The sequence below is a fragment of the Chiloscyllium punctatum genome, chromosome 10, assembly GCF_047496795.1.
Source record: "Chiloscyllium punctatum isolate Juve2018m chromosome 10, sChiPun1.3, whole genome shotgun sequence".
In the NCBI taxonomy this organism is placed as follows: domain Eukaryota; kingdom Metazoa; phylum Chordata; class Chondrichthyes; order Orectolobiformes; family Hemiscylliidae; genus Chiloscyllium; species Chiloscyllium punctatum.
Window position 1 is genome coordinate 118,243,376 of NC_092748.1, and position 59,652 is coordinate 118,303,027.

The window sequence follows — 59,652 nt, forward strand, 5'->3', positions numbered from 1 at the left end:
AAAAGGCATCTGGATGGGTGTATGAATAGGAGGGTTGAGAGGGATATGGGCCAACTGCTGACAAATGGGACTAGATTAGGTTGGGTTATCTGGTCAGCATGGAAAAGTTGGACCGAAGGGTCTGTTTCTGTGCTGTATATCTCTCTGATTTTATGACTCTAATTAGATCAAGTTAAAGGGCATCTGGATGGGTCTATGAATGGGAAAGGTTGAGAGGGATATGGACGAAACATTGGCGGCACGGTGGCACAGTGGCACAGTGGTTAGCACTGCTGCCTCACAGTGCCAGAGACCCGGGTTCAATTCCTGTCTCAGGCGACTGATGGTGTGGAGTTTACACATTCTCCCCGTGTCTGCGTGGGTTTCCTCCGGGTGCTCCGGTTTCCTCCCACAGTCCAAAGATGTGCAGGTTAGGTGAATTGGCCATGCTAAATTGCCCGTAGTGTTAGGTAAGGGGTAAATGTAGGGGTATGGGTGGGTTGTGCTTCAGCGGGACGGTATGGACTTGTTGGGCTGAAGGCCCTGTTTCCACACTGTAAGTAATCTAATCTAAATGAGACTAGGTCAAAGTTAAAAATCACACAACACCAGGTTATAGAACATAGAACGTAGAATAATACAGCGCAGAACAGGCCCTTCGGCCCTTCGAAGTTGCGCCGACCCGTGAACTATTCTCAGCTCGGTCCCCCTACACTATCCCATCATCCAATAAGGAGCTTATCCAAGGATTGTTTAAATCTCCCTAATGTGGCTGACTTAACTACATTGGCAGGCAGGGCATTCCACGCCCTTCCACTCTCTGAGTAAAGAACCTGCCTCTGACATCTGCCATAAATCTATCACCCCTCAATTTGTAGTTATAGAGTCATAGAGATGTACAGCACAGAAACAGACCCTTCAGTCCAACCCATCCATGCCGACCAGATATCCCAACCCAATCTAGTCCCACCTGCCAGCACCTGGCCCATATCCCTCCAAACCCTTCCTATTCATATATCCATCCAAATGCCTCTTAAATGTTGCAATTTTACCAGCCTCCACCACTTCCTCTGGCAGCTCATTCCATACACATACTCCCCTCTGCATGAAAAAGTTGCCCCTTAGGTCTCTTTTATATCTTTCCCCTCTCACCCTAAACCTATGCCCTCTAGTTCTGGACTCCCTGACCCCAAGGAAAAGACTTTGCCTATTTATCCTCTCTTTGCCCCTCATAATTTTGTAAACCTCTATAAGGTCACTCCTCAGCCTCCAACGCTCCAGGGAAAACAGCTCCAGCCTGTTCAGCCTCTCCCTGTATTTCAGATCCTCCAACCCTGGCAACATCCTTGTAAATCTTTTCTGAACCCTTTCAAGTTTCACAACATCTTTCTGATAGGAAGGAGAACAGAATTGCACACAATATTCCAATAGTGGCCTAAGCAATGTCCTGTACAGCTGCAACATGACCTCCTAACTCCTGTACTCAATACTCTTACCAATAAAGGAAAGCATACCAAACGCCTTCTTCACTATCCTATCTACCTGTGACTCCACTTTCAAGGAGCTATGAACCTGCACTCCAAGGTCTCTTTGTTCAGCAACACTCCCTAGGACCTTACCATTAAGTGTATCAGTCCTGCTAAGATTTGCTTTCCCAAAATGTAGCACCTCGCATTTATCTGAATTAAACTCCATCTGCCACCTCTCAGCCCATTGGCCCATCTGGTCCAGATCCTGTTGTAATCTGAGGTAACCCTCTTCACTGTCCACTACACCTTCAATTTTGGTATCATCTGCAAACTTACTAACTGTACCTCTTATGCTTACATCCAAATCATTTATGTAAATGACAAAAAGTAGAGGGCCCAGCACCGATGCTTGTGGCACTCCACTGGTCACAGGCCTCCAGTCTGAAAAACAACCCTCCATCACCACCATCTTCTACCTTTGAGCCAGTTCTGTATCCAAATGGCTAGTTCTCCCTGTATTCCATGAGACCTGACCTTGCTAATCAGTCTCCAATGGGGAACCTTGTCGAACGCCTTACTGAAGTCCATATAGATCACATCTACTGCCCTGCCCTCATCAATCTTCTTTGTTACTTCTATCTCCCCTCGTCCAAGCTTACATCATCATCCTAGGAAAAAGACTTTCACTGTCTACCCAATCTAATCCTCTGATCATCTTGTATGTCTCTATCAAATCTCCTCTTAGTCTTCTTCTTTCCAATGAGAACAGATCCAAGTCTCTCAGCCTTTTCTCATAAGACCTTCCCTCCACACCAGGCAACATCCTGGTAAATCTCCTCTGCACCTTTTCCAATGCTTCCACATCCTTCCTGTAATGGGTGACCAGAACTATACATAATATTCCAAGTGCGGCCGCACTAATGTTTTATATAGTTACAGCATGACATTATGGCTCTGAAACTCAATCCCTCTACCAATAAAACCTATCACACCGTACGCCGTCTTAACAGCACTATCAACCTGGGTGGCAACTTTCAGGAATCTATGTACATGGACTCCAAGATCCCTCTGCACATTCATACTACCAACAATCTTTCCATTGACCCAGTACTCTGCCTTCCTGTTATTCTTCCCAAAGTGAATCACCTCTCATTTATATGTATTGAACACCAAAGTCCAACAGATTTATTTGGAAGCACTAGCTTTCAGAGCACTATTCCTTTATCAGGTGGTTATGGAGTATAAGATTGTAAGACATAGAATTTATAGCAAAAGTTTACAGTGTGTTGTAACTGAAATTATATATTGATAAAGACCTGGATTGTTTGTTAAGTCTCTCATCTTTTAGAATGACCATGTTGGTTTAAGTTTTTTCATATGTAAATCACAAAACATTTTTAAAAGTTACATTCTCAAGTGAACTTTAACAATTGGTGTTATGTTGGCCCAGATAATGTATTGAAGGTATGAGCTTCCCAGTGTGAGGCTGCCTGTGCCACAATGGTCAGACTGATTCTAATCTAAAAAAATGGATTTACAGATTCTTACACGGATTCATGCAGTTTTTGAGCAAAGTAAAATTTCTGCAAGTACAGATTCACCCCACAAATTTATATGTGTATGTGTGCATGTGTGCGTGTGGTGGTGGGGGGGAGGGGGGTAGCGGTGGAGGGAGTTACGGGTGTCTGTGAGAGAGTGTGTGTATGTGTGTGAGTGTAAGTGTGTGTGGGGGGGGTAGCGGTGGAGGGGGTTATGGGTGTCTGTGACAGAGTTTGTATATGTGTGTGAGTGTAAGTCTGTGGGGGGGGTAGCGGTGGAGGGGGTTATGGGTGTCTGTGACAGAGTGTGTATATGTGTGTGAGTGTGAAGGGGTATATTCTGTAAATCCGTTCTCAGATTAGAATCAGTCTGAACATTGTGGCACAGACAGCCTCACACAGGGAAGCTCACACCTTCGACACATTATCTGGGCCAACATGACACCAATTGTTAAAGTTCCCTTGAGAATGTAACTTTTAAAAAAGTTTTGTGATTTACATATGAAAGAACTGAAACCAACATGGTCATTCTAACAGATGAGAGACTTAACAAACAATCCAGGTCTTTTTCAATATAATCACACTGTAAATTTTGTTAGAAATTCAATGTCTTACAATCTTATTCTCCACAATTATCTGATGAAGGAGCAGAGTTCCAAAATCTAGTGCTTCCAATTAAACCTGTTGGATTATAACCTGGTGCTGTGTTATTTTTAACTTTCTAGACCCCAGCCCAACACCGGCACCTCCAAATCACGAGACTAGGTTGGTTGGCATGGATGAGTTGGACCAAAGGGTCTGTCTGTTTCCATGCTGTATTTTTGACTCTGTGACCAAAAATAACTTGGTTCAGATTAAGTGTAAAATAATTGCACATGGTCTCCCTCTGCTGGCAAGGTCGACAGTCACAGTAAAGAATCTGAAATCTGGGTCAAGTCACCATGCTGGACCGGGTGTTGCTATCTCATTAGAGAGAGAGACAACTGATGGTGGTTTAATCTGAAGGTCGCAAGTGAGGGGAGAGGTTGAGAAGGAGACTGCTTCATGATAATCTCAGCTGGAGCAGGGATTGAACTCATGCTGTTGGTGTCATTCTGCATCACAAACCAGTCAGCAAGCAACAGACCTCCACTCAGAATCTAATGGTGACCATGAAACTGTAGACCATGAGAAATAGGAACAGGAGCAGGCTGTTCAGCCCCTTGAGCCTGTTCCATCATTCAATTGGATCATAGCTGATCTGACAATCCCCACATCCATTTTCCTGCCTTTTCTCTTGTTCCCCAACTGATCAAGAATTTATCGATCTCAGCTTTAATTTTACACAAGGACTCTGAAACCAATGTCAATTGTTATTAAAAACCTATCTGGTTGAGTAATATTTTTAGGGGAGGACACTGTCATCCTTACCTGGTCTGGTCTACATGTGACTCCAGACCCACTGCAATAGGGTTGAGTCTTAACTGTCCTCAAGGCAATTAGGGACGTACTATAAATACTGGTCTAGCCAGTGACATCCTCATCCCATAAATAAATATTTTTTTAAAAGGTCCCTGACTACATTTGACCCCTCCGTAACCTCCAGTAACCAGTGGGAACTTTAGTTTTAACAGCTTCACTGAAGGCAGCATTGGAGGAGGACCTCATTTCTCTTGGAGGGTGAGAGAAAGAGGCAGCTGGAGATAACCGAGGGGACCCTCAGAAGCCTAGTCCCAGTGGCCAATGAGATGCTACTACAAGGGTGCAGGAAACCACCTGGTTCCCACAGACCGGCCCACTGACCCCCTAATGGATGTCAACCATGACATATGAGATGAGGATCACATTGTCTATAAACTCCAATGCAGCCCCAGCAGTCTGATTGTGGGTGAAGGTTGGGTCAATCATATGGGGATGGGTAGGGGGAGCAGAATTTGGGATGTGGGGGTGAGAGTGTCACAGGTCAGTCATGAGGCTGAAGGGGCCACAGCTGGGGAAGGTTCTACTGCATTGTGACTGGTTCAGATCTGTTAAAGGGTGAACTGGACACTCACCAACTGAGAGAGACATGACATTGGTGAGGTCTTCAGCAGATTACTCAGATATCGCCAGTGGAAAGCACCAATATGAATGAAAGCCACTTCCTATCAGGGTGCGCTGCCTTTACAATCTGAATATGAACTCTGAATCTTGAATGTGTGTCAGACAAAGGTAAAGCTTTGTTTGAATTGTTTATTCCATGATACCCCCCAGCAATAATAAATACTTTCCCCTCATCACCACAAGAAAACGTCACCACAAACCTCTTTTAACAAATATTCAAAGCAACGTGATAAGTACAGGACACAAGAAAGCACAGAAACAATTGCCATAAAGTGGTAACTACCTCATGCACTTTTCAAAAATGAACATTGAACCCAGCTCTTATAGAGATAGGAGACAGGGATGGGGAGGGGGTCCCTCAGTTTGAGGAGCATGGGGGAGAGAGTGCGTGAGACAGAGGACATGGGGAGAGAGTGAATGGGACTGGGGGGGTCTAGGGGAATGGGACGGTGGGGATGGGGTAGTAAGGCAGGGGGAGAGACTGTGAGACAGAGAGTCGGGGTGGGGAAGGTGGGACAGAGAGCAAGGGGAGAGCATGGGATGGTGGGATGGGGGGAGCAGGGGAGAGTGTGGGATGGGGAGAGGTAGAAGAGTGTGAGACAGGGAGAGTTTGGGACGAGGGGGTACAGAGGATGGGGGAGAATTTGTGATGGGGGGCATGGGGACAGTGTGGGATTGGGAGCGGGGGAGAGAGGTGGGTCGGTGGGGGTGGGTCAGTAGGAGTGAGGGAGAGTGGTCCAGGGGCAAGGGTGTAAATGTCTGTGATGCTGTATTTGGGGCTTAGGATGGATAGGGACAGAGTACAGAGAACTAAACAAAGTCAGACAAAAGAAACAGGTAAGAAGTGTTTTAATGGTGAGTGGTTAGCAATGCATTACCCTAAATAGAGTTTATTCAATATACAATCTTTACTGCAAAGATAATTAAAACTCAGATCTGAACAAGAGAAAGATTCAATTTGTTGTCTTGCTGTTTCTCTGCTGGCAATGACGTGGAGGGTGGGTCTTCACATGTGAACTGTCAGTGATAGGCTCTTCGATCAGAGAGAAATTGATTCTCATTTCCATCCCTTCCAAACCATCCACAGAAACCGAATGATCTTAAGTCACTGAAAAAGATACAACAGTATTTTTCTGATTGAGAGGAGCTTAATTTGACACAGTGTCCAGTCACATCACCAGATACAAGATCCATGATCCATGATCCATGACTGCTCACTGTTCAGTCCATCTCTTGTCTGACAGAAACACTAACCTGAGTCGGTCTAGCGCTAACACAATACCAACTCTGTCCCAACACATTTCCCATTGAGAATCCTCACAGGAAGGGGGTGACTGGACTCGGAGGTTTATCTTTTATTCATTTGTGGGACATGGGTGTCACTGGTTGGGCCCAGCATTTATTGCCCATCCCTAGTTGCCCCTTGAGAAGGTGGGGGTGAGCTGCCTTCTTGAACCGCTGCAGTCCACATGCTGGGAATACAGAGTTTTACGACCCACAGCAGTGGCTTCCCTCTGAGTGTGTGGTAAACTAATTAGTAAAGATTCATTGTAAAGATTTATCCCACAATGGGACCTCAGCTGATGGATGGAGTGACAGTGTTCTATGTATACGAACATGTGAATTCAGGGTTGTTTCATGGGACATTGCGTCACATTAAGATTAGTTCTTTATTTTTTAATTATCTTCTTTCAAGGGATGTGGTCATCATGGGCCAGACCAGCATCTGTTGCCTGGCCAACTTGAGGCTTGGCTGTATTTGATGACCCATCCTCCACTGCTCTCTGGAGGACGGAATTCCAAGGAGAATGACCCCCTGAGAAAAAGAAATCTCTCTCCTGATCACCATCTTAAAATGGGAGAACCCTTTTTACTTAAACTGTGCCCCTTATTTCTTGAATCCTCCATGAGGGGAAACATCCTCTCAGCATCCATCCTGTCAAGCCCCCTCAGTACCTTATCCAAGATCACCTTTCATTTCTTTAAACTCCATTGTTACATTAATAAGAAATCTTCCCTGATCCTTTAGCTCTCCAGCCTAACCCTAATCATTGTGGAGATACAAATCACTGAACGGACTCAAACTCATGGAATCTGCTCAGGATTGGAATAACCGAGGGGCTGCATTGCTCTCCTCCCACCGCTCTGGGGTCCTTAGGCCCAGCACTTTCTCATCAGGGTCTTTAGATTACTTACAGTGTGGAAACAGGCCCTTCGGCCCAACAAGTCCACACTGACCCGCCGAAGCGTAACCCATGCATTCCCATACATTTACCCCTTTACCTAACACTATGGGCAATTTAGCACGGCCAATTCACCTGACGTGCACATCTTTTTTTGGACTGTGGGAGGAAACCGGAGCACCCGGAGGAAACCCACGCAGACACGGGGAGAATGTGCAAACTCCACACAGTCAGTTGCCTGAGTCAGGAATTGAACCCGGGTCTCTGGCGCTGCCTCCCACTGCGAGATTAAAAACACACAAATGTCTTTAGAATGTTGTGGAATGTCACAGGAATAGGCCATTTGGGCTATCTGCACGGTGGCACAGTGGTTAACACTGCTGCCTCACAGCGTCAGAGACCCAGGTTCAATTCCCGACTCAGGCGACTGACTGTGTGGAGTTTGCACATTCTCCCCGTGTCTGCGTGGGTTTCCTCCGGGTGCTCCGGTTTCCTCCCACAGTCCAGAGATGTGCAGGTCAGGTGAATTGGCCATGCTAAATTGCCCGTAGTGTTAGGTAAGGGGTAAGGGGAATGGGTGGGTTGCGGGTCGGTGTGGACTTGTTGGGCCGAAGGGCCTGTTTCCACACTGTAAGTAATCTAATCTAATCATCATCTTCCCTGTCACCCTATCCTTTTACGGTATTCCTTTCTCTAGCTTCCCTCTTAAATATAATCAACACTATTCACCTCGATCACTCCCTGTGGAAGCAAGTCCCCCATTTTTGGATAAAGGTGTTTGTCCTGAATTCCCATGAGATTTATTAATGTCGGTCTGGTCTCTCACGAAGGGAAACATCTTCCCTATGTCTACCTGACCAAGACTGTTTCAGGTCACCCTCAGCTTTCACTTTTCCAGAGGGGAAAACAGCCCCAGACGGTTTATTTTTTTTCATTGGAGATAAAAGGAGATTGGCACTAGGTAATGATATTCACTTAACCAAATGGTGCAGGTACAATGGGCCAAATGGCCTTCTTCTGCACTTCCGTGATCTTTTGTGATCATCCTAACCTCAATTCTGATATTCTGCTCGTTAATCTTATTACACGTTCACCTCTACGTCCCTTTTACAGCAAGCGTTGCAAAAAACACAGAAATATCTTAAGAATAATATGGAATATTATATAATTAGGTAATTTGGCCCATCTATGCTGTGCTGGTAGTTCTGAACCACACGAACCTCCTGTCACTTTCTCCTCATCTCCCTTCCATTACACTTCCCTTTTAAAATATTCCTTTCGCCCTGGTGACTTTATGTGGCTTTCCCCTTAAATGTGTTGATACCAATCACCTTGCCATCGCTTTCTTTTAAAGAAAGGACTGGGATCTCTGGTCTCAGGGTCACACAATACAGAAAAAGGCCCTTCAGCCCATTTCCTCCATGACTGGAAACATTTTCTTTCCATTAAGCCTTTATGAAGTATTTTGTAATTTTGAAGACCCTGGGCGGTCACATTCTTTAATTTGATGAATTTGAAAGCTTGAGTAAAATATTCTCCTCTTACTGAATTTTGAACTTTTCCTGACAAACGATCCTTTTGGGTTGACCGATGAGCTGACCACTCGGGTTATGGTGCCACTGGCTGGAACTCCGTCTCTGGAATAGAATCAATGAAGACAATGACACAACAGATAGATATTTGGGAATTTCTGACCTGCTATTGGACTGTAGCATCGTACTAAGATCATCTGATCAGACTGGTGGGAACTGATCAAAATGATTGGACTGTGTGAAATTGATACCACCCTAACATTACCTAAGAACCATGAGTCAAAGCATTACACCACAGAATGAGGCCATTCAGCCTTTTGAGGCCATGCTGACCCTCTGTAGAACAATCCAGCGAGTTCCATGTACCCCCTCCAGCCCCCAACAAGTTTAGCTCCTTCAAATGCACAGCCAGTTTCCTTTCAAAACCATACATTGTCTTCACTTGCAGCTCCCATGTAGGCAGTGAGTTCTACTCTTAGCTCCTCACTGTGCCAGAAGCTTCTCTGCCCCCGGCATCTCTTGCCCAAAATGTGCCTTGTGTACCGTGGTCCTTGTACCATCACCAAAAGGAAACAGCTTTTCCTGCTGAATTTATAAGAGGAAGTGGTGGATGCTGGTACAATTGCAACATTTAAGAGGCATGGGCATATGAATAGGAAGGGTTTGGAGGGATATGGGCCGGGTGCTGGCACGTGGGACTAGATTGGGTTGGGATATCTGGTCAGCATGTATGGGTTGGACCGAAGGGTCTGCTTCCATGCTGTACATCTCTATGACTCTATGATGGCACAATGGCTCAGTGATTAGCACTGCTGCCTCACAGCACCAGGGACCTAGGTTTGACTCCACACTCGGATGACTGTTTGTGTGGAGCTTGCACATTCTCCCCTGTGCCTAGTGACACTATCTACGTGATCCAAGATATGGACTGAAAGAAATGTGCTCAAAGGAAGCTGATTGCAACTGTACCAGCCTGAGAGAGAAGTGTGGAGCTAGTGGTGAATCTTCACTGAGGTATAGGTGTTCAGAATGATATCGCTGGGACAGACAGAATAATCAAAATTTTCCAACATTTTTGTAAAAAGTAATATAATTCATGTTTCTCTTGTGTTGGATTCTGTGTGCTAAAAGTACACTGGCAGAACCTTGTGAATGTGATCAGTAAAGACCTGTAGCTGGACCCAGTGTCTCTTCTTTTGGGGTCTCCAAATTTCCCCTTTCGAGATGAATACGGGAGGAAATTATTCACTATCCTTTCCTTTTGTGCGAGGACAAACATCTTAGTAAATTGGGTACCTGAAAGTCCCCCAGGACTTTTGAATTGGCATAGGATAGTTATGGAATATATCCCCCTTGACTTCCTTACGAATACGGTGCACGATAAAATGGAATTATTTTATAGAACATGGATGCCCTTTTTGAACTACATCGACACAGATATATTGGCCGTATTGTATGGGCCTTTGCTTAACTGTGGGAATGGTTTTGGCGGGTTCCGGGGCTCCTGGGAGGAGGAATACCGTATAAATACGGGTTTTGTTATGACTTGATATAAATTTATTCTGAATGTGTATCTAGTTATTTATTTACTTATTTATTTTCTTTTCTCCTTTTTTTGGTTATTGTTAGTAATGTATGATATCCTATTTTGTGTTTTGGTAGTTTGTAGAACAGATTGGTAGCTAGTTTTCTTAATTTTATATTGGTGTTGCTTTATTTTTTATATAGTGAAAGACACAAGGTGCATGAATCTTTATTCAGTTTTCACCACCAGGAAGATAGGAAAAACACCCGAGTGGCCAGTGACAGGCAGTGCCCTTCACATCAGTGGGCAATGCTGTGTGATCAAAACGGTGAAGGGGAGGGTAGGGATTAAATCAAAATAGAGTTGGAGGGGGAAATAATACACTCCACTCCCTGCGGCGTCCACCTCTCCCTGAACAACTCCAGGGTGTTAGTGGATACTTGGTGTTGCTTTATATTGTAAAGTGGAATACACTATTTTGAGCTAATTTTGCAAACAAAATCTCAAATTTTTTTTCAATAAAAATATTTATTAACAAAAATGACCTCTGGCTTGTAAAATAAAAAGCAAAGTCCATCAAGAGAGGCTTCACTCTGGAGTTGAACTTGCCCAGTATGAACCTAAGCTGTGTTCATGACAACGTGCAAGCCCTGTGCTCTGTATTTTTCAACCAAACCAAAGGAGTGGGCAATTCACCCTCTAAACTCTCCGGAATTTGTTTCAGAAGATCAGGTCCCCTTTGCCTTAAAGGAAGACAAATATTTTGGGTAAATTCTTGGTATTATTGCTGGACTATTAATCCAGAGACCCAGAAATGTTCTGGGGACCTGGGATCGAATCCTTCCACGGCAGAAGGTGGAGTTTTAATTCAATGCAAATGTGGAATTAAAAGTCTAATGTGACCGTGAATCCATTATCAGAAAACCCCATCTGGGTCACTAATGTTCTTTAGGGAAAGAAATGACCATCCTTACCTGGTCTGGCCTACATGTGACTCCAGGCCCAATGTGGTAGACTCAAGGGCCGAATGGCCCACTCCTGCACCTATTGACTCTTGACTGCCCTCTGGGAAAATAGGGGTGGGCAATAAATGCTGCCTAGCCAGCGACACCCTCATCCCGTGAATGAGTATAAAAACACAAGGTTACCTGGGCGCTATTTTTGGAATCTCACCATGGATCTGTAAGTTACAGCTTTTCCTACATTGCAACTGTTAGTAAGATCATTCAGAGTTTGCCATTAGCTGGAAAGTGCTCTGAATTGTCCTGGATCTGGTGAAGGATGTGAGAGAAATGGGAGTTCTTTGTGGGGATAGTTGTCTTGTACTCACCTTTCCTCCTCTCCATCCAGGAGCTTTTTGTAGGTGGCAATCTCCATGTCCAGTGCCAGGTTGGCGTTAAGTAATTCTTGGTGCTCACGCATCTGTTCGGCCATATCCGTCTTAACCTTACGCAGAGCATCCTGCAGCTGCTGGATGTGCTGCTTGGCCTCATTGATGGCAATCTGCCCACGTTCGTCTGTATCCCTGATGTTAGACTCCAGGGAGGCACGCTGTGTGACAGCAACATATTAGTCAGAATGCTAATAACCCACCACAGGACTGGAGTCCCCAGGCAGCAGAGATGAATCTCCTGCAGTGAGGAAATTAAAAGCCATTGACTCTTGCAGTACAGCAAGAGGCCATTCTCTCCAGTCTGCTGGTTTGTTTGCAAGAGGCACCTGATGAGTTCCACCCTCACGTCTCCACCCAACTCACTCTTCAACTCCATGCCTGGCAATATTTTTCTATGTTATTAACATATCAAAAATCCCCTCCCACCCCCTCACCAATCATTCCTCTGAATCATTTCACATATTCTTCAAAATATTGAGAATATTCTCAAAGTCTGGATGTTTTGGCCAATAGTTAAATCATCCTCCAATCATGTGAGGAAGGGCTTGTGCACTGTCCAATCAGTGAGCAGAAGTTGGGTACCAGGAGGATTGAGGGACCCAATAGCAGAGTGAGTGGGGTGGAACATCATGGAAGGACACCATTCGGATTCTCTTGGATCAGAGAAGCTAAACCCCAGTATCCGGCAATATCCCAGAACAACTGCTGATCTGCTGGAGCTAGTTTCACAGATCCTGACTCAAACAAAATCATAAGTTAAGTAACTTCAAGAATCAGATTCAAGCTTCTAGATTTAAACTAAAACAATAGAACTAAAACAATGTTTTCCCTAGAGCATTGGAGGCTGAGGGGTGACCTTATAGAGGTTTACAAAATTATGAGGGGAAATGATAGGTTAAATAGGCAAAGTCTTTTCCCTGGGGTGGGGGAGTCCAGAACTAGAGATCAGGGGTTTAGGTTGAGAAGAGAGAGATATAAAAGAGACCTACGGGGCAGCTTTTTCACACAGAAGGTGGTACGTGTATGGAATAGCGTGGTGGTGGAGGGTTTTTTTTACAGACTGGAGGCCTGTGACCAGTGGAGTGCCACAGTTAGTAAGTTTGCAGATGACACCAAAATTGGAAGTGTATTTGACAGCGAAGAGGGTTACCTCAGATTACTTACAGTGTGGAAACAGGCCTTTCGGCCCAACAAGTCCACACCGACGCACAACCCACCCAGACCCATTCCCCTCGATTTACCCTTTCACCTAACACTATGGGAAATTTAACTTGGCCAATTCACCTAACCTGCACATTTTTGGACTGTGGGAGGAAACCGGAGCACCCGGAGAAAACCCACACAGACACGGGGAGAACATACAAACTCCACACAGAGAGTCGCCTGAGGTGGGAATTGAACCCAGCTCTCTGGCGCTGTGAGGCAGCAGTGCTAACCACTGTGCCACCATGCCACCATGCCACCCACAGGATTACAACAGGATCTTGACCAGATGGGCCAATGGGCTGAGAAGTGGCAGATGGAGTTTAATTCAGATAAATGTGAGGTACTGCATTTTGGGAAAGCAAATCTTAGTAGGACTTATACACTTAATGGTAAGGTCCTGGGGAGTGTTGCTGAACAAAGAGACCTTGGAGTGCAGGTTTATAGCTCCTTGAAAGTGGAGTCACAGGTAGATGGGATAGTGAAGAAGGCGTTTGGTATGCTTTCCTTTATTGGTCAGAGTATTAAGTACAGGAGTTGGGAGGTCATGTTGTGGCTGAAGAGGACATTGGTTAGGCCACTGTTGGAAAATTGCATGCAATTCTGGTCTCCTTCATATCGGAAAAATGTTGTGAAACTTGAAAGGGTTCAGAAAAGATTTACAAGGATGTTGCCAGGGTTGGAGGATTTGAGCTACAGGGAGAGGCTGAACAGGCTGGGGCTGTTTTCCCTGGTGCGTCAGAGGCTGAGAGGTGACCTTATAGAAGTTTACAAAATTATGAGGAGCATGGATAGGGTAAATAGGCAACCTCTTGAGAGGTTGAGAGGGGAAAGATATAAAAGAGACCTAAGAGGCAACTTTTTCACACATGCATGGACTGAGCTGCCAGAGGAAGTGGTGGAGGCTAGTACAATTGCTAGTACATTTAAAAGGCTAGTACATTTAATAGGAAGGGTTTGTTGGGATATGGGCTGGGTGCTAGCAGGTGGGGCTAGATTGGGTTGGGATATCTGGTTGGCATGGACGGGTTGGACAGAAGGGTCTGTTTCCATGCTGTACATCGCTATCACCCTATGACTCTAATTCTAATACATGAGAATACTTAGGGAACACATCCACACATAAAATATTATGAAAATGAAGTTCAGGATTAGCTACAGAGTAAAGCTCCCCCAATGCTGAAATAAACTGAAAATAAACCTTTTTCAATTTGAAAGTGAAGCCATCTTGAAATTGTCCCCATCAAATACTCCCAGGACAGGGTCAGCGTGGCATTCGATATAGAGTAAAGCTCCCTCTGCACTGTTCCCATTGCATACTCCCAGGAGAGGGTCAGCATGGACTTAGATACAGAGTAAAGCTCCTTCTGCATTGTCCTCATCAAACACTCCCAGGACAGTGACAGCACAGGGTTAGATACAGAGTAAAGCTCCCTCTGCACTGTCTCCCATCAAACACTCCCAGGACAGGGACAGCACAGGGTTAGATACAGAGTAAAGCTCTCTCTGCACTGTCTCCCATCAAACACTCCCAGGACAGGGACAGCACAGGGTTAGATACAGAGTAAAGCTCCCTCTGCACTGTCTCCCATCAAACACTCCCAGGACAGGGACAGTACGGATATTTTTGCCAGTCTCTGATTATCCAGGCTACACTGTACCCAGTTTCAGTTCGACATTTCTGGTTGCAATGTTGCGTTAATACTATAGTTCTGACCCACCTTTGGCTATTGAATGGATTGGATTCTGGTCGGTGAATTTAATTCATACCTGGTTCTGAAGCCCATCAATGTCTGACTTCAGCTTTTGCAGATAACGAGAGCAATTGGCAAACTCGCTCTTTGTATCTCTGAGGTCGTTGTTCTGTCTCGCCTTATCATTCTCCAGATCTGATAGCTGTGAACAAACAGATTTACCATCAGAACACTTGGTTTGCCAGCCTGATAAGATTAGAATTTCTCACTGGGAGCAGGCTTAGTGACAGACTCTAAATGTATTATTAGAAAAACAGAGTGAACACACTGAGAATGATATGTTCTCAGAGTCTGAGAGATCACATTTTATTGATGGTAGTGTGTTTGAGGATGTTCATAATTTTAAGTTCTCTTGCAGGATGTAGGAAACATTGGCTAGGTCAGCAGGTATTGTCCATTCCTAATTTTTTAAAAAATGTCTCCGTGGGATGTGAGTGTCTCTGGTTCAGGCAGCATTTATTGCCCATCCCTAATTACCCAGAGGGCAGTTAAGAGTCAACCCCATTGCTGTGGGTCTGGAGTCACGTGTAGGCCAGACCAGGTAAGGATGGCAGCTTCCTTCTCTAAAAGGGCATTAGTGACCCAGATGGGGTTTTCTGACAATCAGCAGTGATTTCATGGTCATCATTAGACTCCTAATTCCTGATATTTATGGAATTTAGATTAGATTCCCTACAGTGTGGAAACAGGCCCTTCAGCCCAACAAGTCCACACTGACCCTCCAAAGAGAAACCCACCCAGACCCTCCTCCCTCTGACTAATGCACCTAACACTATGGGCAATTTAGCACAGCCAATTCACTTGATCTGCACATCTTTGGACTGTGGGAGGAAACTGGAGCACACCCACACAACACGGGGAGAATGTGCACACTCCACAAAGACAGTCGCCTAAGGCTGGGTCACTGGTGCTGTGAGGCAGCAGTGCTAACCACTGAGCCACCATGCCACCCAATTTAAATTCCACCATCTATTTTGATGAGACTCAAACCCAGTCTCCAAAACATTATCTGGGTCCCTGGATTAATAGTCTTGTAATATTGCCACTAGGCCATCATCTCCACTTAGATGATGAGAAGGTGGTGCTGGGCTCCATGGTGGTCTGGGGACAATGTTACTGAATTAGCAATCCTGAGGCCCAGGCAAATGCTCTGGGGACGTGGGTTCAAATCCCACTACCACAGCAGGATTTTAAATACAATTAAATTAAATCTAATCTCAGGAATGGTGAGCATGACAACCATTATTTATTGTTGGAAAAAACCCATCTGGGTTACTAATATCCTTTAGGGAAGGAAACTGCCATCCTTACCTGGTCTGGCCTACACGTGACTCCAGACCCACAGCAATGTGTCCAACTCTAAACCCCCTCTGAAATAGTCCAGCCAGTCACTCAGATCATTAAGAAGTGGGACTTAATCATTGAGCCCCCTCAGGCTTGCTCTCCCATTTAAGAAGATCATGGCTAATCTGATTGTAATTTCAAATCCATACTCCTGATACCTCCTGATAACCTTTCAGCCCCCAAACTGAACAAGAATCTCTCCACTTCTGCCTTCAAAATATTCAAAGACTCAACTTCCACCCTGCAGTCAGGAGCAGAGTTCCGAAGATGCTTGACCCTTTGGGAGAAAATTTCACCCCATTTCTGCCGTAAATGGGTGAGTCGAGAGCATGGTGCTGGAAAAGCACAGCAGGTCAGGCAGCATCCGAGGAGCAGGAGAATCGATGTTTCAGGCATAAGCGCTTCATCAGGAATGAGGAGTAAATGGGTGACTCCTGATTTTAAAACAGCGGTCCCTAGTTGTAGATTGTCCCACAGGAGAAAACCATCCTCTCTATATCCACCTGATCAACTTCCCTCAGAATCTTAAATGATTCAGTCAAGTGAGCTCTAACTCTTCTAAGCTCCAGCAGATACAAGACGCATGAGGGTGCCTCCCCATTCCAAGGATTAGTCTGGTAAATCTTCTCTGAACTCCCCACCAATGCATTTACACCATTTGTTCACTATGGTGACCAGTGCCGTGGTCTCCCCAGCGAACTTCATAACTGAAACACAACCTCCCTACTCCTGTACTCAATTCTCCTCACAATAAACGTTCCTATTCTTTTAGCTTTCCTAACTACTTGCTGTACCTGCACACTAACATTTTGTGATTCCTGCACAACAAACCCAGATCCCTTTGCATCTCAGAGCTCTGCAATCTCTTTCCATTTAGTTAATGCACTTCTTTTTTATTTCTCCTGCCAAAATGGACAGTTTCGAATTTCCCACTTTTTATTCCATATGTCAGTTTATTGTTCACTAACTTAACCTGGTTATATCATTATGTCTTCTTCACAATTTAGTTTCCTGTCTCGTTTGGAGCCAAGCGGGGCTGGGCAACAAAGACACTCACATTCCACAAAAGAATGAAACAAATGAGGGGACACTGACAATGCCTTCAGAGAGGAAGTTCTAGGCAATATATTTCCAAGTCAGGATGGTGAGTGGCTTGGAGGGGAACTTGCAGGGACTGGTGTTCCCATGTATCTGCTGCCCTTGTCCTTCTAGATGGAAGTGGTCATGGGTTTGGAAGGTGCTGTCTGAGGATCTTTGGTGAATTTCTGCAGTGCATCTTGTAAATGGTACACGCTGCTGCTACTGAGTGTTGGTGGTGGAGGGAGTGGGTGTTTGTGGATGTGGTGTCAATCAAGTGGCTGCTTTGTCCTGGATGGTGTTGAGCTTCTTGAGTGTTGTTGGAGCTTCCCTCATCCAGGGCAAGTGGGGAGCATTCCATCACACTCCTGACTTGTGCCTTGGAGATGGTGGACAGGCTTTGGGGAGTCAGGAGATTGGTTATTCCCTGCAGTATTCCTAGCCTCTGACATACTCTTGTAGCCAATGTGTTTATGTGGTGAGTCCAGTTGGGTTTCTGGTGAATGGTAACCCCCAGAATGTTGATAGTTGGGGGGAGGGGGTTTTGGTGGTGTTCAGTGATAGTTACACCATTGAATGTCAAGGGGTGATTGTCCCTTATTGGAGATGGCCATTCCCTGGCATTAGTCTGATATAATTATTACTTGCCCCTTGTCAGCCCAAATTCAATACTGTGGTTTTGTAATGCATAATGTACATGTGACCATTCTTCTTCCTGCTCTTCTACTGTCAGCTGACCCTAACCAAGGTAGATATGAGTGAGTGAATGGGACTGACCTTGTTCTGATACCAGGTATTAGCCTCCTGCTTGTTCCTGGCTGCGACTTCAGCATGCTGCAGCTTGATGTCATCAATAATCTGTTTCATGTCGAGTTGGCGTTTGTTGTTGACCTTGAGTGTGACAGCAGTGCTTTGGACTTGTGATTGCAGCTCTTGGATTTCCTGTAATTAGACAGTTTACAACCAGTTACCCTCAACAGATAATTCACACTTTGCTCATCCATCCTCTATACTAACCCCATCTAACACTCCCAGGACAGGGACAGCACGGGGTTAGACACAGAGTAAAGCTTCCTCTACACTGTCCCCATCAAACACTCCCAGGACAGGGACAGCATGGGGTTAGATACAGAGTAAAACTCCCTCTACTCTTAAATTGAAGTGAAGCTTCTTCTACTCTGTCCCCATCAAACATTCCTAGGACAGGTACAGCATGGGTATAGGATGAGGTTAGAAACACAATAAAGAAATAGATATTTGCTATTACAAAACTTAAGTATTGTTGAAAAAAGACGCTTCAGGATATTTCACAAGAATATAAATTGAAGGGGTGGGATTTTGTGGCATGATGGTAATTTTTTTTAGATTAGATTACTTACAGTGTGGAAACAGGCCCTTCGGCCCAACAAGTCCACACCGCCCCGCCGAAGCGTAACCCACCCATACCCCTACATCTACCCCTTACCTAACACTATGGGCAATTTAGTATGGCCAATTCACCTGACCTGCACATCTTTGGACTGTGGGAGGAAACCGGAGCACCCGGAGGAAACCCACGCAGACACGGGGAGAACATGCAAACTCCACACAGTCAGTCGCCTGAGGCAGGAATTGAACTCAGGTCTCTGGCGCTGTGAGGCAGCAGTGCTAACCACTGTGCCACCATGCCGCCCTCAGGTAATTTCTACCTGAGACTTAGCAGACCCAAGTAAAGTCATGTCTGAATATGTTGCTGAAAATTATCTTTAAATTCAAGGGAAAGCCAACATTTTTATTGCAAGAGATGAACATTCTGATTTATTGGCAAGTTGATACTGTTGGTAGAGGCTTTGCTGTGGAGAATGCACCTATTAATGAGGATTGACAGTTCACAGACAAACTTTAAACAGGCATCATGTTGAGAAATGAAGAAGCAAATGGCTTTTTATTATCCTTACATCGAATACCTGGAGTGTCATTTGGCCCAACAATTCTACACTGACTCTCTAACGAGCCTCACACCTGGACCATCCCCTTACCCTATCTCTGAAACCCTGCATTTCCCAAGGGTGATCCACCTAATTTATACGTCCCATGGCCAATCCACCTAATCTGCACAGCTTTGGACTGTGGGAGGAAATCAGAGCACTGAGAGGCTACCTACACAGACAAGGGGAGAATATGCAAACTCCACCCAGACGGTCAGGTAAAATTGGAATTGAACCTGCGTCCCTGGCGGTGTGAAGCATTGGTGCTAACCATTGAGCCACAATGCCACCCTGTTCTTTCTGTCTGCCAAGAACGGGGTATTAATATGTGTAGCTTCCAATGTACACATATATGCCACATTGTGACCCAACAATGTAAATTGGTCATCAGCATAATTATTCACATATTCAGGTTTATCCAGTAAGTGCTAGAATTGCATCTAATGTCCACCACTGTGTGACAAATTTTGCAAATGTGGGCATTTTGGTACCTCACACTCTGCTGGTTATGTTGTTAATGGCTTGAATCCTATGTAAACTATGGATTTAGTAAGCAGAGGTAACAAGTAGGTTAGACCAGGGAAACCCAGTTGATGTTACCGACCTAGACTTTGATAAGGTGCCTCATGGGAGGCTGCTGAGTAAGGTGAGGGCCCATGGTGTTCAAGGTGAACTACTGGGATGGATTGAGGATTGGCTGTCTGACAGAAGGCAGAGAGTTGGGTTAAAAGATTCTCTTTCGGAATGGCAGCCGGTGACAAGTGGTGTCCCGCAGGGTTCAGTGTTGGGGCTGCAGCTGTTCACTTTATATATTAATGATCTGGATGAAGGGACTGGGGGCATTCTGGCAAAGTTTGCTGATGATATGAAGTTAGATGAACAGGCAGGTAGTACTGAGGAAGTGGGGAGGCTGCAGAAAGATTTAGACAGGTTAGGAGAGTGGTCCAGGAAATGGCTGATGAAATTCAATGTGAGCAAATGTGACGTCTTGCACTCTGGAAAAAAAATACAGGCACGGATTATTTTTTAAAACAGTGAGAAAATTCATAAAGCCAAAGTACAGAGGGATCTGGGATCTGGGAGTGCTAGTCCAGGATTATCTAAAGGTTGATTTGCAGGTTGAGTCTGTGGTTAAGAAAACAAATGTAATGTTGTCTTTTATCTCAAGAGGGTTGGAATATAAAAGCAGTGATGTGCTTCTGAGACTTTATAAAGCTCTAGTTAGGCCCCATGTAGAATACTGTGTCCAGTTTTGGGCCCCACACCTCAGGAAGGACATGCTGGCACTGGAGCGAAGATTCACATGGATGATCCTGGGAATGGTGGGCCTAACACATGATGATCTGCTGAGGATCCTGGGATTGTATTAATTAGAGTTTAGAAGCTTGAGGGGAGATCTAATAGAAACTTACAAGATAATATATGGCTTAGAAAGGGTGGACACTGGGAAGTTGTTTCTGTTAGGCGGGTAGACTAGGACCCATAGGCACAGCCTTACACGGTCAATTTAGAACAGAAATGAGGAGACATTTCTTCAGCTAGAGAGTGGTGGGCCTGTGGAATCCATTGCCACAGAGCGCAGTGGTAGCCAGGACACTAAATGTCTTCAAGGCAGAGATTTATAAATTCTTGATCTTGCAACGAATTAAGGACAATGGGGAGAGTACGGGTAAGTGGCATTGAAATGTCCATCAGCCATGATTGAATGGCGGAGTGGACTTGATGGGCCAAATGGCCTTGCTTCCACTCCTATGTCTTATACTAACAGTTTAATAGCCCCTTCACCATTCTAAGAGGGCTAGATAGCTCAGTTAGCTGGATGGCAGGTTTGTAATGCAGAGTGGGGTCAACACCCACAGCGGCTGAGGTTACCAGGAAGGGCTCCCCTTCTCAACCTTTTCCCTTGACTGAGATATGGTGACCCTCAGGTTAACCACCGTCTCTCTAGTGAGACAGCAGCCCTATGATTCTGGCAAGACTATGGTGACTTTACCTTTACTCTGTTTCTGGGCCGAAACAGAGAAGAACTCCTTCAATTACACAATAAAGGACCTACCTCAGCATACAGGAGCTTCAGGAACTCAATCAGATTGGTGAGATATTCCAGCTTCGATTCCAGCTCAACCTTTTGAAAATAGGCATCATCTACTTCCTTTGTATGACAAAAAAATTGGAGAGACTTTAGGTGAAGCAATGAATCAATTCGAACTTTTACATCACAGCAGGAAGTTCAAACCAGACCAACAAGCTCCTTTGTGACCTCAGAATCTGCATTAACTCTCCCTCCATCCAGAAAGTACTACATTCCCATCACTAACACCAGCTAAATCAATCCAGAGCTTAGTCCTCATCCTCTGCAAAATTCAAAGCTATCCCTTTTGAAATCTCTAAATTTTTCTGGTGCAAAGAGCCAGGAGTTTGCCACCTTTTAAATCCTGCTGAGCCAAGCTCAGACTTTTCCCCTCACACGTCAGGGTGTACTTTCCCACCATTTAACATCAAGAGGAGTTTGACCATCACCTCAAGGACACTCAATGGAATTTCCATTGCTAACTAATCTCCTGGGGATTAACATTGACTAGAAACTAGCCTGGACAAGATAAAAATACTACAAGAATGATCAGAGGCTGGGAACTCTTCAGAGAGCAATTCATCTGCTTCTACAAACCTCTTCATCTTCATAAGTCAGGAGTGTGATGGAATACTCCCCACGTGCCCTGGATGGGTGCAGCTCCAACAACACTTAAGAAGCTCAACACCATCCAAGACAAAGCAGTCCACTTCATTGGGACCACATCCACAAGCTTCCACTCTCTCCACCACCAATGCTCAGTAGCAGCATTGTTTACAAGATGCACTGCAGAAATTCACCAAAGATTCTAATTCAGCACCTTCCAAACTTATAACCACTTCCACCTAGAAAGGGTAGCAGATATATGTGAACATCATCCCCTTCAAATTCCCCTCCAAACCGCTCACCATCCTGACTTGGAAATATATCATTGTTCCTTCAGTGTCACTGGGTCAAATCCTGGAATTCCCTTCCCAAGGGCATTGTGAGTCTACCTACAGCACACAATGGACCACTCCCTTCTCAAGGGGCAGCTAGGGACAGATAATAAATGCTGGTCCTGTTGCGATGCTCACATCCAGAGAATGCCATTTTAAGAATTAGACCAGAATTAACTGCTTTCACTGCAGTTTGCTTCTATATCTGTTCTCTAATGGATTTTCAACATAATAAACAACAATTGAACCACTGCATGTCCAAATCTTTACTTCCTTGATTTGCTAATCTATGCTCTTCTAAAAAAGGTGAGATTGTTTGTTGATTCTTAGTCTGATTTACTTTTGAACCAATCTTTTGTGATCTTCATGTCTGTCCCCAAACCACTGCAAGTATGTTTATTTTGTCTAAACTTTTCATTTACAGCATATTTTATTCCAAAATGCATCATTCATGTTTCATTTAATTAACATTAATCTGCATTTGTCTAGCTCCTACAGGGTTGAGCTATCATGAACACATTTTATCTGTAATCTAGTGCTATTGGCTAATGTTGTTATCACCTTTCCAAGTCCTAACTCTGGACTGGTCTTCTGCAGTGTGAGGTACACCTTCCACAAGCTTCACTGCCCAGTTTGACTGGTCACAGCCTTGCCAATCTCAGTTGTAGGCAATAGGAGAGGGCTTTGTCTGACAGTGACATTTCTACAGGTGCTGTAACGTATACATGGGGGACACAACTTTTCCACCGAGAATACATTTTTCTTGACCCTTCCAGGAACCTGTGAACAGGAGGTGGCCATTCAGCCTTTGAGTCTGTGCTACCCTTCACAGCTGATTTTACTCCACATACCTAGGCATCTCTCTACCAATCATAAATGTAAATACAACAAACTGCATTTGCAGAAGAGAGTTCTGAATCTTTACCACTCTGCGTGTATACATGTTTGGCGATTTAACTATCAAGTTTGATATTTCAGTGATGTTGCCTGTGCTGCACTCCTCCAGCTAACAGAAATAGCTTATTTCTCTTCGAACTTTTCTGGTGCCCTTAAATAAAGATGCCATTGCCCCAGAGGGCCACAGGGAGAGAGACGACAGACGCTTGAGGGTCTCCATGCCTCAGGTCAGCGGTGAAGTCGAAAAGGTGGGATCTTCATGCATCCCCTCAGCTGGTGCAGCGTGGTGTCGGTGTAGCTTGGTTGGCTGGACTTGTGATGCAGAGTGACATCAACAGCTCAAATTCCCAAGTGGTCCCATGTAGAAACTTTCAGCAACTCATTTGTCTAAATTCCAACAAGTACAAGTCCAGTTGTGCAATTCTGTGCCCCTGTGTGTCATAGGTACCGCATCTGGGAAGGGATACTATAAACTGAATTGGAAATTGGAGTGCTTTCATTTGAAATAGGAACATGTTTTACAACTGGAAGACAAGTGTGTACATTTTGGAGCTGTGAAGTACAATGTTGCTTTTTGGAAGCAAATAGGAAGAGAAGTTGAAATCAAAAGGCACTGAGATTATTTCAGATTAAGGAAATCCAGCCTGGCAACAGCCCTCTGATTGGTTGAACTACAGTGTATTAACAAACTAACTGCCAAAAGCAGCAGGGAGTGAAAAGATCACGAGGTGTAGAGATTACAAACTGCGCCTCTCTGTCTGTCTCTCTCTCTCTCTCTGTTTGGGGATAAAGACAGATAACCTCAGAAACATTCTGCATGAATTCTTTTTACAAAAGATCCAACTCCACTTGATCAGCCATTGAACTGAAGAATAATGATCACTGTACAATCACTGTCTCATTGCAACAATCAAAAGGAATGTGAGAGGAAAAAAAACTTTCTACCTTATGGTCCTTTGATCTTCAAAATTTTGTTTCCCATTGATTGTCTTTTCCACCAACAAAGTATGTGTTGAACTGTTTGCCTTTTGTGTCCTAATTGTGATTGGGTATGTGTGTATTTTGGGGTTTTTAAGAGGTAAAGTAAATCTGTTCCTAAATAAAGAGAATATTGTACATAGCACTCTAGTTATGGTCTCACCAATGCCCTGTATTGTTGCAGCAAGACTTCCTGATCTTTATACACCAATTTTTTTGTTCTAAAGATAACATTGTTTTGTCCTTCCTGGTCAGTTATGCACCTGCTGACTAACATTTTAGACTGGATTCCATACAGTATGGAAACAGGCCCTTTGGCCCAATAAATCCACACCGACCCTCCAAAGAGCAACCCACCCAGACCCATTCCCCTACATTTACCCTGACTAACGCACCTAACACTACAGGCAATTTAGCATGGCCAATTCACCTGACCTGCACATCTTTGGACTGTGGGAGGAAACCGACGCAGACACGGGGAGGACATGCAAACTCCACACAGACAGTCGCCCGAGGTGGGAATTGAACCCAGGTCCTTCGTGCTATGAGGCAGCAGTGCTAACCACTGAGCCACAGTGCTGCCCCATCTTATGATCCAAGTACCACTGGGTTCTGCAGTCTCTTTCCAATCAAACAATGTGTTTTTTCTGTTTGTCCTACCACAGTGGACTTTATATTTTCCATATATTCCATCCACTGAATATTCTAAAATGTTCTTTTAAAGCCTCTTTCACAATAGATTGTAGCATTCATCCATTGACAGATGTTAGCCCATAGTTTCCCGCTCTCTATCTTCCTCCTCTCTTGAATAGAGATGTTACAAGCCTGGATTTTTAGTCTGTTGTTTGCTTACCGGAATCGAAAGAGCTTTGGACAATTACAAGTAATTTGCAGGCATCATCTAAGACCAAGCGGTTGTCTTTTAAAAACAAATCTAAATTGAATATACCCTTATTCGTGTGGATAGAGGTTCAGACTGAATGGCACTGAGACTCTTTCGAGTTAAGGAAATCCAGCCTGGCAACAGCCCTCTGACTGGTTGAGCTACAAGCTGTAAGTGCAAACAGCAACAGAGAGTGAAAGGATTGGGAGCTGTAGAGATGGCAACCCCTTCTCCACTTCAGCTCAGGAGCACAGTTTGAAGATTGAGATCTACAGCAGAACATAAGTTTAAGGACACTGATTCCCGCAATTAATTGCTCTGTTCTTGGTCCTTGAACACTTGCAGAAGCAGCCTCCCTATAGCATTGCACACGAGAACACCCAGACAATTACAGTCAGATTCTTAAGTGAGCCACTAACCTTCTTAAGGACCACAAATTCATTCTCCATTGCAGTACGGGAGTTAATCTCATCTTCATACTTCCCTTTGAAGTCTTCGACCATTTGTTGTGTTTGTGAGATCTGCAGCTTCAGATGCTCTCTCTCCTTCTCCAGATCACTGAGCTGCTGCTTCAGTTTGTTGCAGAACATGTTGACAATTTTGTCAGCGTTTGATTTGTACGTGTCTGCATGCTTCAGCAGATCCCATCGTGTCTCCAGCACCTGATTCTCCTGTTCTAGCTTACGAACCTACACAAAAGGTGCAAAAATGACCCGTTTACCTCTCCCAAAAATAGCCCAAAACGTGTTTCACTACTAACTCTCAAATAGCCCTGAAATGCAAGGCCTACCAGAATGGAAAAGGATTAACCAGGAGCATGTGGCTATGACCTGGACATTGCACAGGACGTGATCAATGTAGACTCAACCAGCTCAACAGTCAAACATAGACCTGAGAAAGGATGTACTGGCAGTGGAGGGGGTGTAGAGGAGGTTCACCAGGTTGATTCCGGAGTTGAGGGGGTTGGTTTATGAGGAGAGACTGAGTAGACTGGGATTATATTCATTGGAATTTAGGAGAATTGAAGGGGAATCTTATAGAGGCATATAAAATGATGAAGGGAATAGATAAGATTGAAGTAGTGAGGATATTTCCACTGGTGGTTGGGGAGTGGAGGTGTGGTGGGGTGGGGGTGGGGGGTGAAACTAGGACAAGAGGGGATAGCCTGAAAAGTAGGGGAGCAAATTTAGGACTGAATTGAGAAGAAACTTCTATGGAATTTCCTGCTCAGTGAAATGGTTGATGCTACTTCTGTAAATGTTTTCAGAGCTAAGGTAGATTTCTTTAGAACAGTAAAGGAATTAAAGGTTATGGTGAGAGGGTGGGTAAGTGGAGCTGAGTCCATGAAAAGATCAGCCATGATCTTATTGAATGGTGGAGTAGACTCGAAAGGCCGGATGGCTCCTGGTTCTTATGTTATGACCTGTGCTAAAGTTAGTACACTTACAGGGGCAGCTCTTCAGTAACTGCAATAGCCATGTCATTCTGTGTTGGAGGGTCAGTACTGACAGAGTGCCACATGGTCAGAGGGTCAGTACTGAGGAAACTGTTTAAAACTATTTAATTTTCTGATGAGATACTGAACTTTCTTTCCTCTTGGGATAGACATAGATGAGCTGGGAAGTTTTTGCCTGGTTACTGATCATGATGACAAAAACAGAGTATCCAATTGTTATCAGATTTAAAGTTTTGGGATCTTGCTGTGTGAAAATTGTAAGCCTTACATCAGACATACATGAGATCAGTGACAACACTGAAGAGTGTGATTTGGAAGGTGCTATAACTTTGGAGGCAGTAGGTGTCAGTGGTGGTTCAGGATTGGAGCTGCTCCTGCACCTGGTTATTTGTACAAATTGACTGAATTGAGGTAAAGAAAAAGGAACCAAACTCCCATGAATCATAATTAACTCATTCCCTGATGGATTGAGAACTGATATAACGTCCTCTCCTGACTAACCTCATTTTTAAACCAGACCTTTCCTTTTGTTTGTTACTCCCTGCAGCCCCTGAACCACCCAAGATCCCTGAACTCCTCTCAGTATGGCCTCTGGTACCACCCAGAAATCCATCGCTCCTTCAGTGGGAGTTCTGTCTTCAGTTGCTTGGGTTCTCAGCTCTGGAAACCCCTCCAAAAACAGCCTCACGTCCTCTCTCTCTCTCTCTCTCTCTCTGTCCCGTCTCTCTCTCTGTCCCGTCTCTTCCATCAAGACTGCTTCAATCCAACTTCTGATCAGGTTCAGACATGCATCCTACTGTCAAACCCACACTTCCAATTATGTTCCCGTGGGATCTTATCATTTTAAAAAGGGATATATAAATGCAGGTTCTTGTTACAGAATGTACCAATGTTCACTGGCCTACTGGTTTCACAGGCTCCTTGGGCTGTAGGTGCAGAGCCACTGCCTGTGTTAGAAATTCCCCGGCCAGCACTGATTGGAGGCAGGCTCATAGACTGTGATAGGCATCACATCACTTAGATCCAGTTCTCAACAAGGAGAGGAGTAGGAAACAAGGATTTACTGGAAAGCAACTGAGCAGGGTGGGGGAGGAGGGTACGCCTGGTTTGTGCTGGTCTCAGACTCCCAGAGGAAATCCCTTCGCAAGAACCTGCTCCCTGGGGAATTCTCACTAGGATCAGTCCAGAACTGCCTTCAGGGGAACTGGGAGAATCTCTCAAACATCAAAGCCCATGAAAGGAATAAATAAACTAACTCTAATTTTATTTTCCAACATTTGGCCTGTAGCCTTGTACATGGGGAGGCTCTGGTTCAGTGGTAATATCACTAGACTATTAGTCCAGAAACTCAACTAATGTTCTCGTGCCCAAATCTCACCATGGCAGAGGTGGCGTTTAAATTCAATAAAAAGAATCTTGAATTAAGGGTCTAATGATGACCGTGAATCCATTGTTGATTATCAGGAAAAATCCAAGTGTGTCACTAATGTCCTTTAGGGAAGGAAACTGCTGTCCCTACCTGCTCTGACCTACATGTGACTCCAGGCCCACAGCAATGCTCTCACCTGCCCTCCAGGCAATTTGGGATAGGCAATAAATACTGGCCTAGCCAGAGACAGTCACATTTTGTGAATGAATTTTAAAATAAATCATAGGGCTTACGTGAAGCAGTGGCACAGTAATCCAGAACTCTAGGAGAAAGTGAGGACTGCAGATGCTGTAGATCAGAGTCGAGTATGGTGCAGGAAAAGCACAGCAGGTCAGGCAGCATCCAAGGAGCAGGAGAATCGACGTTTTGAGCATAAGCTCTTCACCAGCAATGAGGTTTGTGGGTCAAGGGGGCTGAGAGTTAAATGGGTAGGTGGGGGGGGGTGCTGGATAGAATGTTCCACCTGACCTCACGTTCACCTGGACCACCTCCCTGCCCTTTCTGGACCTCTCCATCTCCATTAAGGGTGACCGACTCAATACTGACATCTTCTACAAACCCACCGACTCCCACAGCTACCTGGACTACACCTCCTCCCACCCTGCCTCCTGTAAAAACGCTATCTCTTATTCCCAATTCCTCTGCTCTGCAGCATCAGCTCCCAAGAGGATCAGTTCCACCACAGAACATCCCAGATGGCTTCCTTCTTCAAGGACTGCAATTTCCCCTCCTACGGTGTCGACGATGCCCTCCAGTGCATCTCCTCCACTTCCCACACCTCCGCCCTTGAACCCCACTCCTCCCAATGCAACAAGGACAGAATTCCCCATGGTCCTCACCTTCCACTCCACCAACCTCCGGATACATCACATCATCCTCCGGCATTTACACCACCATGAGGGATATATTTCCCTCCCCATTCCTATCTATATTCCATAAAGACCATTCCTTCCCGACTCCTTTATTAGGTTCACGCCCCCCACCAACCCACCCTCCCCTCTCGGCACCTTCCCCTGCCACCACAGGAATTGAAAAACCTGCGCCCAAACCTCCCCCCTCATCTCCATCCAAGGCCCCAAAGGAGCCTTCCACATCTGTCAGAGATTTACCTGTACTTTCATACACACCATCTACTGTGTCCGTTGCTCCCGGTGTGGTCTCCTCTACACTGGGGAGACATGACACCTACTTGCAGAACATCCCAGAGAACATCTTTGGGACATCACGTACAAAACAATCCCACCATCCTGTGGCTGAACACTTTTAACTCCCCCTCCCACTCTGTCAAGGACATGCAAATCCTGGGCCTCCTCCATCACCACACCCTTACCACTGACGCCTGGAGGAAGAATGCCTCATCATCCGCCTTGGGATCCTCCAATCACACTGCATCAATGTGGATTTCACCAGTTTCCTCATTTACTCTCCCCCCCCACTTTCCCCCAGTTCCAACCTTCCAGCTCAGCACCACCCTCTTGACCTGTCCTACCTGTCCATCTTCCTTCCCACTTATCCACTCCACCCTCCTCTCTGATCTATCACCTTCACCCCACCTTTATCCACTTATCGTATTCTCATCCACCTTCCCCCCAGCCCCACCCCCTCCCATTTGTCCGTCAGCCCCCTTGGGCCCCCCCAAAATTCCTGATGAAGGGCTTGTGCTCAAAACGTCGACTTGCCTGCAACTTGGATGCTGACTGATCGGCTGTGCTTTTCCAGCACCACACTCACGAATCCAGAGCTCTGGGCTAGAGAAAGTGGAATTAATGCTTTGAGTCCAGTCACCTTTCTTCAGACTGATGGTAACTTGGAAACGGTTGGTATCTATGCTGAAGACAGGGGATGGGGAGGGAGGGAGAGCGAATGAGAGTGAATGATTGGTGGAGATGGAATCCAGAGAGAGAGAGAGAGAGAGAGAGAGAAAACATCAGTGAGGCAAACAAAGTGATGGATAATGATGAGCCAGGGAGAAAGAAAAGCTGCTGACAGAGACTATTACAAGGTGAGATTGGGTTGGCTGTGCTGAAAGCAGCCCATGTTAGGACAGGGCCTGGGATGTCGGGGTGGGTGAAAAGACATATTATAAAAGTAAAGAATAAAGCAAATTTTCCGAGCTAGAACTGGATCTGAAGGAGGGTCACTGGGCTGGAAACGTTGCATCTGTTTCACTCTCCGCAGGTGTTGCCAGACCTGCTTAGATTCACCAGAAATTTTCAGTCCCCCAGTTCCCTTGTTTTTGTAACATTCTGGGGACATGGGTTCAAATTTCACCTCAATAAAACCTGGAATTAAAAAAAAAACCTTGTCTAATAGTAACCATATGTCCCATTGCTAATTCTTGTAAAACCCCATCAGGATCACTGATGTCCTTTAGGAAAACGAAGCTGCCATCCTTACCTGGTCTGACCTGGATGTGATTCCAGATCCACAGCAACATGGCTGACTCTTAACTGTCCTCTGGGCAATTAGGGATGGGCAGTAAATGCTGGCCTGGCTAGCTATGTTCACATTCCCCAAATTAATAAGAAAAAAGGTTTCAAGTAATCAACAAAGTATTTTTAAATTATTCCGTTGGTTCCCACTTCTACCCCTCCTTCTAGTAGTAAATTCCAGCTAATCACCGCCCTCTGGATGAAGACAACTTTTCTAAATTTGCTCTACTCATTTCCTTAAATCTATGCCCCTGATTATTCACTTCTCCAAATGGAGGAAAGATTTCTCCCTATCAATCCTGTTTATGCCCTCATAGCTCTGTATATCTCAGTCAGGCACCCCCCACCACTGAGCTTTCCATTCTGTAAGGGAAAACAGCCCTCGCTTATCTACTCTCTCTTCATAGCTGATCACTCCATCCCAGGTGAATCTCCTCTGCACCCCCTCCTGTGCAAACCTACAGTGAGGGGACCAGAACTAAACACTGTACTCCAGCTGTGACCTAACATTATATACAGCTCCATCATAACCTCCTTGCTCTTGTGTTCAGTGCCTTGATGAAAAGGTATCCCATCTGCCTCCTTAATCACCTTATCTAGCTGCTCTGAGCTGTCAAGGATCTATGGACATGTGCACCCAGGCCCCTGTGCTCCTTTGTACTTCCCACACTCCTACCATTCTTTGTGCACTCCCCTGCCTTGTCAGTTCTTCCGAAATGCACTGCCTCACACTTTCCAGGATTAAATTCTATTTGCCTTCATTCTGCCTATCTGACCAGCCTGTCTATATCGTCAGGTATGGGTGTGGCAATTAGGAGTGGATAGGTATTTTGGGGGCAATTTCAATGGGGCTTCTGTTTTGGTTGAGTTGGATATTTGGGGAGTACTTCAGAAGGTGTTTGAAGTTCTATTTTGAAGGGGATTGAGTATTTGGAGGGGTTTGGGCATTTTGTAGGGTTTTCTGGATTATATATCTGAATGAGGATGGGTGTCTGAGTGGTAGTTAGGTGTCGGTTGGGTAATGGTGTGTATTTCAGGAGACTGGGAATTAAGGGTGTGGGTTGTCTGTTATGAGGGCATTTGGTGGTGGGTTTGGTATTTTAAAGGAGGCTGGGTATTTGGGGAATATTACAGAAGGGAATGGTGTTGGAGAGTGTTACAGGAGGAGGATGGGGGTGTTTGGGGAGTGTTACAGAAACGGGATAGGTGTTTGGGGAGTATTACAGGAGGGGGAATTGGTGTTTGGGGAGTATTACAGGAGGGGGATGGATGCTTGGGGAGTGTTACAGGAGGGGGATGGGTGTTTGGGGAGTGTTACAGAAAGGGGATAGGTGTTTGGGGAGTATTACAGGAGGGGGAATGGGTGTTTGGGGAGTATTACAGGAGGGGGATGGATGCTTGGTGAGTGTTACAGGAGGGGGATGGGTGTTTGGGGAGTGTTACAGAGAGGGGATAGGTGTTTGGGGAGCGTTACAGGAGGGGGATGGGTGTTTGGGGAGAGTTACAGGAGGGGGATGGGTGTTTGGGGAGAGTTACAGGAGGGGGATGGGTGTTTGGGGAGAGTTACAGGAGGGGGATGGGTGTTTGGAGAGAGTTACAGGAGGGGGATGGGTGTTTGGAGAGAGTTACAGGAGGGGGATGGGTGTTTGGGGAGAGTTACAGGAGGGGGATGGGTGTTTGGGGAGAGTTACAGGAGGGGGATGGGTGTTTGGGGAGAGTTACAGGAGGGGGATGGGTGTTTGGGGAGAGTTACAGGAGGGGGATGGGTGTTTGGGGACTTGTTCCACAGTGTTATTGGAGGGAATGGGCAATGGGATGTGTTTGTGATTGGGCAATGGGGGCATCTTGTCAGGGGTTGGCTATAAGAGAATAAGGTTGGCTATAAGGTTGGAATGTGTTTTTCGGTGCTATTTTGAAGGGTGCGAATACAGGTGTAATTTGGGAGGGGTGTATTACTTGGAGAGTATTTCAGGGTGGGTGGAGTATTCGTGGGGTATTTAACAAGGTGAGACCATGAGATGCAGGAGCATTAGTAGGCCATTTGAATATGCTCAGCCATTCAATGGGATCAGGGCTGGTCTGATAATTAACTCCACTTTCCTGTCTTGCCCCCATATCCCGTGATTCCCTTTCCTGATTAAACATCTGTCTCACTCAGTCCTGAAAATACTTAACAGCCCAGACTCTCCAGCTGTGTGTGGTTAAGGATCCACAGATTCATCCCCTCTGACAGAAGAATTATTTTCTCATCTCAATTGTAAATGTGAGACCATCTATTCTGACGTTCTAGAATCTCCACACCTACCCTGTCAAGTCCCAAAGAATTTTCTATGTTTCAACAACCTGCTATTCTTCTGATTCTAGTATATTCAGCCTCTTCTTATTAGGTAGTCACTCCATGTCTGATATCAATGTATGAACCTTCTCTGGGATCTAAGCTATTCACTGTATTCTAGTTATGGTCTGACTAGTGCCTTATATAATTTTAGCAAAATCTCCATCCTTTTAAACTTCATTCCCTTTGAAATAAAGGCCAACATTTTAATTGACTTCCCCCTGAACTTGGATGTTAGTTTATTGGGAATCATGCATGAGAATCCCCAAACCCCTCTGTGTGCTGTAGCTTCCTGCAGTCTTTCTCCATTTAAATAATATTCAGCTCCTCTATTCTTCCTGCCAAAGAATATAATGTCTCATTTTCCCATGATATTCCATCTGCTGAGTTTTTCCCCACTCACTTAATCCCATCTATACCCTTCACCTGTTTTTGTATCATCTGCAAACTTGGTTACAGTACATTCATTTTCCTCATCTAAGCCATTGACATAAATGAATTGTGCTCCCATCATTGGATCTATTGGCACACCCCTATTTACATGTTACGATCTTGAAATTGCCCCCATTCTCCCAATTCTCTGTCTTGTATTAGTTAGCCTATATTTTAACCACGTAATGAGACTGCCTCCAACACCATGGGCTTTTATTAAGTTGCCTAATGTGTGGTACCTTACAGAATGCATTTTGGAAATCCAAATCCATCACATCCACTGTTTCTCCTTTACCTATCCTGCATGTTACCTCCTCAAAGAATTGAAGCAAATTTGTCGGTATTCCTTTTCTCTCATGAAGCCATGTTGACTCTGCTAGACCATATATTTATTTCTGTTATGTTTCTATAATACTACGCCAGGCTACAGTTCAACAGGTTTATTTGGAAGCACTAGCTTTCAGAGCGCTGCTCCTTCATCTTGTATTTCCCAATAAACCTGTTGAACTATAACCTGGTGTTGTGTGATTTTTAACTTTGTCCACCCCAGTCCAATGCTGACCCCTTCTCACCATTTCTATTATAGACTTTAACATTTTTCAATAATAAATGTTAAGCTTATTGGCGTGTAGTTAGAGTGTTATAGATTTTGCGTTGGGTTGGGTATTTGGGTTACTTTGGAGGAATGCCTAGTATTTACAGAGTCAAAGAGTCATACAGCACAGAAACAGACCCTTCGGCCCAACCAGTCCATGCCGATCATTATCCCAAACTAAACTAGTCCCACCTGCCTGCTCCTGGCCCATATCCCTCCAAACCTTTCCTATTCATGTCCTTATCCAAATGTCTTTTAAATGTTGCAATCGTACCCACATCCACCATTCCCTCAGGCAAACCACCCTTGGTGTGAAACATTTGCCCCTCACGTCTTTTTTAAATCTCTCTCCACTCACCTTAAAAATGTGCTCTTTAGTCTCGAAATCCTGCGTCCTAGGGAAAAGACACCTACCATAACTCTCTCTGTACCCCTGACCATTTTATAAACTTCTATCAGGTCACCTTTGGAGCGGGCTGGGGATTTAGGGAGAGTTTGGAGGGTTTTAGTTGGGAGAGTTTGGGTAAGAGAGGGCAGTGGGTATATGTTGTCCCCTCACCCGCATGATGACATCCGAGAACTTGTTGTTCAGCCCCTTGATCTCCTCCTTCTCCTGGTTCCGGGCCGCCCGCAGTTTCTGGTCGATCTCCGCTCGGGGGCCGTCACTCAGTAAATTCGAGGAGGAAACGGAGAAGGTCCGGGGCACGGTCCTCAGGCTGTGAGCCCGGGGCAGCCCAAAGGAGCTGTTTCCTATGCGGCTCATCCTGATCCCGGTCTGGGGGCTGATCCCGGTGTGGGTCCTGATCCCGGTCTAGGTCCTGATCCCGGTGTCAGTGCTGATCCCGGTGTCGGTCCTGATCCCGGTGTGGGTCCTGATCCAGGTGTCGGTCCTGATCCCGGTCTAGGTCCTGGTCCAGGTGTCGGTGCTGATCCCGGTGTCAGTGCTGATCCCGGTCTGGGGGCTGATCCCGGTCTGGGTCCTGATCCAGGTGTCAGTGCTGATCCCGGTCTGGGGGCTGATCCCGGTCTGGGTCCTGATCCCGGTGTCGGGGCTGATCCCGGTCTGGGTCCTGATCCCGGTCTGGGTCCTGATCCAGGTGTCGGTGCTGATCCCGGTCTCGGGGCTGATCCCGGTCTGGGTCCTGATCCCGGTCTCGGGGCTGATCCCGGTCTAGGTCCTGATCCCGGTCTGGGTCCTGATCCCGGTGTCGGGGCTGATCCCGGTCTGGGTCCTGATCCCGGTCTGGGTCCTGATCCAGGTGTCGCTGCTGATCCCGAACCGAGTGCCCAGTTCCCGCCGCCCGCTCCCCCTTTAAAGCCGTATTTACATTGTCCCCGCCCCTCCGTTTTCTATTGGAGGGAATTCCAGGGGGCGGGGTCGAAACTGGATAAAATTTGAATATTAATCAGGGAGCGGGTATTCCCTACACTCTGATTGGTCTGTTCACCTATCACTCCAAACCTACAACTTCAGGTAAATATAATCCGAGTCACACCTGAGCCAGAGAGAAGCAGAGGGAGAGAGAGATAGAGGGAGAGAGGGAGAGATAGAGAGAGATAGAGATAGAGAGAGATAGAGATAGAGATAGAGATAGAGAGAGAAGGAGAGAGAGAGATAGAGAGGGAGAGGAAGAGGAAGGAAGCAATAGAGAGGGAGGGGGAGAAAGGGATAGAGAGAGATAGAGGGAGAGAGAGATAGAGGGAGAGGGAGGAAGGAAGGAATAGAGAGGGAGGGGAGAAAGGGATAGAGAGTGAGAGAGGGAGGGCGAGAGAGAGGGAGAGAGAGTGAAGTGAAGCCTTGCTCAGACAGCCCTACACACACAGAGTTATCCCCCGAGAGCGGTGGCTGTTGACCCCGGATCGAGATGAACAAGAAGCCGTTCAGCCGGACCGCCAGCTCCAGCAGTATGGTGATGGGCCTGACCCCCAGGAGGCAGAACAGTGCCCGCAGCCTACACGGGGACATCAGCAGGAATGTGAGAGTGGCTTCTTACAGCCCAGGCAGCGTGGGCAACCTGAGCACTATCGGAGTCCACAACACCTTCAACCAGCAGGATGAGCTGCAGGGGCTAAACAAGCGACTGGCCACTTACCTCAACAGGGTGAAGCGTTTGGAAAGTTCGAACAAGGAGCTGGAGGGCAAGATCCAGGCCCACCTGGCTCAGAAAGGTAACCTGGCTCGGAACTGGAACTCCTATGAGAAGCCGGTGGTGGATCTTTGCAAACAGGTGGGTAACTGCCTCAGACTCTTCAATCCATTGCTTAGATTGTGTCCCCAGAGCGTTCTCTTAGACTTCTTACTTCAAAGAATTGACAAAGTTCAAGGCTGGGGTGCACGCAGATGTGAAATTCACAATACAAACAACAATCAGCCAGAATATAATAGATACAGGAGGGAAGTGAGAGAGGAGACCTGATAGCTAAAGAGAGGGGGTGAGCAAAGACTGGCAGCTAACATTAGAGGGAATCTAAAATTCTCCTCTTGGCATTTTTGAATTATTCATTAATGAGAGGAGCTGGCTAGGCTAGCATTTGGTGGCCATCCCTAATTGTTCAGACAGCAGCTAAGAGTCATTGCTGTGGGTCTGGAGTCACATGGAGCCCAGACCAAGTAAGGAAGACGGTTTCCTTCCCTAAACGATGTTAATGAACCAGATTTCTTTTCCTGACAATCACCACAAATTCATGGTCATCATAGGGCTCCTAATTCCAAATTTAAAAAACTGAATTCAAATTCCACCTTAGCAGGATTTGAACCCAGAGTATTAGCTGGGTCTCAGGGTTCACAATCTAGTGATAATACCTTTAGATAATCACCTTCCTAAAAGAACATAGTAATAGAGCATTGAGCTAGCAAAATGGTGATAACTTAAATGGTGAGTGTTTGTGAAGTAGAGACCAGGAAACAGATTAATGGGGCATGGCTGAGGTACAAAATGCATAGTTTACATAATTCTTTATCAAGGAAGAAGATCCTACTGATGTTGTGATGGAAGAGGGACTATTTTTGATACTGAATGGACTGAAATTGATGAAGGAGATCTATTAGTGGGCTGCCTTGGTAAATCACCAGGACCAGATGAGATGTAGCTGAGGAAACTGAGGGAATTGAGAGAGGAAATTGTGAAAGGATTGGCCATAACCTTCCAGTCCTCCTCAGGTAGAAGGGTGGTCCCAGAGGACAGGAGAATTGCAAACATTATGTCCTTGTTCACAGAAAGGTGTAAACATAATCACAGAAACTACAGGCCAGTCAGGGGTGGGAAACCTTTCTGAAATACTCAACAGAGACAAATTCTACAGGCACTTGGATAAAAAAGCAGACGATTAAAGAAAGCCAGCATCAATTTGTTCAGGTCAAGTTATGTTTAACCCACTTGGTGGAGTATTTTGAGAGGTCAATGAGGGTAATGCAGATGCTGTGCTGTAATTGGACTTCTAGAAGGTGTTTGATAAAATGCCACAAAACAGGCTTGTCTGTAAAGTGTGGCCAGGCAAGCTGAGAAAGGGGATAAAAGAGGACACTGGATCCTGGGCTTTATCGGTAAAGGCACAGAATACAAGAGAGAACCTTTGTAAAATACAAGGGGGCATTCTGCTCCATTCTGGGCCCGCAGGGTGGGAAGGTATTAGAGAGGGTGCAGTACAGATTTGTGACTCTGGTTCCAGGGATGAAGACTTCAGTGACTGGATTGAAAGGGACTGCTGGGTCTGTTCATATCAGGATTGGAATTTTGAGTGGAGATTTGAAGTAGATGTTAAAAATACAAGAAGTCTAGGCAGAGCAGATCAGGAGAAACTGTTCCCATTAATGCAGAGTTGAAAATCAGAGTACACAGATCTTTGATGATTGACAAGAGAAGCCAATGGCGTGAGGAAAAACCTTTTCACCCATTGAGTCATTAGGATCTAGAATGCAAGGTCAGAGAGTATGGGGGACGCAGGGTTTATCGAGGCTTTCAGAAAGGAATTTGAATCTGAAGAAACTTCAGGGCTACAGGGCTGGGTAGGACTTGCGAAATTCCTCTTACACTACCAGCTTAGATTAAATGGGTTCAATCCTCATTCCTGATGAAGGGCTTTTGCCTGAAACATCGATGTTCCTGCTCCTCGGATGCTGCTGACCTGCTGTGCTTTTCCAGCACCACTCTAAACTTGACTCTAAATCTCCAGCATCTGCAGTACCCACTTCTGCCTAAATGGATTAAATGGTTTCCTTCTGTCAACATTTGATGATTCTAAGATTTTGCTTTCATGTGAGATGAGCTTAAAAAGGTGAATAAAGTAAGACCCAGTGTTCAGATCTCATTCAGACCCTGGTTTATTCTTTGCATCTTGTCTCCATTTAGGATTCCAATGTTTACAGCTCAACTGGAATCTGCCCCTGTAAAATGTAATAGCACACTAATGCCAGTGGTGGCATGCAATGCCTCTTTGGATTTACGCATTTGCCTAATGTGACAAATCTCCAATTTGTGGACAGAAATTGTGGAAGAGTTTAAATGCATGCACATGTACTGATATATACTCAAATATTTTCTTGCATTTACCATATTCTTTCTGAATTCTAAATTGTTTTGTCTTTGTAAACAGGTAGCCCTCTCTGTCCTTCTCTGTCTCTCTTGCTTTCCGTCTTTCTCGTTCTCCCTTTGTCTCTATCCCTCTATCTCACTCTGTCTTCTCACTCTGTTTTGAGCCACTGTGATCAGGTAATTGATGGAACAATAAATATTATATCAGATTCTAGCTGCACAATTTATGGAAATATTAATTTTACACATTGGAATACATCTTCTGACGCAAGTCAGAAAGTAAATGCTGATAATTACAGTCCTGAGCTGAAAGTTCCTCAACCCACACCCAATTAACCTAAGTCTATATTTATTTAATGTTATTTCAAATTTAGTGTATGAACGTGACACAGTGGTTTGGCTGACTCGTGCCTTGTTTGGTATCTCACTTTTGTTCTTATTATGGGGTGGATGTCAGAAATGCTTTGGTGCCAAAGTATCACAAAATCCTGGGATTGTTCAATACGGGAGACATTCAGTTTATCAAGACCATCTCCAATAAGAGTGAATCAAATTACTGTTTCTTAATATTCAATGACGTTAACATCACTGAATTCTCCACTGTCAATATCCTGGACTCACCACATAAACACAGTGGCTACAAGAGCAGGTCAGAAACTAGAATTACTTTGGCGAATAATTCACCTCCCAACTCCCCAAACCCTGTCCGCCAACCATAGGGCATAAGTCTGGAGTGTGATGGAATACTCATGGGCTTTTTTCATTTGTGGGATGTGCCACTGGCTGGGCCCAGCATTTATTGCCTGTCCCTAGTTGCCCATTGAGAAGGTGGGGGTGAGGGAATTCCAGGATTTTAATCCAGCAACAGTGAAGGAACAACGATATATTTCCAACTCAGGATGGTGAGTCTCTTGGAGGGGAACTTGCCTGGATGTATGCAGCTCTAACAATACTCAAGAAGCTTGACACCATCCAGGACAAACATTTGATTGGCACCACATTCACAAGCATTCACTCCCTCCACCACTGATGCTCAGTAGTAACAGTATGTACCATCTACAAGATGCACTGCAGAAACTCACGAAAGACCCTCAGTACCTTCCAAACCCACGACGACTTTCGGAACACCACTCCCTGTACGTTCTCCTCTGAGCCACTCACCATCCTGACTTGGAAATATATACTGTCACTGGGTCAGAATCCTGGAATTTTCTCCCTAAGGACATTGTGGGTCAACCTACAGCACATGGACTGCAGCGGGTCAAGAAGGCAGCTCACCCCCACCTTCTCAAGGGATAACTAGGGACGGGGGATAAATGCTGGCTCAGTCAATGATGCCCAAATCTCATAAATGAATAAAAGCAAATTTACTCACGATATTGCGACATTCAGTTATTATGGAGTGTGCATGTTTTATGTTCCGTTAGCTGTCTCTCACTGTGAAATGGGTGACTGCGCAACTAAACGGGCTGCTCTTGATTTATTAATGGGTGATATTTGTATCAATGAATCTCATTTCTCTGCAGGTCCAGGAAACCATTATGGACAACGCTGGTTTGACTCTGCAGCTGGACAACTGTGAACTGGCGTCGGACGATTTCAAAGTGAAGTAAGTGTGGGACAGGGATTATAAAATGTGTAGAAGTAGGCCTTACAGCCCATCAAGTCTGCTGCACCATTCAATAAGATCATGGCTGATCCGATCATTCTTAACCTCACTCTCCTGCCTTTTCACCATAAGCCTTGATTCACTTCCTGACTGAAAATCCATCTCTTTCAGCCTTGAATAAACACAATGACCCAGCCTCAACACTCTACTGTTGTAAAGAATTCCACACATTCACTCCCCTCTGAGAAAAGAAATTCCTCTTCATTCCTGTTTTAAATGGGTGACCTCTTATTCTGAGATGATACCCCTCTGGACCAAGGGATGGAAGACACAGCTGACTGAATGTGTGTAGATTAATGTCCTGATACAGAGCTAACTGTGGGGGGTCATAGAGTCATAGAGATGTACAGCATGGAAGCAGACCCTTTGGTCCAATCTATCCATGCCGACCAGATATCCCAACCCAATCTAGTCCCACCTGCCAGCACCTGGCCCATGTCCCTCCAAACAATTCCTATTCATATACCCATCCAAATGTCTTTTAAATGTTGCAATTGTACCAGCCTCCACCACTTCCTCTGGCAGCTCATTCCATACACGTACCACCCTCTGTGTGAAAAAGTAGGTCTCTTTTATATCTTTCCCCTCTCACCCTAAACCTATGTCCTCTAGTTCTGGACTCCCCGACCCTAGGGAAAAGACTTCATCTATTTATCCTATCCATGGTATTTTTTATTTTGTTCTCATTTGGGGCTAGATTTTCTGATTCCAGGGCAATTTGGCGTTTCGTGATGCAGTTGATCTTAATAACCCTTTGCAATAGAGATTGAGAAGTAGCTGGTATCTGAACAGTGACCTCCCAGACTCCACCTCGAGTGGGCATATTACCCCAAGGCTTTGTGTTTAGCAAAGGCATGGGTGAATAGTCTGATCGCACATGGAGAGCAGGCAGTGGGGTGAAGCATCGACGGGTGAAAACCTACGAGGGGAGGTGAGAATATTGGTTTAGGAAAGTCCTTTAATTTTAAAAGAAATAACTTTCATTTCTATCACACTTTGCAGAGCTCAAATGAACCCAATAAAGTATTTTTTTGAAGAAAACCCTTTGCTATAATTTAGGAAACCAGGCAGCTATTTTGCACACTGCAAGATCTTATAGACAAGAATGCTATCATAAATGGATAATCATATTCAATAATGTTGATTGAAGCTTGAATATTGTCCAGGATACAGGAAAGAACTCTTCGCTCTTCACTGAATGGAGCCTGAGATTTGAAATTTTTTTCAACCACTCAAATTCATGATCCCAGCTCACAAATGATTCATTCAATGTCATAATTGGACACTGGAGAGATTAGATTAGATTAGATTAGATTACTTACAGTGTGGAAACAGGCCCTTCGGCCCAACAAGTCCACACCGCCCCGCCGAAGCGTAACCCACCCATACCCCTACATCTACATCTACCCCTTACCTAACACTATGGGCAATTTAGCATGGCCAATTCACCTGACCTGCACATCTTTGGGACTGTGGGAGGAAACCAGAGCACCCGGAGGAAACCCACGCAGACACAGGGAGAACGTGCAAACTCCACACAGTCAGTCGCCTGAGGCAGGAATTGAACCGGGGTCTCTGGCGCTGTGAGGCAGCAGTGCTAACCACTGTGCCACCGTGCCGCCCATTCTTCTCCTTTGAGCAGAGAAGGTTCAGTCAGAGGTTTAACACCGGTGTTTGGGTAAACGTCTCAATGCTATACTAGCAGTTGGCACCATCCAATTCGCTGGAACAGGCAGAGAGAATGGGAGACTGCTCAGAATTAGCCAACAATGAGACACAAATATATGGAAATAAGGTAGTCATGGTTCATTAGCAAGATTCAAAATCTGTCATTGAAATGCTGACAGGTCAGAGCTGAGAGGATGTTCCCCCTCATGGGTTAGTCCAAGACTAGAGGGCACAGTCTCAGAATAAAGGGGCACCAAATTGAGATTGAGATGAGGAGGGATTTCTTCTCTCAGAGGGTTGGGAGTCTTTCGAACCCCTTGTCACAGGGAGCTGTGGGAGCAGAGTCCTTGTGTATATTTATGCCTGAGAGAGAGAGATTATTGATCAGTTGGGGAATCAAGGATTATGAGGAAAGGGCAGGAAAGGGGACATGAGGAATGTCAGATCAGCCATGAGTCAATTGAATGGCGGAGCAGGCTCGAGGGGCTGAATAGCCTGCTACTATTCCTATTTCTGATGGTCTAATTTTAAAGGAGAAATTAAGATTCTTTTTTACCTGATGTCGGGAATCTGATTTTTCAGTTCTTCCCATATTTGCCCAACTTTCTCTCCATTGCCCTTGCTGCTGAAGGCCAGGGGAAATTCTGCCTGATAGGTTTCTATAGACTAATGATGTGAAGGGTTGTGGAGACAGTGTGGGATCTTGAATGGTAGAGCAGTCATGATGGGCTGAATGGCTTTCTGTTCTGAAGTTCCTGTGTTCAAAGTCATGAGTGGATTTCACAGAGTAATTAAAGAGAAATTATTTCCTGTGCCTGGAGGGTCAGTAACGAGAAGGATATAGACTGAATGTGACTGGTCAAAGAAATAGAATGGAGATTTATTTTACTTGAGGGTGCAAAACTTGGCTTTGGTGAAACAAAAGACACATTTAATTGAAATCTCTTTGTTTTATCAGGACAATTTGTAAGAACCACCAATGTAAAAGTAAAATAACATTTAGACTGGGTGAAGGGAGAGTGCTGTTTGGTTGGCAAGTGGACTCTGGTTAATAGAGAATGAATCAGTTAGATGATGATTGACAGTTCACTGTCAAGCTTTGTTTAAATGTGAAGTTGGGTAGGTTGATGTGTCAAGGCATTAACAATGAGAAATGAGCTAGGGAAAAGCTGTCACGTATTCTGAATTGAAATAAAGCACAGTGCATGTACATGCTCATTCCGTCTGCAAAAGTCCATGGTCCTGTATTTATTAATGTAGCTTCCAGTACACACAAGTGTGCCACATTGAAAGTTAAAGTAGCGAGTTGTTATCATCCAGAACATGCTGCTCTCAGTTGGAGCAGATTCAAAAGAAGCTTCCAAAAACAGTTGGAGAACTTATTAGAAAAAAGGGAAACAAAACAGGATTATGGGTAAAGATCAGTGAGTGGCTAAACAGCAGGTACAGACATGATTGGTCAATTGGGGTCCATCTGCTGCTGCAGAATTCCAGGACTTTCAAAAGGAATCTGGGTAAATACCTGAAAAGGACAAATTCACAAGGCTAAAAGTGGAAGAGGGGATTTAGGACCAATTGGATACCTCTTTCAAAGAGCTGCCATGGACAAGAAGGGCTGAATGGCTTCTTTCTGATCTGTGAAAGTCTTATGTTTCAGACTGTAACCTCTGGAAAGCTCTCCAGCACCAGGCTCACTGGATCACTGGGGTCATTGTTCAAGACTGCTTTGTAACCAGTGATTATTGGTCTCTAGGTGGCAATCAGAGTTGGACCTGGGACGATCAGTGGAGCAGGACCTCAATGGGCTACGGAAAATCCTTGATGACACCAATATGGGTCGCATGCAGTTAGAGTCCCAGATCGAGGCCTTGAATGAGGAGCTGAGTTACCTCCGGAAGAACCACCAAGAGGTGAGAAGATAAGTGCATTAATGTAGCACCTTTCACCAGTTGGGATGAAGGGATGATGGTGGCAGAGTGGTAACATCACTGGTGTGGTAATTACAGACTGAGGCTATTACCCGAGGCATACATGTTGAAATCCTATCATTGCAGCTGGTGACATTTTAACTCGGTTACTAAAAATCTGGAACCTCAAGTTAGTTTCTATGATGGTAACCATGGCAACTATCACCAGTTGTTACAAAGACCCATTTGGCTCACCTATTAGGAGGGGAGTCTGTTATCCTTACTCAGACTGATGTACATGTGACTCCAGACCCACAGCAATGTGGATGACTCTTAACCACCCGCTCGAAATGGCACAGCAAGACTCTAAGTTCAAGGGGCAATTAGGACCTGGACAATAAATGCTGATGAAGGGCTTTCACCCAAAACATCGATTTTCCTGCTCCTCGGATGCTGCCTGACCTGCTGTGCTTTTCCAGCACCACTCGAATCTTGACTCTGATCTCCAGCATCTGCACTCCTCACTTTTGCCCAATAAACACTGGCCTCGACAGTGATGTCCACATCCTGTGAAAGAGTAAACGAAAAATAATGGGGCAGTACTCTGTGCTCAGCAACAACCCAAAATGATCAGATAAATTATTTTAGTGAGGTTGGTTCATGGAAAAAGATTTGTCAGGAGATTGGAGAATAGTGAATGTGGCAGCATCCATGGGATTTTGATATCCACTGAATAAGGAAGATGACGAGTCAGTCTGACATCTCATTGGAAAGGAGGCATCCCCAAATGGTGCAGACCTCCCTCAGTTTTACATAATCTCTTTCAGTCCCTCTTTCAATTACGAATTCTCTCTTTTTCCCTCTCTCCCTTTGTTTGTGCAGGATGTGGATGAGCTCAAAAAGCAAATTGCAAATTCCAGTGTCTCAGTGGAGGTTGAAAATTCCGATGATGAGGATCTTGGGAAAATTATCAACAGTGTCCGTGAGGAATATCAGGCTCTGGCTGATCAGAACAAAAGGGATGCGGAGGAATGTTACAGAAAGAAGGTATAGAAGACATGGGAGCTCTGTGTGATTTGGGCAGTGTGGGTGTGTCTCAGAATATTTGTGAATTTGCATGTACGTGTCTCTGTGTATGTGTTTTGTGTGTGTATCTGTGTGTGTGCATTCATGTGTCTGTGTATATTGAGTGTGTGTGTGTGCATTTGTGTGTACCTGTTTCTGTGTTTGTGTGTGGGTGTATATCTATGTACATGTGAGTGTATGTATCTGTGTGAATGTGTCTATCTGTGTATGTGAGTGTGATTCTCTGTATATGTGAGTGTTTGTAACTGTGTGCATGTGTCCCTGTGCACATATCTGTGTCACGTGTGTATCTGTGTGTGTGTCCCCCTGTGTATGAGTGTAGAAGTGTGTGTGTGTGTGTGTGAGAGAGAGAGAGAGAGTATATATGACTGTACTGTCTGGCAATGTGTGTTCGGTTATATAAATAATATCTATTCTCACTCTTTCCCAGTTTGATGCTGCTTCTCTTGAAGCTTCAAAGAATAATGAGGCTCTTCAGGCAACAAAGAATGAGCTGAGCAGTATCCGGCGCCAGATCAAATCCCTGGAGGTTGAGCAACGTTCGTTGATGGCCATGGTAAGCCCACAACTCAAACACAGTCAGGAAAGCAGTAGGTGCTATCGGTGTTCAGCACTGAATCCATTCTCTCTTTCTCACCCACAATCTTCTCTCTGTCTGTCTGTCTGTCTGTCTGTCTGTCTGCCTGTCTCCCACACCCTGCCCCACCCTTTCTCTCTTCAAACCCCACACTTTCCTCTTGGCACCAGATCTACAAACACCCACTCCCTCCACCACCGACGCTCAGTAGCAGCAGTGTGTACCATCTACAAGATGTGCTGCAGAAACTCACCAAAACTCCTCAGACAGCACCTTCCAAACCCATGCCCACTTCCATCTAGGAGGACAAGGATCAGCAGATACATGGGAACACCACCCTTTGCAAGTTCCCCACCAAACCATCCTGATTTGGTAATATATCACCGTTCCTTCAGTGTCACTGAGTCAGGATCCTGAAATTACCCCCCCAAAGGCATTGTGCACCTTCTCAAGGGGCAACTAGGGATGGGCAATAAATACTGGCCAGCCAGTGATGCCCTCATCCAGTGAACAATTTAAATAAGCCCAATCACAAATGTTCCCATCATCTTTCCAGATTTCAGATCTATCTGTGTAGGAACCTGACAGTGAATGAAAGCCTGTTCTCCCAGCTGGTAACTGGGTCAAGTACGTTAGGTGTAAACCTTTCCTCAGATCATTGGCTTAAACTCAGCCCAGGCAGAGTGCCTGGCACATGGGCGAGAGATTGCTTTGGCTTTGGCAGAGTGAACATCTCCTGGTATCTGGTGAACAAGCCTCTCACCCATTTCAAGAAACTGTCTTAAATCACATCACGCCCTGCTCGTCTATCACTCCTTCTGCTGCTTGAACTACATTAGCTCTTGGTTAAGTACCACCTTGTTTTTCAAATTCTCATCCTTGTTCTCCAAACCTGGTGTGGGCTTAGCCCTTCTGATCTGTAATCCCCTCCAAACCCCACAACTCTCCAAGTTCTCTGTGCTCTTCCAATTCTGGCCTTTCGAACATTCCTCATTTTAATCATTCAGCCATTGGCAGTTGTATTTTGAGCCACCCTAGCCCTGAGCTCGAGAATTCTTTCCATATGCTCTCCTCCTTCAAACTTCTATCCTTGACTGACCTTTTGGTCACCTGTACTAATACAGTCATAGAGATGTGTAGCACGGAAACAGACCCTTCAGTCCAACCCGTCCATGCCAACCAGATATCCCAACCGAATCTAGTCCCACCTGCCAACACCCGGTCCATATCCCTCCAAACCCTTCCTATTCATATACCCATCCAAATGCCTCTTAAATGTTGCAATTGTACCAGCCTCCACCACTTCCTCTGGCAGCTCATTCCATACACGTACCACCCTCTGCATGAATAAGTTGCCCGTTAGGTCTTTTTTATACCTTTCCCCTCTCACCCTAAACCATGCCCTCTAGTTCTGGGCTCCCCCACCCCAGGGAAAAGACTTTGTCTATTTATCCTATTCATGCCCCTCATAATTTTGTCAACCTCTATAAGGTCACCCCTCAGCCTTCGACGCTCCATGGAAAACAGCCCCAGCCTATTCAACCTCTCCCTATAGCTCAAATCCTCCAACCTTGGCAACATCCTTGTAAATCTTTTCTGAACCCTTTCAAGTTTCACAACATCTTTCCGATAGGAAGGAGACCAGAATTGCATGCAATATTCCAACAGTGGCCTAACCAATGTCCTGTACAGCCGCAACATGACCTGTACTCAACGCTCTGACCAATAATGGGAAGCATACCAAACGCCTTCTTCACTATCCTATCTACCTGCAACTCCACTTTCAAGGAGCTATGAATCTGCACTCCAAGGTCTCTTTGTTCAGCAACATTCCCCAGGACCTTACCATTAAGTGTATAAGTCCTGTTAAGATTTGCTTTCCCGTGGGTGGCACGGTGGCACAGTGGTTAGCACTGCTACCTCACAGCGCCAGAGACCCGGGTTCAATTCCTGCCTCAGCCAACTGATTGTGTGGAGTTTGCACATTCTCCCCATGTCTGTGTGGGTTTCCTCCGGTTTCCTCCCACAGTCCAAAAATGCGCAGGTTAGGTGAATTGGCCATGCTAAATTGCCTGTAGTGTTAGGTGAAGGGGTAAATGTTGGGGAATGGGTCTGGGTGGTTTGTTCTTCAGAGGGTCATTGTGGACTTGTTGGGTTGAAGGGCCTGTTTCCACACTGTAAGTAATATCTAGTAATCTATACTAAAATAAGCACCTCATGGTTAGCTAAATTAACTCCATCTGCTATGTCTCTTTCCATTGGCCCATCTGATCAAGATCCTGTTGTAATCTGAGGTAACACGATGTCCACTACACCTCCAATTTTGGTGTCATCTGCAAACTTACTAACTATACCTCTTATGCTCACATCCAAATCATTTATATAAATGACGAAAAGTAGTGTACCTAGCACCGATCCTTGTGGCACTCCACTGGTCACAGGCCTCCAGTCTGAAAAACAACCCTCCACCACCACCCTCTGTCTTCTACCTTTGAGCCAGTTCTGTATCCAAATGGCTAGTTCTCCCTGTATTCCATGAGATCTAACCTTGCTAATCAGTCTCCCATGGGGAACCTTGTCGAACACCTTACTGAAGTCCATGTAGATCGCATCTACTGCTCTGCCCTCATCAATCCTTTTTGTTACTTCTTCAAAAAACTCAATCAAGTTTGTGAGACATGATTTTCCACGCACAAAACCATGTTGACTATCCCGAGTCAGTCCTTGCCTTTCCAAATACATGTACATCCTGTCCCTCAGGATTCCCTCCAACAACTTGCCCATCACTGATGTCAGGCTCACTGGTCTATAGTTCCCTGGCTTGTCCTTACCACCCTTCTTAAACAGTGGCACCACGTTAGCCAACCTCCAGTCTTCAGGCACCTTACCTGTGACTATCGATGATACAAATATCTCCGCAAGAGGCCCTATATTTCCTTATTTGGCTCAGTGTGTTTGATAATGCTTATGGAAGTACATTTTACAAAGCAAAAGGTGCGATATAAATATGTTGTTGAATCATTCTCCTGTCATCAGATCAGTTCCCTGGAGGACACTCTGGAGGACACTGACCAGCGATTGGCCGCAGAGCTACAATCCCTGAACCAGACCATCCAGCAGCTGGAGGAGCAGCTCGCTGATTGCCATAACAGACTGAAAGCTCAGAACCTGGAGTACCAGAACCTCCTCAACACCAAGATGAAACTGCAAGCTGAGATCGAAACTTATCGTCGCCTCCTGGATGCTGAAGGGTAAAATAGCCTCACTCCAGAACTACAGCACAATGTTAGATATAGAGTAAAGCTTTCTCTACACTGTCCCCCATCAAACCCTTGGGACAGGGACAGCAAGGAGTTAGATCCAGAGTAAAACTCCCTCTACACTGTCCCCAATAAAACACTCCCAGGACAGGGACAGCACGGGGTTAGATACAGAGTAAAGGTCCCTCTACACTGTCCCATCAAACACTCCCAGGACAGGGACAGCACAGGGTTAGATACAGAGTAAAGCTGTCTCTACACTGTCCCTATCAAACACTCCCAGGACAGGTGTGGCATCTGGACTTTTGCTGGGAAACCATGTGGTGGACATGATGGTTTCTGGGACACATAGGATTATGGGTATAATTACTACCATTGTTGTCTGATTTGTTCCAGGGATTGATGAGTCAGACAGTCTTAGATGTGAATTTTTGTCCAGGTTGGTAGATCAAATGATGAAGCCTCATACACCGAGTAAGTGACCCAAACCAGCTGTCTCCATGTACTGTGCTCAAATATGTTTCTGTTTTCCAACAGTCAAACAGATCACTCAAGAAAACTTCCTGATTCAAGCACTGGAGGTGAGTTGGTGACTGTTCTGCTCAGAGCATCTGGTGTGCCCAACAGGCCCTATCACATGATAGAGGGTCTCAACATACTACTGAACTGTCAGAGACATTACAGGCAGCAATGATCATGCACAATAATGATACTTCACTGGAAGTGGGGTCAATGAGGTCTGGAGGGAAAACTTGCACGAGGACATTCACCTGTCTAGGCCAACTGAAATAGCTCAACAGTGCTCCACTTGGAATCAACTACTTAACCCAGACTCTCCTGTGCATGGTATCAAATCCAGTACATTTCAGCCATTGACATATTTTTAGATAGAAGAAACCCTGAAAGAAACGCATTGGGAGGGCTTCAATAGACCCAATATCAGTTATTAAAGGGTAGTAGGAAAACACAGGGTCTTAAAATCAACACATTACCAGGACCATATATGTGTAAAATAAATGGGTGAGTAAATTGCAGGCAAACATTTCTGAATTTTCCAAATCTCTCTCGATTCTGAAATGATGCCCCTTGGATTAAAGATTTGAAGATGTCCCTCCATTATTGAAGAAGGAGGACAGGGACTGGGTAATGACAGACCAGTCAATCCTTCATCAATTGTGGGCAGGTTTCATGGAATTTGACTGGCATAATGTGATTAACCTCTGGGACCAGTGTTCATGATTAATCAGAGTTGATTTAGATTTATGCATTGTCTGCCAAATCTAGTTGAACGTTTGGAGTGCACTAGCATGGTGGACAGGACTATCTCTCTGGATGCTCTCTGTGGGAACTTCCAGAAGTTTGCATACAAAAAGTTACTTTCAAAATGAAAACCCATGGAACTGGGATTGATATGAGTCAGTAACTGGTGAGGAGAGAAAAGGTAACGATGGTTGTGATATGTAATGTCTCCTAAGGGTCTGTACTGGAGCCTTAGCTTTTCACCACCTACATTATTAACTTGGTTGAGAGCAAAGATAATTTAAATCTAAGCTAACACAAAGTTAAGAAGTACAGAAATTTGGTTATGTGGAAAATGGACGTGGTAGGTGTGGTGAGCACATCAAACAATAACTGATCAAAGACAATGTAGAGCAATGTGAGGTCATCCACTTTAAATCTGAGAAAAATACTGGAATTTATTAGATGTTGCGGTGGGTTGGAGAGGGGGGTATGTGTAGATATCTAAAAGCTAGTGCATAGGTACACTAGCATATTTATTATTATTTATTTTTGTATGCACAACAATGCAGCTGAGTGTTCACCCTCATACATTCCCAAATACTCACAATTTACTCTCACGGGTTTGTTACTTACTGTGTGTTCTCACATATTCCTGTGTACTCCTTCATATTCACGTGACTCTGTGTATTCACATACAATGCCATGTACTCACTAATCTCCTTCTATTGCAGACAGGAAAGCCACTAAGAAAGTCATCATAATTTCCCAGCAGGTCGTAGATGGGAGAGTGGTTTCGGAGCAACAGGAATCTGAAGAAATTCTGAATTAAAAATCTTCCTCATGTGGAGAAAGTTTCAGAAAAGCATTCAAATCCATTTCAAGCAAATAATCCATGGTAAAAGGGAATGCCTGGTGATTCTAGGGATGTTATTCTGATCTTGTTTCTTTCAGGTGATCTGCTGGCTGGTGGGGTGAAGGCTGCTGATTGGCTATGTTCACATGTTGCATGCTATATCTGTGTGAAAGGGGCAATGTGCTTAGATAAAGAGCCAGTTATTGTTTCTATTAAAGACACATGAATGTGTTTGCTGTAGAGGTTCCCTCACAGCATTATAATGGCAGTTGTCTGATGAATTGGGTTAATGTTTGGTGTAGTGTCATGCTTTCCTGCATGGCTGCCAAGTCCTCCCATCTTTTTCTGCATGAACACTGTACACTCCCATACATTCACTATAGCTCCAAAGCATTCAGTCTAAACAATATCTTTCCAGTGTACTCCTATTATGTATTCACTTAATACTATATAGTCATCATGTATGCCAATGTATTAACTCATATCATTATGTATTGATTGCAAGTTTCTGCTTTCATTTTCAAATTGATGGGGAGCCAACAACATATCTTCCAATGTGCTCTGTATAATCTCCCATGGTTTTCCAAAGAGGTTTAAAAACTATTCTTTCTGATGAAAATAGCAATTCCCTAATTATAGCAATATGCAGAGTGCAATGATGGGATCTGATTTGATTGTATCTGTTTTCTATACTTCTGCTCCAATAAAAGATTTGAGTTTATAACTTATTTCTATTGTAAAGACTGGGTATTGTTACACAGTATTTTGTTATGGACTAGGCCAAACCACTCAAAACATTCCTTTTTTTATATAGATATTTTTATTGAAAATTTAACATGTTTTTACAAGTTTACAAATAAAAAAACCCAAGTATAAACATTGATATACAATTAAATCTTAAATAAATAATAGCCAAAATCTATCAAACAAAAGAAGAGATACTGAAAAGAAAAAAAGACAAAACTCAACTAACTACTAATCTAACCTACAACTAACTAGAGTGTATGATTAAATCTCTTATATTATTCAAGAAAAGAAAAAAACGACGAATAACACAGAAATTGAGTAGTAAAGTACATGCTCGGAATGTGTTAACATCAGATCGTAACAAAACCCGTATTCGTGTGGGATTCCTCTCCCAGGGGCCCCCGGACCAGCCAGTGTCATTGTCTCAATTGTCTCAGGGTCGTTGTCTCTTGATAGAATGGCCAAAATATCTGTATCTGTGTGATTCAAGAAGGGCTGCCATCTTTTATAGAATAATTTGTTTTTTTGGTGCACCATGTTTGTAAGGAAGTCAAGGGGAATATATTCCAGGATTATTCTGTGCCATTTCAAGAGTTCAGGAGGGCCCTCAGCCACCCAGTTTACCGAAATATTTTTCCTTGCATAGAAAGAGAGAATGGAAAATATTCTCTTCCCGTGCTCATCCAGGGAGGGTAAGCTTGAAAAGCCCAAAAGGAGAGATACAGGATCCACTCTAATTTCCATCCCCAAGGTTTCTGTCAGGGCATTTGTTACTTTAGTCCAATATTTATGGATCTTATGACAGGTCCATAAGCAATGTACAAGAGTGCCCACCTCTGTTTTACATTTGGGACACATTGGAGATGCTCCTACCTTAAATTTTGCCAATCGGTCTGGTGCTATATGGGCCCTGTGAAGTATCTTCAACTGAATGGCCTGGGTTCTGTTGCAGATGGAGATTTTTCTGGCATTTTCCTAAATGTCATTCCACATTTCTATGGAGATTTCCAGCCCCAAATCCTGATCCCATGTTTTAAGCACATTGTCCATATCTTCCGATACTTCATCATGTAATAAATGATAAAGAGTGCTGACTGAAGGTACCCCCATTGGCTATAACACTCTACGTTCTCTGATTTATAAAGACTATCTAATAGCGTAGTCTTCTTCTGTATGTAATCTCGAATTTGGAAGTATCGAAAGAGATCACCATAAGGTAATCCAAATTTCTGATGCAGTTATTCAAAAGACATCAGGACCCCTTCCTTAAACAGATCCCCTAAGCAGGAGATACCCCTGGATCTCCAGAGTTTGATTGTGGTATCTGTAAGCCCTGGTTGAAACCCCCATGCCCCCACTATCGGAGTATAGGGGGATGTTTTATGTGAATTGCTCTCATTTTGCCACATTATATTCCAAGCTTTAATTGTATTTAGTGCTATAGGGTTTTTACAGTGATCCATAATGATTTTCCTCTTGTCTGATAATAAGTGGGTATTTTACTTGAGAAGTCTCGATGCCCAGCCAGATTGATTGCGGGTCAGACAAGACCCAATCAGTTATGTAACTTAATAGGGAGCTTAACGGATATTTCCTAAAATCTGGAAAATCTAGTCCTCCCCTTGCCTGTGGAAGCTGTAGCTTCATCACCTTAATGAGGGGCCATCTAGGATTCCAGATAAAGGAACCCAACCAGCCATATAATTTACGTAGTGCCAGCCTTGGCAGCATCACCGGAAGCATTCTCATAGGGTATAGGAGACGGGGAAGGTCATTCATTTTAATTAGTGCTATTCTACCCAGCCAGGAAATTGGAAGGTCTCCCCATCGCTGGAGGTCCTGCCTTATCCTTTCCAGTAAATGCACAAAGTTAGCCTTATACAACTGACCAAATACTGGAGTAATAAAAATGCCTAAATATAAGAAACCCTCCAGGGACCACCGAAAGTGAAAGTGGGATCCATCCGATTGGTGGGATATACTAGCGAGGCCATCCATTGGCATAGCCTCCGATTTTAAGAAATTAATTTTATAGCCTGAAAATACACTAAATATATTAATAACTTGGATTAAGCGAGGCACGGACATTAGGGGATTACTGAGGAATAGGAGAAGATCATCTGCATACAGGGTAATTTTATGTTTACGTACCAATCCTCGGGGCCGTTATATTAGGGTCAGCCCGTATAGCTTCTGCTAACGGCTCGATTATTAGCGTGAATAGCAATGGCGAGAGAGGACATCCCTGATAGCAGCCCCTATCCACACTGAAGCTATCCGAGCCTAATCCATTGGTAATCACAACTGCTTTGGGATCACTATACAATGTTGAGACCCATTTGGCAAACACCTTTCCAACGCCAAACCTTTCCAATGTGTAAAACAAATATGACCATTCAACCCTGTCAAATGCCTTTTCCGTCTCATGAGACTACTACTCCTGGTACCTTTCCCTGATGGCAGGCTTGAATCATGTTCAAAACCCTTCTAACATTATTGGATGATCTACGGCCCTTAATAAACCCTGTCTGATCCTCCTTTATGATGTTTGGCAATACCCTTTCTAGCCGCAATGCTAACGTTTTAGAGAGGATTTTAAAATCTACATTTAGCAAGGATATTGGTCTGTATGACGCACAATCCTCTGGGTCCTTTCCTTTTTTGAGAATAAGGGAGATACTCGCTTCGTTCAGTGAAGGCGGGAGACAGCCCTGACTATATGAGTAGTTATACATGTCCGAAAGTGGACCAGCCAATACTCCTCGGAGAAAGTGAGGACTGCAGATGCTGGAGATCAGAGCTGATTCCTGAAGAAGGGCTTATGTTCTCCTGCTCCTTGGATGCTGCCTGACCTGCTGCACTTTTCCAGCAACACATTTTTCAGCAGCCAATATTCCTGTAAATTCCTTATAGAATTCAGCTTGAAAGCCATCTGGGCCAGGTGCCTAACCGCTCTGAAGTTGCTTGATTGCGTCAAGTATTTCTTGGATTGTTAGGGGAACATTCAGGACCAATACCTGTTCTGGAGTTAGGTCTGGAAAGGTCAAGCTTTTAAAGAATGATTGCATCCTCCTAGCTCTATCTTCGCAATCCTGTGATTTATATAAATCAGAATAAAATTTTCTAAAGATTGTGTTAACCCTTTTGTGATCATGAGTCAGAGTACCCGCACTTTCCTTGATAGACGTGACAGTTTGAGGGGCCTTTTTTTCCTTTGCAAGAAATGCTAAGTATCTACCAGGTTTATCACCAAATTCATATAGAGTCATAGAGTCTTAGAGATGTACAGCATGGAAACAGACCCTTCGGTCCAACCTGTCCATGCTGACCAGATATCCCAACCCAATCTAGTCCCACCTGCCAGCACCCGACCCATATCCCTCCAAACCCTTCCTATTCATATACCCATCCAAATGCCTCTTAAATGTTGCAATTGTACCAGCCTCCACCACACCCTCTGGCAGCTCATTCCATACACGTGCCACCCTCTGCCTGAAAAAGTTGCTCCTTATGTCTCTTTTATATCTTTCCCCTCTCACCCTAAACCTATGCCCTCTAGTTCTGGATTCCCCGACCCTAGGGAAAAAAAACTTTGTCTATTTATCCTATCCATGTCCCTCATAATTTTGCCAACCTCTATAAGGTCACCTCTCAGCCTCCGACGTTCCAGGGAAAACAACCCCAGCCTGTTCAGCCTCTCCTCACACGTAAGCTTTGATGGTCTCCCACATCATTGATGGGTTGCTAGCCGTACCTGAATTAATTTCTAAAAAGGTTTTAAATTCTTGAGAGAAGTACTTTACAAATTTATTATCTTTCATCAGGAAGGGATCCATACGCCAATGCCTGGGGGGGGGGGGGGGGGGCGGGGGAGAGAATGTCTCATTGTTCCTTGCCTTGATTTCCACATATACAGCAGCGTGATCAGAAATTGTTAAACTACCTATTTTACAGGATGATATGGAATTTTTAAAAAAATCGAGGGGGCAAAAAACATATCAATTCTGGTGTGACATTTATGTGGATTGGAGTAAAAAGAAAAATCTCTGCCCTGTGGGTGAAGGCATCTCCACACATCTACTAATCCTAATTCTTTGTTCAAATCCACCAATTGTCTGGATCTGGGAGATACTCCTGCAGTACTCTTGGGAATCCTATCTATTTCCGGGTCCATAACACAATTAAAGTCTCCCCCTTTAATTGTATGACGAGCACCGAGAGCTAGCAATTTGGAGAAGGCTTCCATTATAAATTTAAAAGGATGTGCTGGGGGACAATACGGATTTAAGATCCCATATTCCTCTCCATTTATAAGGGCTTTAATTTGAATATATCATCCAGATTAGTCTTTTATCCGATTTAGGATTTTGAAAGGGAGATTCTTCCGAATAAGGATGACAACGCCCCTACTTTTTGAGCTGAAGGAAGAAAAGAAGGCCTGATCAAATCCACCTTGTCGTAGTTTCAAGTGTTCTTTATCCAATAAATGTGTCTCCTGTAGGAGAGCTATATCAACCCTTTCTTTCTTGAGGCTTGATAATATTTCCTTCCTTTTGATTGGTGAATTACTGCCCTTGACATTCCAGGTGCACCATTTAATCGAATACTAACCATAATCATCCAGGCAAGTACGAGACCCCTCGGGAGAAGAAACCCTATCCAAAACATCCCTAGCAGAGAACATATAAAATTCACAAAAATAGAGGTTCTTTAATACACTCACATCAATATAATAAAAAACTATTCCAAAATAGAAAAAAATATAAAACATATTAAATCAGAGATTTTCCCCTTTGTTCCCAGGGGGCATCACTTCCTTTCCAAAATCCCATCATATCCTCACCCAACCAGTGCCCCACCTTTGACCCAGACACCCCACAATGGAATAAAGAAAATTCAAAAATTCAAATAAACTACAAAGCTAGAGTTAATAGTGAGCACTCTATTCCCCTCCCCACCCCCATACACACCAACACCTAGATATATTTGGTAATGTTGATACCATGTATGAACATATATAACTATAAAATTACAGTCTCAACAAATAATAATTGAATATAGTAATACAAAATAACAGAGGAAAACAGCCCTGCTCTTAAAGACAGAGATAAAATAGGATAAGGTAACCACCTTCCCCCCCCCTCCCCGCCCCCCCCCGCCCCCCCAACCTACATTAACTAGATCACCCGGCCTATTTATATTTAAACAAAAGGGGGAAATCGCTAAATAAATAAACCCCTCTCCCCACCCCCTGGAGATAATATTAAACAGTAAGGTAATAAAATGAAAAAAAAGGGGGTGAACTGGGGTGGGGGGAGGGCAGAACAACATCATTCACCACTTGAATTAACTCTTATAATTTATCTAAGAGAGTCCAGAAATTCCTTGGCCTTCTCTGGTGATCCAAAGTTGTACACGGACCCTTCATGGCTAAAGCATAGTGTCGCTGGGTAGCGCAGGGAGTTTGGATGTTTAAGTCCCTTAAACGCTTCTTCACTTGGTCAAACGCCTTCCTGTTTCAGACCAAAGCTGGGGAAGAGGTCCTGGAATAACATAATCTTGGATCCTTTGTAAATCATGCCACTGCTCAAGGAATGCTGTAAGCTGGCCTTCCTCTTCCTGTTCGGGAAGGCCCAGCAAATTAATTATTTTTCTAAGGCCCACACTCGCTGTTCGAGAGTCCAGATCCGACCGACGGCCGATTCTGCAGTAGTTTTGGAGGTCGCGGCCTTTAGCTCCGCCCCTCTGACTCAGAGCTCGATTTCCTCAATGTCTCGTGTTTTTGTAGTGCGACCGAGAGTGAATTCCATCTGCTCCGGGACTCTTCGATGAAGGCACCGATCTTTGTGTCAAGTTTGGAAATTACTTCCACGAGGCTCGCCACCGTAGGTAAGTCCCCGGGGCGGCTGCGGATGCCTCTGCTGCAGCTGGGGAGGATGGGGGAGGGGTTCCTGTGTGCTGGGAGCTGCGGGCTTCTTTCCCCTTAGTCATTTTTACAGGAGACTAGACTGTTTAAATTTAGTACAGAGCAACTAATTATATTAAATAAAAAAATGATTTGGTAGGTGTGGAGGAGGTGGGTGGCCCACTTTGCTCAAGTCTTGGGAGGAGCACTGTAGACTCAGACCTGCTGGGTCACCGCCATCTTGGATCTCCCCTCAAAACATTCTTGAGCAGGCAACCCAGACCATAACTTTGCAATTTGTTTCAGTTAGTGTACAGTGAATATTATCCAGTGTAAGCTAGGTAGGTTCACGACCAGATTTTAAAAGACAAAGAATTTATTCACAAGATTACACAATGAAACACAAAGAACGGAATAAAAAACCCCAACAGAATTCAATGCAGGAGCGTCGCTCCGAAAGCTAGTGCTTCCAATTAAACCTGTTGGACCATAACCTGGTGCTGTGTGATTTTTAACTTTGTACACCCCAGTCCAACACCGGCATCTCCAAATCATTCTATCCAAACTAGACTTAATTGTGCTGTTCCAAATATACACAACAGTTTCAATAAGCAAACCTCCTAAAATAAAAGTAAAAAAGGAACAAATGCTTACAGGTTGAACTTAAAAGGGCAGAAAGAGAGAGTTTGTTTCCACACAGCTCACTGTTGAACTCCTAACTAGTTCTGGACTGAATTACTCAGCTAGAGAGCTGACTGCTCCCTGTCCATTATATAGGTCACTTCTAGAACATGATCACTTTGGCCTGAAGTCTCATCTGTTTAGATATAAACAAAACGCCTCTCAAAATCCTTTTCATCTCTTTTTTAGAAAAAAAGGGACCAACTTGTGACAATTTATTGAACTTAACCAGGCCATCCTCCAGCACCCTCCTTTTACCTATAATTGATTAATTGTCTCACTGGCCAAGGATTGTGGGTTGCTGCAAACAGTTCTGAATGAGGTTTCCAGAGACAAGGTGAAAGATTCCTTCACTATCAGGAAGACGGTAATGTCGTGACCAAGAGCTCATTTGACATTGCGAGTTGACTAACGAGTGAGAAAGGTACATCAAAGTTATCCTTCAGGGTAATGGTGACTCGGTTTGGATCAGCTCTTGCTGTATATTACTGCTTTCTGACCCCAAATTACCTTGAAAGGCCCTTCAGAAATTTGAACAATGGGCGAGGTGACCCATTTTTCGCTGATACTACGCAGTAGCAACACAAATGATATTCACCACTAACAGGAATTTGTCATCCAGCCAAAAAGATATTCTCCCAACTGGGTCTATGAATTTTGATACCATATGTATATGTGGGCCATATATCCCAACAACTGCTGGACTGTATCAAATAGCACATTCTTTTGGCTATTCAGAACAGGATATGCAGCAAACTCAACCAGCCTGTGTCTGTCAAACACAGAACAGCAAATACGATTCCGCGATTGGACAGCACCTACTGGCTAATCTCAGATGTGCTAAGTGTTACACTAACAAGCACTTTAAGAATGTCAGTCAGGCTCACAATGTAGCTGGAAAATTACATTCATATTCAGAGACCATTGCAGGAAATCACCTAAGCATTGTAACTTTTTAAAAAATTAAACAAAACCAATTCACCACAGCATTCTCAGGGCCACAATTCAAGTCAAAGATGACTTGCCAAATGTCATCATTAAATTCTTGCAACTCCATCCTGATGAACAGAAGACATAACTCTTCAACAGTGTTCGTTTTGTCTTCAATACTCATGCTGTCCACTACCAGTGACTAGAAATATGTTCATGTCTTCTATTGCAAAAAATATTTACCCTAGCTGCCATTTTGTTTACCCTTTCTGCCATTTTGCCTCCCGTGATGATCGATGTTGTCTTTGCTTCTAGGGAAGCCACATTTACTTGCACTCCTATCAAATGGTTGGATATTTGTAAACATGCTTACAATCATTTATACTTTTTGCTAATTCACAATTTCCACACTCTATTTTACATTATACTTTGCTGATTTAAAATCCTTCCAAATCTTCATGCTTATTAGTCATGTTACCAATGTTTTTAACTCCCTTTTAATCTAGTGCGTTTCCTTATGGTTCTTCCCACAGACATCTCCCATCATTGGGAGATAGTATTGGATGGATTAACAGGCAAATTATCAACGTGCAAATTGATACTTATTCAGTGGCTGTCAAGTCTAGGAGTGGGTCTTGAACTCAGAACTTTTGAGAGACAGGAACATGACTGAATGAGTCACAAAGATCTCCTGCAAATAATATTGGAACATTATGCAGTCAACAGTGAACAACCTCCTTTTGTCCTTATGATGGGGACTGCCTTTGACCAAAAAACTACTAAGACCAGGATCAAGGCCAAAGCAAAGGAGCTTAACTCCAAAAAGTGAGCGATTGCCTTTCATATCAAGGCAACATTGAGTCCCACACTAATGTCCAGATGTTAAACAAAAGATAAGTGTGGCCGGCTACCTAGTTTGTTCAGAAGAATATAGAAGTGACAGTCTAGTGGTATTATTGCATGACTGTTAATCTAGAGACCAGGTAATTTGCTGGAGTCCCCTGGTTTGAATCCCAGCAGATGGTAGAATTTGAATTCCATTAAAAAAAGTCTGAAATTGACAGTCTAAGGAAGAACATGATTCCATTGTTGGAAAACCTGCC

At 44.5% G+C, this 59,652-nt stretch overlaps 2 protein-coding genes across 2 annotated transcripts; one reads left to right on the forward strand and one right to left on the reverse strand.

The window, feature by feature from the left end:
• Nucleotides 1–5,901: 5,901 nt before the first annotated feature.
• On the reverse strand, nucleotides 5,902–34,762 carry LOC140482498 (keratin, type II cytoskeletal 8-like). The gene is made up of 8 exons (XM_072580041.1): nucleotides 34,052–34,762; nucleotides 25,233–25,502; nucleotides 21,103–21,198; nucleotides 17,857–18,021; nucleotides 14,675–14,800; nucleotides 11,639–11,859; nucleotides 8,797–8,888; nucleotides 5,902–6,176 (listed from the first exon to the last, which is right to left on the reverse strand). Exons 1-8 carry the CDS (start codon nucleotides 34,253–34,255, stop codon nucleotides 6,169–6,171), a joined length of 1,182 nt encoding a protein of 393 aa, XP_072436142.1. The 5' UTR covers nucleotides 34,256–34,762; the 3' UTR covers nucleotides 5,902–6,168.
• Nucleotides 34,763–34,995: 233 nt separating this feature from the next.
• LOC140482497 (keratin, type I cytoskeletal 18-like) lies at nucleotides 34,996–50,980 on the forward strand. The gene is made up of 8 exons (XM_072580040.1): nucleotides 34,996–35,720; nucleotides 39,551–39,633; nucleotides 43,115–43,271; nucleotides 44,151–44,315; nucleotides 44,785–44,910; nucleotides 47,968–48,182; nucleotides 48,729–48,772; nucleotides 50,165–50,980. The coding sequence occupies exons 1-8, from the start codon at nucleotides 35,358–35,360 to the stop codon at nucleotides 50,260–50,262; spliced, it is 1,251 nt and encodes a 416-aa protein (XP_072436141.1). The 5' UTR covers nucleotides 34,996–35,357; the 3' UTR covers nucleotides 50,263–50,980.
• Nucleotides 50,981–59,652: the final 8,672 nt, after the last annotated feature.

Excerpts from the sequence above, each read along its gene's own strand:
- LOC140482498 (XM_072580041.1), bottom strand. The coding sequence starts at position 34,255 with ATGAGCCGCATAGGAAACAGCTCCTTTGGGCTGCCCCGGGCTCACAGC. Across the intron at positions 18,022-21,102 it reads TGAAGCTCCTGTATGCTGAG|GAAATCCAAGAGCTGCAATC; the intron begins GTAGGTCCTTTA and ends GTCTAATTACAG. Across the intron at positions 11,860-14,674 it reads TTGATGGGCTTCAGAACCAG|CGTGCCTCCCTGGAGTCTAA; the intron begins GTATGAATTAAA and ends GCTGTCACACAG.
- LOC140482497 (XM_072580040.1), top strand. The coding sequence starts at position 35,358 with ATGAACAAGAAGCCGTTCAGCCGGACCGCCAGCTCCAGCAGTATGGTG. Across the intron at positions 35,721-39,550 it reads TGGTGGATCTTTGCAAACAG|GTCCAGGAAACCATTATGGA; the intron begins GTGGGTAACTGC and ends ATTTCTCTGCAG. Across the intron at positions 39,634-43,114 it reads TCGGACGATTTCAAAGTGAA|GTGGCAATCAGAGTTGGACC; the intron begins GTAAGTGTGGGA and ends ATTGGTCTCTAG.